Source organism: Aristolochia californica, unplaced genomic scaffold (assembly GCF_029961685.1).
Source record: "Aristolochia californica isolate CCGP_79_NKW_82.1479 unplaced genomic scaffold, dmAriCali1.0.hap1 SCAF_7, whole genome shotgun sequence".
NCBI lineage: Eukaryota > Viridiplantae > Streptophyta > Magnoliopsida > Piperales > Aristolochiaceae > Aristolochia > Aristolochia californica.
The window spans coordinates 33,476,002-33,548,090 of NW_027182268.1; the positions used below are offsets into that span (position 1 = coordinate 33,476,002).

At 33.6% G+C, this 72,089-nt stretch overlaps 2 protein-coding genes and 1 pseudogene across 6 annotated transcripts; all 3 read right to left on the minus strand.

Annotated features, from left to right (window-relative positions):
- Positions 1 to 24,215: 24,215 nt before the first annotated feature.
- On the minus strand, positions 24,216 to 31,145 carry LOC137937834 (uncharacterized). Of its 5 annotated transcripts, none has more exons than XR_011109665.1 (7): positions 31,055 to 31,145; positions 30,088 to 30,168; positions 28,034 to 29,478; positions 27,879 to 27,950; positions 24,637 to 24,679; positions 24,497 to 24,561; positions 24,216 to 24,399 (listed from the first exon to the last, which is right to left on the minus strand). XR_011109665.1 is itself a non-coding variant. In XM_068783014.1 (7 exons), the coding sequence occupies exons 3-6, from the start codon at positions 28,269 to 28,271 to the stop codon at positions 24,520 to 24,522; spliced, it is 417 nt and encodes a 138-aa protein (XP_068639115.1). In that variant the 5' UTR covers positions 28,272 to 29,478; positions 30,088 to 30,168; positions 31,055 to 31,145; the 3' UTR covers positions 24,216 to 24,399; positions 24,497 to 24,519. The 5 variants fall into 5 exon arrangements, 2 of the variants coding, with proteins under 2 accessions (XP_068639115.1, XP_068639113.1); XM_068783014.1 differs by having other exon boundaries at positions 24,637 to 24,701; XR_011109666.1 differs by lacking the exons at positions 27,879 to 27,950; positions 28,034 to 29,478 and having other exon boundaries at positions 24,219 to 24,399; positions 24,637 to 24,701.
- A 12,845-nt stretch (positions 31,146 to 43,990) lies between these two features.
- Positions 43,991 to 47,675, minus strand: LOC137937334 (uncharacterized; annotated as a pseudogene).
- A 4,346-nt stretch (positions 47,676 to 52,021) lies between these two features.
- LOC137937335 (uncharacterized) lies at positions 52,022 to 53,158 on the minus strand. The gene is made up of 4 exons (XM_068782405.1): positions 53,139 to 53,158; positions 52,772 to 52,834; positions 52,394 to 52,592; positions 52,022 to 52,267 (listed from the first exon to the last, which is right to left on the minus strand). The coding sequence occupies exons 1-4, from the start codon at positions 53,156 to 53,158 to the stop codon at positions 52,022 to 52,024; spliced, it is 528 nt and encodes a 175-aa protein (XP_068638506.1).
- Between the last annotated feature and the right edge of the window lie 18,931 nt (positions 53,159 to 72,089).

A 72,089-nucleotide genomic window follows, 5' to 3' on the forward strand; every position in this document is an offset into this window, starting at 1 on the left:
TTAAAACTCCAATTCAATTAAAACTTGAAACTATTGAAATTACAAGTCTAACTTAATACATACATACTTCAAACATAAACATTTTTTCAAGAAGATATCCTATGTTTGTTCAATGATATAACATTTAAATAAGTTGTTTTCATTACATCTCATCATGCCACATTTTTTAACTAATTTTTCCTCAATCTATTTGCTTGTCGACACTCTTCAAAAAAATTTGTAATTAAGTATACTTCCTCGTCAATCATTTGCTCCAGAAGCTCTTGATCAAAGCCCTAGGTTTGGATCAACCCCCATAAGATAATTGTGAGTAGTACACGATGCTAATGCAATATCCACCTGAGTTTGAATTGGATAATTAGGTTTTGTCTTCAAAAGGGGAAATCTATTCTTTAATACACCAAATGTTCTTTCAATTGATTTCGCAACTAGGCATGTCTATGATTAAACATTCCTTCAAGATTCTCAACACCGCGAACTAATACTCCTTAATGTGATAGTGTTTACCATGATATGGTGTAAGACGGCCAATTCTCAACATCCCACATCCACTACGTAATATTAACCCGAGGGCAAAAAGATTTAAGTTATTATAATTAAATTTCTAAAAATAATTATTTTTATAGCTTAGAGATTACCTTTAGGTATGATAAACTTGTTTACTTCTCTTGTCAATTCCCAACTAGCCAAAACATTCGTGAATTTCAAATCAAATGTGCATGCAATCAACACATTTTGTGTTGGATGTTTCTTTCATCCTTGATATCTTGATACATTGTTTACTGGCACTTTCACATGTGTTCCATCAATAGCTCCTACACAATTTTTAAAAATATGGCTAGTACTTATTGTTGTTTTTTTTTTATTTCTAGGGGAACTTCTAATCGGTTATTTGAAAAAAATGTCTTCCAAGGATATGAGTGCTTGGAGGACTTGATGGAAATGCCGATAAACTGTTTCTCCAAAATGAAAGAAATGAAATTTCATAGGATAGTTCTTCCAATTATGGCCAACAATATAGAGAAACTTTGCCACTTACTCCTCTACGGTACTATACATAGTATCCTTAAGGTGACCTCTTTCCAAAGCCGCTCCATTGGCACTACTACTATTACTTCCCTCACAGATGCAACAACCTTTTTTATATATATACTCTGGTTATCTTTATAATTCATCCTTTAGCAAATGAAAGAACAAAATACAATCATGCATTAGAAAAAGGTACCTTAGAAATTATGTGAAACTAAAACATCTAATAATATATTCATTTCTTTCTTTCATCAAAATGAATCCAATAATAAAGAAATTGAATACGATACATTCCTTTCATGAAAATCTCTTTTTTTATTTAAAAGTTATAATCTTTTTGTTTTTTACAGCCTAATGTTTTTTATTTGGTTCTTTTGTCCTAGAAAAGGAAATCAATCTCCTCTCTAAGATTGTTGCAAGTGGACTAAAATGTTTTGAAGTGAATAATACTACTCCAGTGAGTAAGGGTGGCATCGAGCGGAGCCGAACTTGAACCTACCAATGTTCGAGCTGAGCCGAACCTGCCTATGTTCGAGCCGAGTTTGATTGAAATATTTCAAACTCGAGTTTGAGCCGAGCCCAACCTCGAGTCTAAAATTGTTATCGAGCTTGAGTCCAATAATTTTAACCGAGATTGAATTCGAGCTCGAGCCGCGTTCCAAAATACAATTAAAAATTTTCAAAAATCAAATAAATTGTATGTAAAATTAAACATCCATTTTACATAAAATTGGGCATGACATCTACATAAACATAAACATTGCATGATATTATGAATAAACTTTGTACAATAATCAAACACAAAAAATTTAAATGAAATATCAATATCTTTACAATCACCCAAATTAAAACTATAAATCTAGTATAAATTTATAAATTGTAGCTCTTTCTCTTCATGCTAGAAAATAATATATTACATGAGCAAATCTCCACCTATGACAAAAACAAAAAAATAAAACTTAATATTTTCAGATAAAAAAATATTCCTCCATTACTTGTTACTTAATGTAGTTACAAATATTAAAATTACCATGATCAGAAAAACATGAAAAATCATGTAACTTGTAACATTATCTCCACAATATTCTTCTCAAGCTTTAATCATAAAATAAAATTTTAATAAATAAAACTAAAAAATATACTAAAAATATCATAATAAATAATTATTTAAAATAAATTCACCTTTTGATTTTTCTTTATACCGTGAAGAGCCCGAACCCAATCACTGCCACAAATCAAATCTTGAACTATATTTAGTGCCAAGGATGAACGATATGAGTCTATTACTCTACCAACAGCTTTAAAGGTAGACTTTGAAACTACTGTGGATATGGGAATTATAAGGATGTCTACAGCCAGCTTAGATAATACCCGAAATTTCATATGACTCACTTTCCACTATTCTAAAACATCAAAATCATATTGAGAAATTTCCTCACAAATATACACACCTTCTTTAAGTTAATTTTCCAACAGAACCTTGGTGAATTAACTACTTCCACTTGTTTCACATAAGTAATTAACTTTGACCAACCTGAACTTGATGAAGAATATGACTTACAACTTGGGGAAACACCCATAGAGCTAGTACTTGAAGCAATCCCTTCATTTCTAATATCCACATTATATAAGGATACATATTCATCATAAATCTCATAAAAGGTGTGTCTAGCTAAGTTTAAATTCATCCTAGCTTCCTCTTCAGAATATATATCTGGAAAACACATTTCGATCAATCTTAATTTGACCCTTAGATCCAAAACTGAAGCAATAACCATAAAAAAAAATACATTCGCCCCAGTACTTCTCAAATTTTTCTTTCATTCTACTAACCATTGTCCTCATGAAAATATTTTCATTCATAGAATGAAAATTTATAACTTCTTTTACACTATATACCTCACTAAGGTACAAATTAGAAGTAGGGTAGTCACTCCCAAAAATTATATTAGTAACTATATTAAAAACTTCTAGAATCAGTGTGAAGTCTAGGCTCAGAAAGATTTATGAATTTAACACTCTCACGCACATTCTCAATGATATCCTTAATCTGAACAAGACTATCTTGGACTAATAAGATAAGTTCAGAATATGAGCACAACAACGCACATGAAATAAATTCCCACTACAAACCAATTTTTTTCTTGAAAAATCTTCTTCCAAAACTCTCAGACAAACATCATTATATGCAACATTAACAACTTAGATACTAAATACTTTATTTTCTATTTCCCAATCTTTCAAACATTGTATATAGCATTTGCTATGTCAACACCACGACGAGGAGGAGGAACATGTACAAAACTCAAGACTCGTTTTTGTAACTTCCAATCATTGTCAATAAAATGCCTAGTAATAACCATGTATTCAATTTTTTAATTTTGGGACTTCAAAAGATCTTTGGTAAGACTAATCTTGTTAATCTCTTTTAATAAAATTTTCAACTTTTTTTTCTCTGCCTCGTACACCTCCATACACTCCTTCTTAATTGTCTCACGAGATATTTTTTCATAATTCACGTTTGCCATCTTCATTATAAAATTAAATTTTTCCTCTTTTACTATCATGAATAGACGCTCATACATTAGAATCCAATGACCAATAAGTACTCTCATTTTAGCTTAATCATATTTGCCTCCAAAATCCATAAAAGGAAGTCCAAACGGACTCTGATCAACATTAGACCCCACTGGTTGAAAATTTATGATTTTTTGTTTGTTCATTGTCACTTTTCTTCCAAGACAACGTTTCAAATATCGACTTCCAGGATACATATGTGTGGTCACTCCACTACTGATAGCACTCAAATTGGTTTTACAATGAATACATTGAGCCTTTGTTGTACCATTAAGATAGACTTCTTTGAATTTCAACCACACATGAAACTTTTTTTGTCTTTTTGAACTATGGGTAGAGTCACCTTCATCCACATCTAGGGTCCCTTCATTTAGGCTCACTTCTGCTACATTAATAGTTCTAGAGGGATATGACTCTAGTGGAGTTTAGTCACTATCTATGGCCACACTAGAACTAGTGTTAATTATTGATGTCAATTGAGGAAGAGGTGTTGACATTCTTACTATTACAAAAAAAAATTATAAATTAAAAACATAAAGTAAAAAAGCAACCTAAACAACAAAGATAAATATTAAAGTTTACTTGAGACATGACTCAATAATCAACTCAATAATCATATAACAGTTTTGGCAATCAACTCAGTACCCATAAAATAGTTCCACCTTACATGAAACACAAGAAGATCATGATCCATGCAATTAAGACAAAAAAAATATGCACTACCCTTAACATTTTTAGTTATGAAATTCGTAAATCAACAAAAATTATCAAAAACCCTTTTGTTCTGAAGAGAAAGATCAAATTTTTTTTTGTTGTCCAATGGAGAAACGGACTTTCTTTGGTTCCCTAGCAGAGTTTGCCAAGGTAATGAAGGTATTGTCAACGAATAAACATTTTTTTACCAATGTTTGGCAATAAAAAGGAAATCAAACCAAATATTTGGTAACAAAAAGACAAATAAAAAACTTTTAATTCGTAAAGAAAAACAACCACCACCAAAACCCAGAAACTGAAATGAAATTGAGCTGTGAAAGATTATGACTTGTAAATAACATAATAAAGAATCAAATTCAAAAATATACCGGAGCGATTTTGCCTAGAAAGACTAAGACAAAATAACCCAAGGGGGCAACGCTATTTCAGTGAATTGGATAAAACCTCTAAGGATCGAGGAATCATGGGCATTGGGCTTATGCACTACTTGTTCTGACATATGAGCTTAGCACCAAGCTGGAACCAAAATAAAAACAATTGAGCCTAACATTGAGACTCAATACAACACCAAATAGTACCTACTCAATTGATGACAATTTTCATCATGTTTTATGCAAGGAAAATCTAAAGTGGCCACCATCCAAGGGAAATCTGATTCAAAAATTTCATTTTCTACAAGGAGTTCTATCTTCTTGAGTGTTGAACCCTTGGTTTCACGTGTTAATGGAGAATTTCAAAGAAATGAAAATCTGGTACCTCATACTAGTGTCTCTTGTCGGGCTATTTCACTACGAGACGTTCCATAAGTCATCATACTACCGTCCAGTCTAAACACAACACAATTATGAAATTCTAAAAAACTTTGTACCAATGTAATCCAAATTGATCACTAAGATGTTGTCTTTAAAGAGATGAAGTTACTTTAAGTTTGAAAAAAGAAATTATCTAGCACAAAGAATGTGTTTATCAACTCATTATGTATCCAAGTTAGAATTTTAATAAGTATTCAGTTGTAGTACAAAATTATCTTCAATAGATAGATTTCTTTCTTAATCTTTATTAATTTTTCTTCTCCCATTTATAGAAATGCTAATGCTTTTCAATTAATTCTAAATTATTTTCATGATATTTCAGTCCTTTTTATATCAAATTAATTACAAAGATCCTAATTCACCCAAGGCTTCGGGGTGAATTAGGATGGGTTTTGTAAAACTTATCTCACTTTTCTATATCCCATTTCACCAAATTATAAGCATTCTTAATCTATCCCATGAAATAAAAAGTGATCCAAAATTTAAAAAAATTAGAAATAAATTCAAAAGGTATCAAAATTAGAATCATAAATAGGAATGACATCAAACCGAACACCCAAAACCTACCAATATTCAAACCGATCTTGATTTAAATATTTCAAACTCAATATCGAGAGCCCAACCTCGAACTTAAAATTATTATCAAACTCAAGCCCAATAATTTTAATCGAATTCAAACTTCAACATACATTTAAAATTTTTTAAAAAATACATGTTTCGAGTTCAAGCTCCAACATACATTTAATTTTAAAAAAAATACATATCAAATAAATTATATATAAAATTATACATACATTTTACATCAAATTGGATATACATTTTACATAAAAGCAGGCATAACCCGTACATAAAATTGAGTATGACCTAAATATATAATACCTGCTTAAAATTGAGTCTAACCTCTACTTAAAATTGGGTATAACCTATGTACATAATACCTGCATAAAATTATTTATACACTCTATAAACACTGCATAATATTATGAATATACTCTATACAATAATCAAACACAAAAATTAAATAAAATATCAAAATCCATTTACCATCACCCAAATAAAAACTTTAAATCCATTATAAATTTATAAACTATAGTTCTTTCTCTTCAAGCAAGAAAACAATATACTATAAGACCGCATGAGCAAAATCTCCACCTATGACAAAAACAGAAAAATAAAACTTATTATTTTTAGAAAAATAATACTCTTCCGTTGCTAGTTACTTAATGTAGTTAAAAAATATTAAAATTACCTTGATGTGAAAACCATAAAAAATCATGTAACTGGTAGCATTATCTCCACAATTTTCTTCCCAGGCTGTGATCATAAAATAAAATTTTAATAAATAAAACTAAAAAATATACTCAAAAATATCATAATAAATAATTATTCAAAAGAAATTCACCTTTTGATTTTTCTTGACACCATGAAGAACCCGAACCCAATCACTGTCACAAATCAAAGCTTGAACTGTATTTGGTGCCAAAGAAGAACTATACGAGTCTATTACTCTACCACCAACACTAAAGGTAGACTCTGAAGCTACTGTAGATATGAGAATTATAAGGATGCTTGTTACCATCATAAATAATACCCAAAATTTCATATGATTCACTTTTCACCATTCTAAAACATCAAAATCAAATTGTGAAGTTTTCTCACAAATATACACACCTTCAAGATAATTTTCCAATTCTGACCTTGGTGAATTAACTACTTCCACCTGTTTCACATAAATCATTAACTTTGACCAACCTGAACTTGATGAAGAATATGAGCTACTACTTTTAGAAACACCCATAGAGCTAGTACTTGAAACAATCCCTTCATTTATAATATCCACATTATACAAGGATACATATTCATTATAAATCTCATATAAGGTGCACCGAACTAAGTTTATATTCATCATAGCTTCCTCCTTAAAATAAATCTCTGGAAAACACATTTCGATCAACCTTAATTTGACCTATGGATTCAAAACTGAAGCAACCACCATCAAAAAATTGCATTCACTCCAGTACTTCTCAAATTTCTCTTGGTAGTCACTCCCAGAAATTAGATTAGTAACTACATTAAAAACTTCTAGAATCTCACACACCATTTCAACCTTTTCCCATTCATCAAGACTTGGCAAACAATCATAAGTTGGTTCTCTAACTTGAAATGTAGGATATGCATCTTTAAATTTTAATGCAGAAGACGACATGTCTTAAGTGGACTTCCAACGAGCTGGACAATCAATAACCAACCTCTTTTCACCTAGTTCTAGTTGTTGTACAATTTCAAAAAAGGTGCGAAGTTTAGCTTCAAACAGATTTATGAATTTGACACTCTCACGTACATTCTCAATGATATCCTTAATCTGAACATGACCATCTTGGACTAATAAGTTCAGAATATGAGCACAATAATATACATGTATTAACTTCCCACCACAAACCAATTCTTTTTTCTTGAAAAATATTCTTTCAAAACTCCCAAACAAACATCATTTTATGTAGCATTATCAATTGAGATACTAAATACTTAATTTTTTATTTCTCAATCTTTCAAACACTTGTAAATAGCATCTGCTATGTCAACGCCACGACAAGGAGAAACATGCACAAAACTCAAGACTCGTTTTTTAAGCTTCCAATTACTGTCAATAAAATACCCAATAATAACCATGTATTCAATCATTTGATTTTGGGACTTCCAAAGATTCGTGGTAAGACTAATCTTGTTAATCTCTTCAACAAATTTTCAATTTCTTTTTATCTGCCTCGTACACCTCCATACACTCCTCCTTAATGGTCTTACAAGATATTTTCTCATAACTCACATTTGCCATCTTCATAACAAAATTAAATCTCTCCTCTACTTTCATGAATGAATGTTCATGCATAAAAATCCAATGAGCAATGAGTACTCTCATTTTAGCTTGATCATATTTGCCTCCAAAATCCATAAAATGAAGTCTAGATAGACTCTGATAAACTATTTATGGCCACACTAGAACTAGTGTTGATTATTGATGAGGAGGAGGTGTTGACATTCTTACTTCTACAAAAAAAAAAAATTACAAATTAAAAACATAAAGAAAAAAAGTAATCCAAACAACAAAGATCATACACATAATCTAAGATACTTATCAGCAATAAGGAGAACAATGCCTATGAAGATTAACAGTTCTAGGGGAACAATTTAATGACATTGGCAGGAAAAAACAAAGCAACATTCTTATATCTCAAAAAAAAAATCATATCAGGTAGTCATTATTCTGTTATTTCTGGAATATTTATTTTTCAATGACTGTTTTTACCATAAGTAAGTCTGGGGTATTTTAGTTCATTGTAGTTACTACCCTTTAATAGTGAATTAAGGAAAGAGATCTCATTATGCTCTCTCTCTCTCTCTCTCTCTCTCTCTTCTTGTTATGATATGGGACGTCACCCAAGTCCCTTCTTGTTATGATTAATCAGGATATTGATCAAGTCATCCAATCAGCTGATGGTGATGTGGTAATTAATTTCAAGGACAAGATTCCTTACCGAGTCACTTTACCACCATCATCCCGATATTCGGATGTAGGCCAACCCTCTCGCCTACAGGAATTGGATGAAAAATAATCCATAAATGATGATTCCTCATTAAAAGGAATCCACTTATCCGACACCCAGATACCTCATGGGGTCTACCGAGAAAGGGAGCATGACAGAACTTCTCTCACTCCCAATGAAATGACTGGTTTTACTCTGTCATTATGATTTTTACACCTCCACAGAGTACCTCAGACACACCACCTTTCGTGGTGGATAGAGCAGCCATTAAAGCTGAATTCTTTCACCCTTGGTTTTTTGACACCTATGGGGCCGCGGAACGCACGGAATTATCAAATGACTTTTATCTTTATTTGGAAACAAATAAGATCATCATGTCCTTTGTTGATTGGTTCATGCAAACCAGACTAAAGCAGGTGGAGAAACGACCCTTAGTTTCTTCCAATGCTCCCTCTCTTTCTACCTTTACAAAAGAATGGCATCTTATGTCTGGCATCAATATCCGATCAGTTCATCCTCCTACTGATCCGATCAAACTTGAATTTCCAAGTCCTTCAGGGAAATCCCCTGATTTGTGGAAGCTGTTGCTTTTGTCAACCCTGAAATCTCTCTGAATCCTATGGGTCAGATCAGGCGACAAAACAATTTTACCAATTTAAATCTCCAAACGATTGGCCAACTGCTAACTCATATTGAAGATTTATTGGATCATGGAACTCCCGAGAAATATTGTCAAAATCCTTTTGACTTATCCTCTCGAAAATTACCTTTGTTGATGGATGGTAAACCACTCATCAAACCACCTGTTCCAATTAGGAACTTTAAATTGGATAATAATTCTGAAGTTGTTGAAGAATTATTAACCAGGCTTGGAAAACTAAATCTTTCTGAAGATCAAATTAAACAAGCCCAACAGGCTCACGAAGCCCAAGCTAATGCGGTTTGCAAAAGTCTCCATGTGTTGGAAGCTAACGAATCACATGATGAAGCATCTCAAGAAGATTCTTTATTACAAAATAATACTGAAGATTTAACTCCTTCAGCATACTCTGATTCTGATGAAGGTCAAAACTCTAATCTTCAAGATCTGGGTTTAACCAATATCAATCAAGCTGAAGAAATTCTTCAAGAAATGATTCAAGACCAACCGAGTATCCAAAAATTGGATTTTACTAAGAAATCTACTCGGGATTGGGAACTAAAACACAAACTCCATTATCATAGGCCTTCACCTCAGGACCTATTATATGAAGAGAATGTTTATTTAGATCAAAAAGCCTATGATGGCAGATCCATTTATGAATGGAACATAGATACCATGTCTGAATATTAGATTTTAGAACATTGTCGAAGAATGCTTATGTATGCTACCATCTGTCAACAACATAAGAATTCCGATCAAAGAATAACATAAATGTTAACTGCTGGGTTTTCTGGAACCCTCAAAGGTTGGTGGGATAATATCCTTACCCCAGAACAACATCATGAAATTTACAATTCCATAAAGGTTATCAAGACTGAATCAGGCCAAGCCTACCTTGGTGAGGATGATGCAGTATATACCTTGATTTCATGTATTGTTCACCATTTTATTGGCAATTTAATGTCCACTACTGATAAGGGACGAGAGGTTTTGCAAAATCTTAGATGTCGAACACTTAGCCATTTTAGATGGTATAAAGATGTTTTCCTTACTAAGGTTATGCAAAGAACCGATGTCAATAATGAATATTGGAAAGCTAAATTTATTGATAGATTACCAACACTTTTTGCTAGCAAGGTACGTAAAAGGTTAGGTAATGAGGTAGGAATTATAAACTACCAACAATATACATATGGTCTCCTTACCAGTGCTATTATTCAAGAAGGACTGACCTTATGTAATGATTTAAAACTTCAAGCTCAGCTGAAGAAACAAAATCTTACTGGAAAGCGAGAGCTTGGTGAATTCTGTGAACAGTTTGCCTGTGACACAGGACCACAACCTTCCACTCAAAGGAAGGGCAAAGGAAAAGTCTCTCATTCTAAGATACCAGAACCCTTCTCACACCAGAGTAGGAGATATCCCAAACGATAGTCTCATCAAAAGACTCGTCATGAACCTAGGAGAACTCCTCCTCGCCAGAGACCTCCTCCTAGAAAACATCCTTCAGACAAAAAGAAAATTGTTTGTTATAAATGTGGAAAATTAGGCCACTATTCTAATAGATGCAAAACAAAAGAGAAATTGAACCAACTTCAAATTGATGAAGGATTAAGAATCCAATTGGCAAAAATTCTCTTAAATTTTGATTCTGGAGATGATATTGATTATGCCTCATCCAGCCAATTAGAAGATGACCCAGATTGCAGTTGTTCTCATCTACAATCTGTGGCTCAGATGCATCGGATTAATGTTCTTACTACTAATCAACAGCTTATGCTTAAGAACATTGATCAAGAAGAAGATCCTCGAACCAAAAGATATTTAATCAAAGAATATCTTGATCAAATTCAAAGTGCTTGAAATAATTCTCCCATTTAAGGAGTAAAACCTTATTCTTTGAAGGAAATTATTGGTCGTTATGAAGACACTAAGTCTTCAAAACAACCAGTGTCAATCTCCTCATTACAAGGAGAAATCAAAGAGATCAAGCGAAAATTAAAAGAGTTAAAATCCCTGTATAAAAAGCTTGAAGAAAAATGTGCAAACAATGTCCCATAAGAAAAGAAATCTGAGGATTCTTTTCTGAATCAAACTACCAAAGTCATCCATCAAAGATGGCATACTGTGATTAATTTGGTTATTGATCAGAACTTTGTCATTCCCAAACTGACAGCTCTAATTGACAGTGGAGCAGACTTAAACTGCATCCAGGAAGGGTTGATTCCAACCCAATATTTTGAGAAAACAACTCAAACCTTAGCCAATGCTAATGGAGACCAAATGAAAATTAAATATAAATTACGTAATGCCTCCATTTGCACTAATAATAAGTGCATTATTACTGACTTTTTATTAGTCAAAAATATGACTCAACAAGTCATATTAGGTACTCCTTTTTTGGAGAAAATTATGCCAATTAAAGGCATAGACAACCATGGAATTCATGGACAGGTTAATAATAAACCTATATATTTCTCTTTCAAGTCTCTTCCTCAAATTAGTTTTATAAATGAGATTTCCGAATTGAGGAATGTGAAAGAACATCATCTTAGTTTCCTGCATAAAGAAATTCAGTTTTTAACTCTTGAACAGCAGTTGGAAACTATAGATATCAAAGAGAAAATTAGTTCTCTTCAAAAAATATTTGCCCAAGAAATTTGTAGTGACATTCCTACAGCCTTTTGGGATCGACATAAATATATTGTCTCTTTACCATATATTGATGGGTTCAATGAAAGAATCATTTCGACAAAAGCAAGACCTAGTCAAATGAAACATGCTTTGATAGATCTTTGCAAAAAGGAAATCCAAAATCTATTGGATAAAAAATTAATTAGAAAATCTTACTCCCCATGGAGTTGTACTGCTTTTTATGTGAATAAAAATGCAGAAAAGGAACGAGGTGTTCCTAGATTAGTGGTTAATTATAAACCACTCAATGATTGTTTGCGATGGATTAGGTATCATATTCCAAATAAAAAAGATTTATTAGATAGATTGTTTTCTGCTAAAATCTTTTCCAAATTTGATTTGAAATCTGGATATTGGCAAATTCAAATTAATGAAAAGGATAAATATAAGACTGCATTCACTATCCCTTTTGGTCACTTTGAATGGAATGTTATGCCTTTCGGTTTGAAAAATGCTCCATCTGAATTTCAAAATATCATGAATGATATATTTGCTCCTTATTCTGAATTTACCATTGTTTATATTGATGATGTCCTTGTTTATTCAGAATCTATTGATGCTCATTTTAAGCATTTACATGTTTTCAAAACAGTTATTCGAAAACATGGGTTGGTGAGATCGGCACCGAAAATGAAATTATTTCAGACCCCTGTTAGATTTTTAGGTCACAATATTCACAAGGGAAAAATAGTTCCCATTGATAGAAGTATTGAGTTTGCTTCTAAGTTTCCGGATGAATTACTAGAGAAAACTCAACTTCAGAGATTTCTAGGAAGTCTCAATTATATTGCGGATTATTATCCTCATCTTGCCCAAGACTCCGCAATATTACATAAAAGACTCAGAAAGAATCCTGAGCCTTAGACTCCCAAACATACACAGGCAGTCCAATTAATCAAAAGTAAGGTTAAACAACTCCCTTGTCTTAACCTAACTAATCCTTCGTATCCGAAGGTGGTAGAGACTGATGCTTCCCATATAGGTTATGGTGGCATCTTAAAACAAAGAAATCCCACAGGTAAAGAAGAACTAGTTCGCTTTACCTCTGGTAACTGACATGATGCACAGATTAATTATTCTACTGTAAAACAGGAAATTTTGGCAATAATTAAGTGCACTCATAAATTTCAGGATGATTTATTAAATCAAAAATTCCTTTTAAGAGTTGATTGTTCTACTGCAAAATCGATTCTTAAGAAGGATGTGAAGAATCTTACTTCCAAACAAATCTTTGCCAGATGGCAGGCGGAATTAAGCGCCTTTGATTTTGATATAGAACATATCAAAGGAGAATTAAACTCCTTACCTGATTTTCTAACCCGTGAATTTCTCCAGGGTCAAAATCATGTATAACCCCGCAAGGGGCAATCCACTCCCAATGAGAGGACGTGGTAATCAACAATTAAGAAGTCGAGGCCGAAAGAATCCAGAAAGAGGAAATTCCTCAGACAAGAAGGGTAAAACCCCAGTGTCATATAAAGAGACACATGAAGTCGAACCAGAGTATATTACTCTTCCGGATACGGAGACTATTTTGTTCCTCAATAAAGAGGACCTTGAGGGTACATTGGATTCCTGGGAGATGTTACAGAAATGGCTTGGAGAACCCTACTATCCCATCCGTGCAGGAAAACGATGGTATTCCTTTGAATCAATTTTGGTTCACCTGAATTCCATATCAGTGCATCATACACTAACCAATGTTGCTAAATGGGATAGCCCAAGAGCGTACAGTAAATGTACAATACAAAGATTTATGCATCCCCAACTTGGGGAAAATTTGATTTAGCTAAAGCAGCTAACTTTCCTAATGATAAGGAATTTAATTATTGGGATTATATGGATTCTTGGAATAATACCTTCTATTACCAAAATCCCTCCCATAGACATTCATGGATTTTCCAATGGGAAAGAATGTCTTTCAGAAGTCCTTACCTCTACCCAGTTGGGTATTTGCTTGGTGGAACAAATTTGGGCCACCCATTTCTATCTTACCTGAGCCCATTAAGGTTCGGTTTGCAAAATGGACTAAATCCAGTCCTGAGCTTAAAGCTTTGGGTTATGAAAAACCCCCAAAATAGTGGAATAGTCTTATCTTCTTTATGGTATTTTCTTTACCATGGATTTGGAGATGGGATTGTACCACAGGCTTTAATGACAAAAACCTACCAGTTTTATTAAGAACATTTCATGTTCGTTGGTGGAAAAATTTCCCCAACATTGATACAAAAGTAGCAGAAATTGAGTCTGCTATCATGCAAAATGAAAACAATTTTGGATTGCATCGCATCCCGGAAGTCCATTATGACTCCGACAATTTATTTTCATGTTTCAAAACTTAATTAAAGAGTTTGATTCCGAATATATCGAAAAAAAATATTATGAAAAAATTGTTGGAATCAATGAAGGATTCTATGGCTACTAAGTGCAATGAAGGCACATCATCTCACCCTGCCGATGACAACATGTCAATTTCAGAACCATCCGCTGCAGAATATGATGAAGAAATTGAGGATTTTAATAGTACCGAGCATGATGAGAATGCTAATGAATTCTTACCCGATAGTCAGCCTCCAGAGGATCTTGACGAATATATTAATGCAATGATAGAGATGTTTAAGGCAACATCTAAAGGAAAATAATTTTGCAGGATATGACTATGACAGATAAATCTGTACCAGATTCGTCGGCCAAATCCGTCCAAAAGCTACAGAGGAAATCTTATCTTCCGGCCCACAGCTGGCCTATTTGTCATATCAATCAAGGCTCTTACAGTATATTTGGTCGGCCATTCTCCATCAAGTCACATTCATGGGATGCCGCCAGTAACTGCCTTCATCGGATAAGAGTGAAAGCTCTTCGTCAACAAAAGTTGTTATGGGACCAAGCACATCAAAAGTCTTGTTCCAATCTCAATCATGGAGATAATGATGACTCACCAAAGAATCTCAATTATAGAGATGATGACTCACAGCCGCCTCAATCATAGAGGCTTCTTTATGTTTGTAGTGGTGGATTTCAAATGATAGTAAATCCACTTTAGTTCTCTCTTTCTATATAAGGAGATAGTCTCTTGTGTTAAGGCATCACTTGAAAAACCTTCCCCTTTGTCATCAATGTTGCCTACTCGTGTGTTTTGCAGTATTGAAGTTTTCTGTAAGTACTTTATGATATTGTGAATAAATTAGTAGTGAGTTAAAGCTTTTTGCCTTCTATCAACTTCCCTTCTTCCCTCAGTAATTGGTATCAGCAGATAGATTAATCAGGAATCCTTTTTTTTAACAAAGACTCTTAAAATGAAGAAATCTTCATTTTCATCAAAATTTGCCCGTTGCCGAGGATAGGCGTAGGCGTTGAAAGGCCGCTATACTCTTAAATCGTTGACAGATGTGTATCTGATCAAGAAGATGATGAACAGTAAATTTATTATAATATTAGGAATCAAAGTTTGCTTCGTTCATGATTACCATATAATCAGTTTATAATATGTTTACTTCGTACTAGGATATTCCTCCTTCTGGTTATCTTTTACCACTCTTAGCTGTAGAGTAATTTAGTTTATTTTCAGTTTAATTATGTTTTAAATTTGTTTTTTAATTTTAATTTGTTAAAAGATGGCATCCAGTAGGAGGAGTACTGGATCAATTAAGAATGCATCTTTAGTTGAATATAAAGTTCAACAACAATTGAATGATTGGACAATTCCGTCCATTAAACCTACCTCCATATACAAGAAAGGAACTTTCACCCTTTCTAGTACCATGAGAATTAAAACCATGGAACAAACAATTAATCTTGAAAATCAAGATTCAACTCTTAAATTATTAGAGTTAACTGATCTCAATAAGTATCTTGCAGATACTGAAAAGAAATATATGCATATTGGATGCATACAGATTGTGTTCAAATCCTTGACCTTATTAGGGATGAACACCTGTCTGCAAGCCATCCTCTGAGATGGTCGCTGTTTGGATTGGAAACCCTCATTAATGGGTATCGTCGAAACAAGTCTCAGTCGGGGACCTGCTTACTTTAACGTCCATCCAAACCTTACCCTATCTTTAACAGATAGGAATTTGTTAGAATCCATCCAGTTGAGGATTCTAACACAGGGATATGATTTTATTCCTGGAACTGAAACCATTGTTGTTATAGGAAGGATTCATTTCAAAATAATGAATACCTTAGTACCTAAGGTATTACACTTACCAGATCAAGGTAAGACTGTATTGATCAAAACCAATCTTATGAGTACCAATGTTGCCACTCCAAGGATGATCAATTGGGAGGAAATTCATTTCTCAGCCAACTGGACTATTCTTCAGGCTGTTCCTCCAAGACTCCTGATTAATCAGGATATTGATCAAGTCATCCAATCAGCTGATGGTGACGTGGTAATTAATTTCAAAGACAAGACTCCTTACCGAGTCACTTTACCACCATCATCCCGATATTCGGATGTAGGCCAACCCTCTCGCCTACAAGAATTGGATGCACAACAATCCATAAAGGATGATTCCTCATTAAAAGGAATCCACTTATCAGACACCCAGATACCTCATGGGGTCTACCACGAAATGGAGCATGACCGAACTTCTCCCACTCCCAATGAAATGACTGGTTTTACTCTGTGATTATGATTTTTACACCTCCACAAGAAATTGACAGAAGGCAAACAGGTAGAGAATAACTTTAATACAGTACTAATTTAATCACAATATCATATAATCTTCTCCCGATTTTCTCATTGGACTACAAGATTTTAAGAAATATATTAAAATAGGAATACAGACAAAAGGATATGACTCTTTCATAGGCAATAACCTATTATTGTGTATAGGCTTTCTAGGAAGATGTATTCGTTCCAGTACTACCAGATTTAAAGTTAAGATAGATGATGTAGTCAATCTAATAGGTAATAAAGGTATAAAATTACTCAAGCCAATTAAATATTCCCCTGATATTTTAGCAGGATTAGAATGGAATCTTAAGTTCAGAGAAGAAAAAATCAGTCCTGAAGAAAGCATAATGTATACAAATACAAAAGGAAACATAAATATTAGATTTAATAACTACTAACAGAAAAATATAGAAGAAACTGAATCAGTATCCAGTGAGAATTATGATCTAGTTAATATTGAATCAAAAATAGATGAGATAATATATCCCAAAGAATTAGAATTAAAATTAGTAGAAAGATAACTTCTCCACTTAGAAGAAGATTTAATAAAAAATAAAAGAATTAAAGAAGAGGAATATTTATATTATGATAGCGAAATGAACATTAGGATAGGAACTATGCCCTTAGAACCAAAAGAAGATGAAACCTTAAGTATAAAAGAATATATGGATGAAGAAAGCTCTGTTAACATTCCTGGTAGTAGTTATTCTACCTATCCAAGACCTCCACCAAGAGAAGTGTATTATTCTGGCAATATGCCTAGAGTTCCTTATAGTGAACCAGTACATTTTGATAAAAAGATACATCCAAAAGGAAAAAGAAAAGAAACAGAAAGACCTATCACCTTCCAAGACAAGGGCAAAGGAAAAATTCTCAATCTTTCAGCCCATGATCCCCAAGAATGGACAACTGTCTTAGATCTATGGAAAAATCAAGTAGTCTCAGACTATATCCAAAATTTTTCATCCCAAGACGTAGAAGAAATGTATAGGTACTTAGAAACATTTTTAGGAGAAAGTGTTAAAGCTTTATGGGAAAGCTATAAAAGATGTAATCCAGAAGAATTTGGGCAATTAATGAGTTTAGGATCTAATCGCGACAATTTTGTTAATAAAGTTTTCCAACTAGTAACAGGGGATGACCCTAACCTAGGATCTATAACATTACAAAAAGATGCAGTAATATATCTAGAACAACTTAGTTTACATAATTATAAATATGTTAAAAAATTCCTACAAGACTATTTCTACTACACCTACATTTCAGGAAATGCCTTTAATAAAGATTTAGGAATCAAATTATTTCGAAAACTACCTGGAGCCTTAGGCAAAGAAATATATGATAAATGGCAGAATATAGAATCAACCAATCCTACTTCAGTATATTCAATCGGACAAAGAACAAAATTTATTATGACAATACTCCAAGAAAAATGCACAGATATCCAAATCCAGAGACAACTCAAAGGAGATGACTTTGGATTCTGTAAACAAATATACTACTCAAGCTTACGGTTTGAAAGATTCTAGACAAAAACCTAGAAGAACTAAAAGATTTTTCAAGAAAGGATATTTTATCCGACGATCTAAAATTAGAAAACCATACTTAAACAAAGATAGACATGTCCGAAGATTTAACCCAAAAAGAACTTATAAGAACAAACTTTCTTGCTATATTTGTGGCCAAACAGAACATTTAGCTAATACCTGTCCTAAAAGGCAGAATATTAACTCCAGAAGATCCACTCTTGTAGAAAATGTACAACAGGATCTAATAGAAGTAGACGAATATATGTCAGACACAGAATCCATCTATAGTATTGTTAGCATACCAAATCTTCCATTAGAAACTTCAGAGTCTGAGGATGATCTTATCTTAGACCTTGACTTAGACGACAACCTTGACCTTATGGATACCTCCTTCGAATGTTCCCATACCTGGTTATGGAATCCAGGCCTAGATAGCAATCCTTGTTTTAAATGTTCTTGGTATCCTAGCAAGAAACAACAAGCTAAATGCTCTCAATGTTTCCTAGAAGCTTGTCTTCCATGCTTAAAACAGTTAGGTATAGAATCTGTAGAGCAACCACCTCATAATAAGATATACAATACTAAATTAGAAATTATGGCTATAAAAATAGACAATTGTGAAGCTGAAATTACCCTTCTTAAACATCGGTTAGATACTCTTGAAAAAGATTCCTATGATGGCATTACAGTTGGCGTAGAAAACCCAGAAACCTCTTATGTTTGCAATCAAGATAAATCCTTTTCTAGTATCCTTGTCAAAGCTAAGATCCTTTTCCCAGATAAACAATCCTTAGTTTTAGATGCCTTAGTCGATTCCGGCTGTACAAAATGTATCATTCATCGCCGCTTAGTTCCCCCTCAGTATCTCAAGAAAACCTCTAAGCAAGTCTTTAGTCAACAGGTTGATGGTACTTATAACCCCTACACAACTTATTTTGATGAAGGCAAAATCCAGTTTTTTACCAACTGTTCTACCTTTGACTTGGGTTCGTGATCTTAAACTTAAAGTCGATTTTATTTTAGGCCTCAATTTTATTCTCCACAATAATGGCTCCTTAACCATCTCTCGAGACTATCTTCAATTCCACAAGAATTCTAGTACCATCAGTCCTCACCTCTTACTCTCCAACTCTTACCTCTTCAGCGGAGCGTGGTGGCCCTGACCCTACAAAAGATAAAGATAACAACTGTCAATGTCCCATTCCAGGTAGCTGTAAGAAAACAACAAACCACCCTACAATCTTAGCCTTAGAACAACAAATAGATACCAACATAGTCAAATTAGATAACAAACTATTTTGTTATGAAGAATTAGATACTACCTTAGATAATGATAATTTCACAGAAGTACCAATCCAAAAGGCCTAGACTTTTGCAGAAGCTGTACAACATATAGGTTTAGTCCAAGTTTCCATTCAACCAGAACCTTATATTCAGCCAACACCTAGCCCCCAAGACTACCCAGAAGAAATAATGGGAGAAAATGAAGATTTTGATGAATGGATAGAAAGAATGATAGATTTAGACTATACTTTTTTAGATACAGAAAAATTTTATTTAGAAATAATCAATATCCACCATAAAGATAAACACCACTTACAACAAATCATAAATAAGTTAGATCAATTAGAATATTTTGGGGAAAACCCATTAAAATATTGGGAGAATAATCATATCCAATGTAGGTTAGAATTATTAAACCCTAGTTATATTGTTAAAACAGCAAATATAGAAGCTACTAACTTAGATAAAGAAGATTTCAGACTCCATATTACTGAATTATTAAACTTAGGAATCATTAGAAAATCTATAAGTCCTCATAGATCTGCAGCCTTTATAGTTAGAAAACATAGTGAGCAAAAAAAAGGTAAATCTAGAATAGTTATAAATTACAAAAGATTAAACGATAATACTATAACAGATAGTTATAATATACCTGATAAATCCCAATTAATTAATAGGATTCAAGATAAAAAGATATTTAGTAAGTTCGACTGTAAGTCAGGTTTTTGGCAGGTAAAAATGCACCCAGATAGCATAGAATGGACGGTTTTTGCATGTCCAGAAGGACATTATGAATGGCTAGTAATGCCCTTTGGTTTAAAAAATGCACCGGCCATATTCCAGTGAAAAATGGATAATATATTCAAGAAATATGATACATTTGTCCTATTTTACATTGATGATATTTTAGTGTTCACCAAAACTATAGAGGAACACATAGGACATTTACAATTAGTCTTAGCCACATTTATGCAGGAAGGTATCATTATTAGCAAAACAAAAATAGAACTTTTCAAGGAATACATAAAATTCTTAGGTGTTAACATAGGACAAGGCCAGATAGAATTACAGGACCATATTTCAAAGAAAATCCTAGAAATGCCAGATGATTTATCCGATACAAAACAGTTGCAATGATTTCTAGGACTAGTGAATTATGCTAGGCCATTCCTAAAAGACATAGGAAAAATTATAGGTCCCCTCTATGGAAAAATAGCTCCAACTGGCCAAAAATTCTTTAATCAAGAAGATAAAAACTTAGTCAAACAGGTCAAAGAAAAGGTTAAGACACTATCTAAATTACAAATGCCTTTAGATTCAGACTATCTTATCATTGAAACCGATGGAAGCAATCTTGGCTGGGGAGGAGTTCTTATGGCCAAACCCCACCAATATAGAGATAAAGATCAAGAAAGGATTTGTAGCTATGCTAGTGGCAAATTTAAAGAGAAAGGAAATATGAGTAGTATCGACTCAGAAATTTTAGCAGTAATTTATTCTTTAGAATCTTTCAGATTATTTATTATTAACAAACAAGAATTTACCCTAAGAACAGACTGTGAAGCCATAGTAAAGTATTTTCAAAGAAGTAAAGAAAATAAGATAAGCCGAAGAAGATGGTTGAATCTTGTCGATATTATTACTGGTAATGGTTACAAAATAGTTTTTGAGCATATTAAAGGTAAAAATAATAGTCTTGCAGATACACTTAGTAGAAGGTTTTTTGATACAAAACTTATTTTTTGAACAGATGGATTTTCCGGATCGATCTTCTAGACCTTCTTCCTTCAAGATTTAATAACTATGGCCAAGAATTTCTTAGTTTTGGTAATCAGAAATTAGTAGTTTTTCCTAAGTCCAATATTACGTTTAAGACTTTACCTAATATATTTGTTACACAGGAAGAACAATGTTTACTAGACAACCTATGGCTTGCTTATCAAAGAATTCCTAAAGACCAAAAGTATTTTTTAGCCAGTTTAAATGGACTTTCAGAATATTTCAATTAAAAAAAGAAAAGTTTTAATTTTTACGTAGTTTTCCAAGGTCACACTCCAGGAGTCTTTCATTCTTGGACAGAAGTTGTAGAAAGTATCCAAAATTTTCAAAGACCCATTTACAAAGGTTTTAACAATCTCCAAGAAGCCTTAGAAGCAGCCAAACTAACTATAGGTACCAATTATTTTATTGCTCCTTCCTTGAGACATATGAGAGAAGACCAAGTATCTTATGGAGTAGCCAAGGACAATAAAAGAATTATCTTCTGTGATCACTGTGATACCTTAGCCAAGACTATCCAAAGACTCAATGAGAAAAGAAGACTCCTCGAAGAGAAGAATGATTTTCAAAAAGAATACATCAAGACTTTGGAAGAAGAGAACAGAATACTAAAAGCAAAGGCAACAAGTACTTTTTGTACCCAGACCCCTACTAGTGAAGGGTTTTCACTAGCTAGTCCGGCTCAAACGGCAGCCGGTAAAGACAAATCAAGTCCGTTGATGGTTGGGCATTTGCCAAAAATGCCACAGGAAAAGCAAAAAGACAAGAAGCAAGAAAAACAATACACAGAGCAAGAAGACATTAAGAAGATGATGGACGACTATTTCCGAGAATATTTAAAAGACCAAGGTTATGAGAAAAAAGACTCAGACACGTCTAGCAAGACTGGGTCCACAGAAACTGGTATCCAAACTCTACAATGCTACTCCCAAGAAGAAGACGAGGATTTTGATTATGACTTAGAAGTCATCCATAATCTAACTACACTTGATGGCAAATAGACAAATAGAAAAGACTTTTATAGGATAGAAAAGAGACTGCATAGAAAAGACAAAAGAGACCATCCATAATCTAACTACACTCGATGGCAAATGGACAAATAGAAAAGACTTTATTTAGAAAAGAGACTGCATAGAAAAGACAAAAAAAAAACAGCAACGTTTTCAGACTCAGCCCCCAAGAAATACTTACAGTTTCTCTAGAAAAGTTCCAGCCCACAGATTTCAAGAAGTGGTTTGAACAGCCCACAGTTTTCAAGAAACAGATTTCAAGAAGTAGTTTGAACAGCCCACGGTTTTCAAGAAGCAGTTTCAGCACATAGTTTGAGCAGCCCATGGTTTTCAAGACATGATTTGAGCAGCCCATGGTTTTCAAGACATGATTGTATTTTGATTTTTTGTACAGTTCCTTTTTTGTATAGATTCTTTGTAAACCGCACATCTGGACAGCAGAAGGAAAAAATCACTGACGATAGGGCCCAATGCGCACCCGAGTGATTCCCTTTATCTTCAAGTATTGGCAAGTTTTTGGCTATAAATAGCCATGTGTAAAACTTATGAGATATGAATGAAGTGAGCCAGATTCCCTGAAAAAAAAAAATTATATTGGTCTCTCTCTCTCTCTCTCTCTCTCTCTCTCTCTCTCTCTCTCTCCCCAAACAATAAGATTCGAGAAAGAGCTCTTCGATCCTAGCAATCTCTCTCTCTCTCTCTCCCCAAACAATAAGATTCGAGAAAGAGCTCTTCGATCCTTGTAATTTGCTAGGAAAAGGTCAAATTCATCACGCACAAGTATCTCTAAAAAAAATCATATCAAGTAGTCATTTTTTTAGAGGGGTGTGGCACGATTCAAACTCACGACCTGACGCACTTAATGCAAGAAGAATACCAATAGACCAAAAGGCCATCGATGTATTAGGTAGTCATTATTCTATTATTTTTGAATGATTTATTTTTCAATGATTGTTTTTACCTTTAAGTGAGTAAGTCTGGGGTATTTTAGTTCATTTTAGTTACTACTTTTTAATAGTTCATTGGAGCTCCTAAAACAGCAACAACAAGAGGCATTCATCCAATTGAAGATAAATAATGAAATACAAAAGATAAAGATAAAACAACTTACCTCTTTTCGTCAAACCATCACTTTCACGACGAGGAAGAACTTCGGATGAAAAAATCAAAGAGGAAGAAGATAAGAGATGAAGAAATCACAGATGAAGATATCAAAGACGACTAAGATAGAGAGTGAAGAATAAAGAGGGAGAATGAGAGATAAAAAGACCAACCCCCCATTTTCGATGAATCGTCGCATGATGAACGGCCATTTCTAATTCCTTATCCCCGATTCCCAAGAGAAAAGTGTGATGCTAGTGCCAGATAGGGGTGGCATCGAGCCGAGCTGAGCCCGAACCTGCCTATGTTCGAGCCGAGCCTCGTCTCAAGCCTAAAATTGTTATCGAGCTCGAGCCCAAAAATCTTAACCGAGCTCGAGCCGAACTTCGAACCGAACTCGAGCCTCAACATACATTTAAATTTTTTCAAAAAATATATATCAAATTAATTATATATAAAATTATACATACATTTTACATAAAATTGGACATAGCCTCTACAAAAAATTAAGTATAACCTATATATATAATACATGTATAAGATTGAAGCATAACCTCTTCTTAAAATTGAGTATAATATATGTATATAATACCTGTATAAAATTCGACATAACCTCTACTTAAAATTGGACATAATCAATATACATAATACCTGCATAAACACTCCATAAATACTCCATAAACACTCCATAAACACTCCATAAATACTCCATAAACACTCCATAAACACTTCATAAATACTCCATAAACACTCCATAAACACTCCATAAAATTATATATACATTACATAAACACTCCATAAAATAGTCTAAACACTTCATACACTGCATAATATTAGAAATAAACTTCATACAATAATCAAACACAACAAAATTAAATGAAATATCACTATCAATTTACAATCACCTAAATAAAAACTATAAATCCATTATAAAATTACAAACTATAATTGTTTCTCTTAATGCTAGAAAATAATATACATCCTTGCATGAGCAAAATCTCCACCTACGACAAAAACAAAAAAATAAAATTAGTTATTGTTAGATAAAAAAATACTCTTCCATTACTAGTTACTTAATGTCGTTAAAAATATTAAAATTACCATGATGAGAGAAACATGAAAAATCATGTAGCTGGTAGCATTATCTCTACACTCTTCTTCTCAGGCTGTAATCATAAAACAAAATTTTAATAAATAAAACTAAAAAATATCATAATAAAGAATTGATCAAAGAAATTCACCTTTTGATTTTTCTTTACACCGTGAAGAACCCGAATCCAATCACTGCCACAAATCAAAGCTTGAACTGTACTTGGTGCCAAGGAAGAACAATATGAGTCTATTACTCTACCACCAGCACTAAATGTAGACTCTGAAGCTACTGTGGATATGGGAATTACAAGGATGTCTGCTGCCATCTTAGATAATACTCAAAATTTTATATGATTCACTTTTCACCATTCTAAAACATCAAAATCATATTGTGAAGTTTCCTCACAACTATATACACCTTCTTCAAGATAAATTTCCAATTCTGACCTTGGTAAATTAACTACATCCTTTTGTTTCATATAACTCATCAACTTTGACCAACCTGAACTTGATGAAGGCCTACGACTTGTGGAAACACCCATAGAGCTACTAGTACTTAAAACAATCTCTTCATTTCTAATATCCACATTATATAAGGATACATATTCATCGTAGATCTCATATAAGGTGCGTCAAACTAAATTTATATTCATTGTAGTTTCCTCCATAGAATATATCACTGGAAAACACATTTCGATCAACTTTAATTTGACCCTTGGATCCAAAACTGAAGCAACAGCCATCAATAAATTGCATTCACCCCAATACTTCTCAAATTTCTCTTTCATTCTACTAACCATTGTCCTAATGAAAACATTTTCATTTGTAGAATGAAAATCCAGAACTTCTTTTACCCTATATACCTCACTAAGGTACAAATTAGAAGTAGGGTAGTCACTCCCAGAAATTATATTAGTAATTGTATTAAAAACTTCTAAAATCTCACACACCATGTCAACTTTTTCCCATTCATCAAAACTTGGCAAACAATCATATGTTGGTTCTCTAACTTTAAATCTAGAGAATGCATCTTTGAATTTTAATGCAGAAGACAACATGTCATAAGTGGAGTTCCAACGAGTTGGACAATCAATAACCAACCTCTTTTCACCAAGTTCTAATTGTTGTACAATTTCAGAAAAAGTGCGAAGTCTAGCCTCAGACAAATTTATGAATTTGACACTTTCACGCACATTATCAATGATATCTTTAATCTGAACAAGACCATCTTGGACTAATAAGTTCAAAATATGAGCACAACAACGCACATGAAACAACTTTCCACCACACACCAAATTTTTTTTCCTTGAAAAATCTTGTTTCAAAACTCTGATACAAACATCATTATATGCAGCATTATCAACTGAAATACTAAAAACTTTATTTTCAATCTCCCATTCTTTCAAACACTTGTAAATAGCATCTGCTATATCAACGCCATGATGAGGAGGAGGAACATGCACAAAACTCAAGACTCGTTTTTGTAGCTTCCAATTACTGTCAATAAAATGCCCAGTAATAACCATGTATTTAATTTTTTGATTTTGAGACTTCCAAAGATCCGTGGTAAGACTAATCTTGTTAATCTCTTTTAACAAAATTTTCAATTTCTTTTTCTCTACCTCATACACCTCCATACACTCCTTCTTAATAGTCTTCCGGGATATTTTCTCATAATTCATATTTGCCATCTTCATTATAAAATTAAATCCCTCCTCTTCTACTATCATGAATGGATGCTCATGCATAAGAATCCAATAAGCAATGAGTACTCTCATTTTAGCTTGATCATAATTTCCTCCAAAATCCATAAAAGGAAGTCCAAATGGACTCTGATCAACATTAGAACACGCTCCCACTGGTTGAAAGTTTAAGGTTTTTTGTTTTCTCATTGCCACTTTTCTACTAGTGCAAACGTTTCAAATGTCGACTCATATGTGTGGTCACTCCACTACTAATAACACTCAAATTGATTTTACAATGAACACACTGAACCTTTTTTGTACCATTAAGTGATACTTCTTTGAATTCCAACCACACATGAGACTTTTTTTGTCTTTTTGAAGTATGAGTAGAATCACCTTCATCCTCATTTATGGTAATTTCATCTGGGCCCACTTCTATGACAGAGGGTAGTGACTCTGGTGGAGTTGAGTCACTATTTATAGTCACACTAGAACTAGTGTTAATTATTGATGTCAATTGAGGAGGTGTTGACATTCTTACTTCTACAAAAAAACAAAATTACAAATTAAAAACATAAAGAAAAGAAAGTTATCCGAACAACAAAGATCCTACACATAATTTAAGATACTTGTTTATTCTTAGAGGAAGGTGTGTGACATTGTGACAATTGGGAACGACCCTTGTCATTCAATGCAGCGGGGTCTCTTTGAGCCAGTAGCCCTGCACCCAATAGTTTCCAGTCCAATATACCGATCCTTTTTTTATATATATATTTAAAAACTTCTAAGATAAGGAAATAAGCACACCAACATTCTCTTCTAATATTCTGATGAAATTCAACCTCAATACCAAGAAATTAATGATAAAAATGAAAAAAAATGAAATTCAAACTCAATACCCCACTATACCAAGAACAGCAATAGATATAAGTTCAATGAGAATTAAGAAAGAAGGACAAAAACTAACTTTTTTTATTCTTTTTTATAATAAAGAGAAGTTGGATGCAATTAAGAAAACTCCTGATTCCATTAACTATAATAGAGTATTATTGAACAGAATATGTTATTAACACTCAAAATCATGAAATAAAATTCCATTGCTAACAATTTGAATACCATTGCTGTTTATTGCTGAAATGTATGATAAACGTACAAAATTTTATAGAGGCCAGACACCTAAAAATAAGAAGGCAAAAAAGAAACAAAATCCCACAACATAAAAATATTTGAAAGTCTAGAATAAGAACACTGGAATTTGAGCAAAAAAATCATTGACAACCAACCAACTATTTTCCAAACATTATAGCAATTGAGCTTAGTAAGTCATTCTGAGATATACAAAAACATAACAAATGACAAGGTGGGGGATTTTTCTCCCCCACCCTTCCTTTCCTTCTTGAATGTTAGCTCAGTATGAAGTTTCCTGGCTCTCAGCCAGCTAGAATGCAATTGATGGCTCACTCAAGCAAAAAAAATAAAATTAAGAGAATAAAATAGGTCAACTTATACAATCTGTATAAAATGATCTTCTTACATTCTACCCTTAAATCAAGAACTCACCGTTTCAAAAAATCAAACAGTATCAACACTCAAAATCATGAAATAAAATTCATATCAGTTTTCTTACAATGATTTCTTCCCGAGTGTACTTTGAACTGTCAGCTGGAAATATCGGAAAAAAAAAAAACAGAGCTGAGTTTGCTTACAGAAACAGAGTGTGCCGTTCGGATATCCAAAAAGACTTTCCAATAATGAAGAAGCACTGCTGAGAAACGAAGCTGAGAAACCAAGTGAGAGTTAGACATTTTTTAGGTTAGCTCGACGACGAAAAAAAAATAGAAAGATTAAATTAAAACCTTACCTCCTTCCGTCGGACCGTCGATTTCGTCTCGTCGGCGAGGAAAAGCTTGGATGAAGATATCAAAGAGGAAGAAGAGAAAGAAATCTTTGAGGAAGAAGAGACAGAAATCGTAGAGGAATAAATCGAGGAATCGAAGAAGGAGAGGGAGAACGAGGGATTTGAAGACCAAATCCCCCATTTCCCCTGAATACCTGTCGACGGACAGCGATTTATGCAAGAAATCACGCTGAAACGGCATGGAAATGGCAGAGGGAGGTATGGGTTTCGCAAAGAAATTTCCCGAATCGAAGAGGTCTCCCGATCCCCGATCTCCGAATCGCTCGTTATATTAACGAGTCGGCTCGCGAGCCGACGAGCCGAACCGGGCTCTGCTCGAGCTCGACTCGTTAATGTAAACGAGCCCATCCCTGAGTTCGAGCTCACCTCGAGCTCGAAATATAACGTTTCGAACCGAGCCGAAACCGAGCCGAACTCGAGCAGCTCGCGAGCCGGCTCGGTTCAAAGCCACCCTTAGTGCCAGAGACGAAATGGAAGATAGGATGAAACCCCTGCTCCCGCGGCGCTCTTCTCCTGAATCTTGACTCCCCCGAATCCCGGGCCGCTCATTAAGTTAACGAACCGACTCGCGAACTTTCGAACCGAACCGTGGTTCGGTCGAGCTCGGCTCATTAACTTAGACAAGCCTTATCCCGAATCTCGAACCGAGTTCAAGATACAGGTAAATCGAATCGAACCGAGCTGAGATCGAGCCACTCGCGAACCGGCTCGGTACAATGCCACCCCTAATCACATAGCATCAAAAAAAGAGGCAAAGTCTAAGGAAAAACAATGAAATACACAATACTATCTTAGGAGTGGGATCCACAAGTAGATAGATGCCGAGTTAAAAGCATGTTGTTTGACACCCTCATAGGATGGTCAAAGCTTTTGCAAAGGGAAGAAGAAAACGGTGATTTGGGAAGAAGAATAAACTTAGGCAGAGACGAATGCTTATTGGAATAAATGCCAGGATTTGGGAAGAAGAAGAGATTAATGGAAGAGAGTGGCGAAGAGAAACGATACCAAAGAAGAAACAATGACTCAATTAGAATAAATGGAAGAGAGACCAGGATTTGGGCAAAAAGAAGAGATAAATGGAACAAATTTGCTAAGAGAGACATTACCGAAGTAAAGTCGCAAGAAGAAAGAACTAGAAGGAGAGAGGAGAAAGAGGGAGACAAAAGGAAAGAGACATACCTTCTGATGAAGAAATTTCTGGCAAAAGATGGGGGTCGAGGGAGGAAAGAGAACTAGAGAGGAGAATTTGCATCCTCAGAACGAACTAGGACAGCCTCTTTCAGCCTGATGAAATTTGTTCTATCGTCTCTATTTCGATTCTCTCTTGGAATTCCATCATTTGACAATGGCATGTTTCTCTCTCAATTTCTTCTCTCCACAATTCTTTGCTGCCAAACAATGCAACATCACTTTCTCTCCCCCTTTCTTTTCTTTTTTGTAATCTCCAAACATAACTTAAGGGTCTTTTTGTCACCCATAGAAAAGAAAAGAAAAGAAAATAGGTTTTTCTCTTGTTGGATGCCCATAGAAAATAAGAGAGAAAACAAAAGAGAAATGTGTCTCTTGTTTGGATGCACAAGGAAAATGGAAAAGAAAGTGATTTTTTGTTGTTTGACAGTAGAGTAATAAAAAATGAAGTTTGTATTTTCTCTATCCCTTTTTATTTCTTTCCTTTTCTCTTGAAATTCCATCATTTTAAGATGAAAAATAATAAAAGTAAGAGAGAAACTATTTTGCTCTCTCATTTTCTTTTCTCTACATGATTCTCTGCTACCAAACAGCATAAAATTACTTTATTTCTCCTCTTTTTCTTTTCTTTTCTTTTCATTTCATTTGTAGGGGTTCCAAACAGACCTTAAAGATGCTTCCTTTTGATCAAATAAAATCAATACATACAACTAAACAAATGATTTCTCTACATACACTATCCATCACGTTAAAATATATTCATGAAAAAACAAAAGATGACTAGCATATGTAAATAAAGCTAGATATACCTCGAGTTTTTGTTTTCCAATTCCACCCATTCCGTATCGCAATGAAAATTGTTTTATCCAAACGTCACCTTCCATGATGGTCTACAACAAAGTGGACAAAATAAAAGAAAAAGATTTATTGATCAAATATTTTAAATATAAACTGATACATAAAATCTTAAATGTGCAAACTAAATAAGTGTTGGATGGTACCATCACCAAATCCAAATTAGATGTAAATAAAATCAAGATAAAACTCGTTCAAACCACCATGTGCGGCCAAAAGCAATAACCCCCTATAAATTTTTTGAAAACCACAAATATCATACATTCATCATGAAAAAGGTAACAAAGCCTTAGGACATTGTGAAAGAGATTCAAAAAAAAATCAGTGAAATACTTGAAGAGTTTCTATACTTGCGGATCCTCTAAAAGTAAACATCTTAAACAAAAGCATGGAAAAAAAAAGAACTTTTTATGTTCGGAAGGACCTGAACCGCAGAGAAACATCATCATTCAGCGGTATTAGGTGAGGCATCGAGCTCCAATCTCTCTAACATCCTCCCAACCCAGAAATAAAAGTCCCTTCTTCGACGAGTCTAACAACAAAAGTTCCGCAAAAGAATAATACAGAGCCTAAAAATCTTAACCTATACTCAGAAATCATTCGGTTATATTAGATGAAAAGCTTCAAATTTCAACCCCTCTAACCTCTATCTAACCCAGAAATCGAAAACCCCTTTTTTTTAACAAAGACTTAAACGAAAGAAAATCTGTAAAAAGAGGAACATAACCTCCACAACAAAATTTTAACAACGCAAAATAAAATCTAATCTGCTGTATTGAGCAAAAACGAACTCATGCTCTAACCCATCTAGGTAATAAAAATAAGCATCAAAAGTTCTATTGCCAGAGAACCCAAGGAGGAGGGCACGGCCAGAGAGGACACTAGAAGCAAGATGAGGGGAAAACGCATGAGCGTAGTTACCTCCGCTTCTTCTTCTTTTTCTTCTTCTTTCCTGCGCTGAGCTCCCTCGCCCTTTTCTTCTTCTCCAAAGCCCTAAACCGTAAAACCCTAAACTACCCGTTGCTCCTTTTATTAAATCTCACCTCAACCCATTTTACCTAGCTCCCTCTCCCTTACATTTAATTTCATTACCGTCCTTTATGAATTTAGTACTTTAAATTGACTTGAAGAATTTATTTTCAAAAAAAACGACGAGGGTAAAGCTAGCTTCGAGCCGAGCCGACCCCGAACCTGCCTATGTTCGAGTTAAGCTTGATTTAAATATTTCGGGCCGAGCTTTGAGTCGAGCCTTGTCTCGAGCCTAAAATTGTTATCGAGTTCGAGCCCAACGAGTTCGAGCCGAGCTTCGAGTCGAGCTCGAGCCTCAACATATATTTAAAACTTTTCAAAAAATATATATTGAATAAAATGTGTATAAAATTATGCATATATTTTACATAAAATTGGGCATGACCTCTACATAAAATTGGGCATAACCTATATATATAATACGTGTATAAGATTGGGCATAACCTCTACTTAAAATTGAGCATAATCTATATATATAATACTTGTATAAAATTCGGCATGACCTCTATTTAAAATTGGGCATAATCAATATACATAATACCTGCATAAACACTCCACAAACACTCCATAAAATTGTCTATACATTCCATAAGCACTCCATGAAATTGTTTATATACTCCATAAAATAGTCTAAACACTCCATACACTGCATAACATTATAAATAAACTTCATACAATAATCAAACACAACAAAGTTAAATGAAATATCACTATCAATTTACAATCACCCAAATAAAAACTATAAATCCTTTAAATAAAATCCTATTACTATTAAGAACTTACTAGAAAATTACAAGAAATATTTTAAATTTTTCTTAGGAAAGTTAGATGGACCTCTTATTGCCTTTTCTAAGGAAATAAATAAAAATTAATAATTAATCTAATATATTATTATACTTATCGATAAATTTTTAATCACATAAAATGTCAAACACAAAATTGCTATGAAAATTGCCTCATGCTCAAAGTATTATATCATCAACTGTCAAATACTTATTCAAAATTTTTCTATATGGTTTTCTATCCATCTTGGCAAGAAAATCTTACTTAGAAAATTATATGATTTTTTAAAAATAATTTATAATTAGAAAAATATTTTAAAAAAACATGAGGCACTAATGGTCCCTATATTTCTACAAAAAATGTCTTTTCAACATTTATTGAAAAAACCACTAATAGTCTCTAGAAACGTATTTCTACTAAAATATCTTTTCAATTTCTTTAAGAGCCATGAGGAAGGGACAAAGAGTTTTTTTTTTCCTTGTTTATGATCTCGCCCGTAGGGGTGGCTTTGAATAAATTATATATAAAATTATGCATATATTTTTTAAAAAATATAATGATAGGGGAGGTTCAAGATTGAATTTCAATAATGGATTAAAATGCACCAATATTAATCTTTTTTACTCCAATTGTTGTCTATCTTGTTTTGTAATTTTTGAATCCCCCTAGATGAAAATTTATATTCTAGGAAAAACTAAAAATATTTTTCCTATGATACATATTCCCAAAAAAACCTTTAAATAAAATCTTATTACTATTAGTGACTTATTAGAAAATTACAAGAAATATTTTAAAATTTTCTTAGGAAAGTTAAATGGACCTTTTATTGTCTCTTCGAGGGAAATAAATAAAAATTAATAATCAATCTAATATATTATTATACTTATCGATAAATTTTTAATTAAATAAAATATCAAACACCAAATTACAATGAAAATTGCTTCATGCTAAAAGTATTACAACATCAACTGTTAATATACTTATTCAAAAAATTTCTATATAGTTTTCTACCCCATCTTGGTACGAAAATCTTACTTAGAAAATTATATGATTTTTAATAAAAATTTTCAATTAGAAAAATGTTTAAAAAAAATATGAGACACTAATATTTTATAGAAACTTATTTCTATAAAATTTATTTTTAATTTTTTCGAATGGAAAAAGTTTTTTTTTTTTTTTACTTTATGATCTCGCACGTGCGAGATCATCTTCGCGCAGGGGAGGGGGGCCGGCGAACAGCTGCGACGACGGTAGAGGCGGCGACAACAGCCGACGGGAGGGACACGGCGGTGACGAGGGGAGGAAAAAATTTTCCCCCCCTCGCTCTTGATCCCGCTTCCGCTCCCACTCCCGATCCTGATACCGATTCCGACTCACCTCGAGCTGGCTCGTGAGCCGACGAACCAAACCTGACTTCGGTCGAGTTCGGCTCGTTAAGGTAAACGAGACAATTTCGGTGCTCGAGTTCGGCTGGAGCTCGATAGATAACGAATCGAACCGAGCCGGTACCGAGCCGGCTCGGTTCAAAGCCACCCCTAGGTAAAGCTTCTCTATTTCATTCTTACACTCCTATACCGCTTCTCCTGGTAAGTAGTTTTACAAAATAACCTGTACTAATGGAATAACTTTGGACCTTAAAATTATTATTATATTTTTTGTCTAATATGTTGATGGGATATTCCATGTAAGTTTGGTCATTTTGTAGTTTGACCGGCCTATGGTCGATAATATGATATGCTCTAGATTTGTATTTTTCCAAGGAACATGGAACACATTATGATATCTTATAAGGTACAAAATTAAGGTTCCATTCTTAAGGGTAATTTTTTTAATAAACAAGTTGAGCTTTTATCGAACTTGGGCTCAGTTTGAGAAAGTTGATGAGTTTAGAAAAAATTGAGCTGAGATGGTCTCAGCTCAGTGCTACCCTTATTGACATCGATGTATATAAAATCTATTTGATATCCTTAATATTTTAGTTGTTCTCCCTTGCTCCAAATTGGGTAATTGAGCTCCAGTTATCCTTGACTACCAAAACTTCCATGAGTTAGAATTTTTCTTTATTTTGATTCATTTAACTTAAAATTTGAATTACTTTTGTCGTCTTTTGCATACCTTCTTTACCATCTAAAGTATAAAAGTATACAAAAAAACCACAAATGATGCTAAATATACGTAACCGACACCTTTCATTGAATTCAAAATGCTTTTGAATTCTTGAGAATAGAATTCTAGATCACCTCAATTGAACATTGGAACTTCCAATCTCATTTGTTACATTAGGAGCCATCCAATTAGACCCATTCATAACATGAAAAAATGAAGTAGAGTTTTACTTGTCTATGTCATCCATTAGCTCTCGAATGCTCAAAATATATGGTCTCACATTCTAATGATTCTCAACCGGTCCATCAAAATTTGTGTTTTCTTCTCATAACCCTAATTGCCACTAAAGTTATTTGAATATCACTATCTTTTGAGTATATTTTTTAGTAAACCATATGGCATATCTCCGAAAGGAAACTACCGACAGAATCGTCTCCTCCAAACAAGCATTTTTCCACTTTTCAACATCATTTGAAAGTTTTTCTTTTTTTCATTTTTTTACTACTTCATTTTCATAGTTTTTTGCACTTTTCGCTTGTGCAATGGCACACTCTATTTCCATGTTAAATTTAGTTGAGTCAATGAGTAAAGGGTTGAGTTGGGTCAGCATTCTCATTAAATATTTTATTAAGTAGATGATGCAAATGACTTTCTTAATTAATTTTATATTGTAGAAAATCAAAGTGACCTTTTATTTTATCACAAACTATCATTATTAGACTTATTTTTTTATAATTTTATGTCATATATTTTAATATAATGGAGAGATAAAATTAATTGTTTAATTACATTACTTCAAATGACCTAATTAATATTTTTAGAATTGACAGTATTATAGTCAATCTACTTAAAAGCTAGTTCTGGGTTGATTTATGCTCCAATCTGGTTAGTTTAATGAAATAGCAAGAGGTGTTTCTTGTTGTGGTCGAACTTGGATTTTTGTTTACACTGCAGAAAAATGTTGTATTTGACCACTGGACTATTGCCCTTAACACAAAGATTAGCAATTTTGGTCGAAGACCACTCAGGTCTGAAAATAAGTTGTTCAAAGATATGTCTTTGTATGAGTTGTATGGAGGATTGGTAGAAAAACGATCTATTTATTGGACCAATTGTTGGTATTGTTGCTATCAAGCTCCTAGCCTTTGAATGGGAAGTTAAAACAGTGTCCAAACCAACTTAGGGCCTCCCTCTCTACTCAAAACTCTACCTTAGTCACTTATCAAATCCCTTGATAGCCTCCAACAAGGTAGACCCTTATCTACCTCGAATTTTTTTAATTATCTTTGGTTGAAGGATGGAGATACCAACACACCATTGCCTTCACTAGACGTCGATTTAACTGAATTAACTCCCTCCATATTATAATTTCTATTTTTTAATATTTTAAATGTTATTTTTATTACTTTATGCCATTTTTCTAAGAAATTTAGTAACCGAAGAAAAATGTATCAATATTTTTATTTTCTAATCTCTTATAGTTAATATTTTAGTCTCTTTTTTCTTCTTCTTCTTTCTGGAATTTTCCAAAAACTACCCAATGCTCCTTTTATTAAATCTCACCCCCACCCCATTTTACCTAATTGCCTCTCCCTTACATTTAATTCCACTACCATCCTTTATGAATTTAGTACTTTAAATTGACATGAAGAATTTGTTTTCTTTAAAAAAAGGATGAGGGTGAAGCTTCTCTATTTCATTCTTTAGACTCTTATACGGCTTCTCCTGCAAAGTAGTTTTACAAAATAACCTACACTAATGGAATTACTTTGGACCTTTAAATTATTAATATATTTTTTGTCTAATATGGTTGGAATGTTCCACCTAAGTTTGGTCACTTTGAAGTTTGACTGACCTATAATATGATATGTACTAGATTCATATTTTCTAAGGAACATGGAACACATTTTAAATGTCAGCTATGTCCAGTGGTAGAAGAGACCTTTGAAGTTTGATTGGCTTATGGTCGATACTATGATATACACTAGATTCATATTTTCTAAGGAACATGGAACACATTATAAATGTTATCTAAGTTCGATAGTAGAAGAGGTGATATCTTATATGTTAAGAATCCATTCTTAAGAGCAATTTTGTTAATAAACAAGTCGAGCTTTATTGAACTTGGGTATGGTTTGTTAAAGTTGATTACTTCAGAAAAAAATTGAGCCGAGATGGTCTCAACTTAGTGTTACCCTTACTGCCATCGGCGTATATAAAATCTATTTGTTATCCTTAATATTTTAGTTCTTCTACCTTGCTGTAAATTGGCTAATTGAGATCCAGTTATCCTTGATTTCCAAAACTTCCATGAGTTAGAATTTTTTCTTATTTTAATTAATTTTCCTTATAATTTTAAGTACTTTTGTCATCTTTCACATACCTTCTTTACCATCCAAAGTATACAAACGTATAAAAAAATCACAAATGATGCTAAATATACCAAATTGACACCTTTCATTGATTCTAGATCACCTCAATTGAGCATTACAACTTCCAATCAAGATTTTTTTCATTTGTTACATTAGGAGCCATCCAATTAGACCCATTCATAACACGAAAAAATGAAGTAGAATTTTACTTGGCTATGTCATACATTAGCTCTAAAATGCTAAAAAAAACTATTGAATTCTTATATATTCTTTGATCCAACACAAAAATTAAAAAAATATGGTCTCACATTCTAATGATTCACAACGGGTCCATTAAAATTTGTGTTTCTTCCCACAACCTTAATCGCCACTAAAGTCATTTTGAATATCACACTCTTTTGAATATATGTTTAGTAAACCATATGTCATATCTCCGAGAGGAGACTGACGACCGTATCCTCTCCTCTAGACAAACATTTTCCACTTTTCCACATTATTTGAAAGTTTTTCCTTTTTTCAATTTCTTTCTCTTTTTTTTTTTTGCTATTTTTTGATGATACGACAACATTTTGGGCCATTTTCCGTCCTTTTCCTAGCCGCACATGCAATGGCACACATCATTTCCATATTAAACTCAGTTCAATCACTAAGTAAAGGATTGAGTTGGGTCAACATTCTCATAAGTCTTTTATTAAGTAGATGATGGCTTTCTTATTTATTTTTATATTGCACGAAATTAAAGTGATCTTTTAGGTTATCACAAACGATCATTATTAGACTTATTTTTTTATAATTTTATGTCATATATTTCAATATAATTAAGTGGAAAAATTCATTGTTTAATTAAATTACTTCTAATGACCTGATTATTTTTTTAGAATTGACAATATTATTGTCAATCTATTTAAAAGCTAGTTATGGGTCATTTATGCTCCAATCAGGTCAACTTAATAAAATAGCAAGAATTGTTCCTTGCTGTCAAACTTGGATTGTCGCTTACACTGCTGAAAAAGGTTGTATTTGACCACTGAACTATTGTCCTAAACACAAAGATTAACAATTTTGGCGAAAGACCATTCAGGTTTGAAAGCAAGTTGTTCAAAGATGTCTTTGTATTAGTTTATGGAGGATTTGTAAAAAATGATATGTTTACGGACCAACTAGTGGTATTGTTGCTATAAAGCTCAAAGCTTCTGAAAGGGAAGTTAAAACAATGGTCCAAACCAACTTAGGGCCTCTCTCTTTACTCAAAACTCTACCTTTGTTAGTCACTTATCCAATTCCTTGACCTCCTCCAACAAGGTAGACCCTTATCTCCCTCGTATTTCTTTAATTATATTTGGTTGAAGGATGGGGATACCAAAACCTGATTTTTCGACCGCATTGCCTTCACCAGACATTCATTTAACAAAATTAACTCCATCCATCTTATAATTTCAACTTTTTTATTGTTTTAATTTTTTTTAATATTTTTCATTATTTTATGATTTATTTATATATGAATTTAATGGTCTTTTAGTTGTATTTTTACTCTTTTAAAGAACTATAATAATTTCCTTTGGCATTTTGCTAAGATAAACAATTTATTAACCGAAGAAAAGTGTATCAATATTTCTTTTTTCTAATCTATTTTAGTTATGCTGTTAGTTTTTTGTTCATTTAGATTATAGGATTAAATTCTTAAATATTTATTATATTTTATAGTTTTCTATTTCTTAACATTGATTTGTATTTTATTTTTTATTTTATTATTAGTACTCATTTTGAGTTCCTATTTATAATTACAGAAAAATTATATTTTTCTTAATTACAAATTATGGCATTAAGAAAGATGCAAAAGGAAATGTCACTAATGATGACAACTAATTGTATGTAGTTATTGTTCAAGTCTTTCCATGATTATTTTCATTATATTTGTTTGTTGTTATCTCCACTTGATAATTATTTATTCCATTTCATATTTATATGATAAGTCAATTTTACCAATGTCATTACTCTAGAGGATAGCTATAGAAGAAGCAAATGCGCACCATTTATGAAATGCCCACAATACGTGAGTACAATATTTAACTTAATTTTTTTAGGATTATATAGTTGTGAATGATTTGAATCCTTTCTAGAATTATAGATTGTCATTTAGACTCTCCATATGATTTTCGTAATTTACGCTTGGAGTTGGGTTGGATCTAGGTTGGAGCCTCCTATGTCTTGCTAGGTCTTGTCTAGATGAATTCATAATATGTTGGATTTCAATTCGATTTGGATCAAGCCTCGAGTTTTATACTACTTTGTTTTTAATGTATAATTTTTAACAATATAATTATGAATGATGAAGTTGTATACTAAATACAAGCAGAAAAAATACACTTGTTTTTATTAATAAAAATATAATAAATTATTCTAACATTTAGGAAAAAATTTAGAAATGTGATTCCAAGAAAGTAAAATAAAATAAAAAATGGAATGAAGTCATCAATTTCAAATTACCATCATTGATCTATGATCCACGTTTGGCTTATAATCAAGTTGGATTCGTTTAAGAGTGTATGTCCTAGCTACATAAACTTTTAACTGCTTGGATTTGAATTCTAACCCCTTTTGGTCAATGTTAAACAAATTAAATTTTCCAAAAACTCAATTGCATTCGTTAGATCTAGGTTGGGTTTGAGCATATTGCAAGGCTTATTGTAATTGACTCACTTTTTAGCTTTCGTTGTTTTCCTTTACCAACGATGAGCTTCTTCCTCAAACGTCTTACTCTCCATTTCCTTATCTCAACTTCCAATGTACATGTCTTCTCCTCTTTAATTACTTGTTTCTTCACACGATTTTGTTTCTTGTTTCTTCACATGATTTTGTTTCTATCATAATGCATCTCTCTAGTTTGGGCCTCTTGTCAAATTGTCATCGCTTGATTCTCCCACCAAATTGTCATTGCTTTTTCTCTTCCAATTACAATTTCAGTAGAGGTTCTACATAATCTGCTTTCATTTGTTTTAGTTCTACTCTATTTTGAACTCTAGCAATTATCTTTAGTTTCCTACGAAACCCACCCAAAATGTTTTTACTCTCTTCTAAATTGTTTCAATATCATTTTTGGGCATGAAGTCCCATCGCAAGGCGGGCTCTTGAATATTTGATCATGGAAACTAAATTTTGATTTCTAGGGTCGACATAGAGGGAGAGAAGAGAGAAACTCTAGCACTTGGGAGAGGAGAAAAGAAACCAAGGGAGAGAAAGAAGAGGAAAAGAGAGAGATGTGTAAAGATGAATTTAAGCCAAGAGGAAGAGGCATGGATGCTCTACCCCATGCCTTGAGGCTATATTTATAATTGTGTGAAGGTATTTTAAATGACTACAATGCTTTTAGGGCTACATGCTCCAAAAAGAAAAAGACATAAGATGACATACACCATCTTCCATAATTATAACTCTATACCATCTCTATGGAAGTTCTCCTTATTTGCTAGTCATGCCACCCCTACACACGTGGATTTCTTTTAACACTCCCCCTCAAGCTGTTGTTTATAACTCCACTTTTCAAATAATCTAGGTCAAGAAACTTGTGTGATTGAAAAGATATTCGAATTTTGTGTGGTTTGTGTTGGAAGATAGGCTCAAGCCCACAAGCTCAAGCCCACAAGCTCAAGGCTAGTAAGCCCACACATCTAAATGATGGCATATGGGTAAAATAGGATACTTTCCATAAAGATGGCATAAAGGTGTAAATACTTGTTCTTTTTATATCTCTCCTTTTATGAAGATATAGCCCTAAGGGCATTGTAAAGCTATAAATAAAGGCATTGGCTAAGAGGTAAAGCATTGAATTTCTCCCCTCTTTTCTCAAGAAAATCGTCCAGCCTCCCTCCTCACTTGGTCAGCGCACCTTCGACTCCCTTAATCCAAACTCTCTCCATCTTGGTTCATCCCTTCTCCTCTCCTTCCTCTCTTCTTCTTCTTCTTCTTCTTCTTCTTCTTCTTCTTCGTTGATTTAAAATCCTCCACATGGGATCCTAATTTCTACATGGTATCAGAGCAAGGAGTTTAGGATCCCCCTTGATGAAGAATAGAAGGAATTATTTATGAAGTCTGTCCAAGAATTTGTTCATGAAAGAAGGAGTCCAGCCATGAAGAGATAAATCATTTGTGGCCATTATTTACACTCTTTCTTAATTGTTGAATTCTTGATTTTTGAATTACAACAAGTAAAGATAATCTTCATATGAGAGGTCGTGAAAATCTATCTGTTATGACTAAGAAGATGTTATAATCTTGATCATCTTGTAGCTAAATTACAAGCTTGATCAAGATTAGTTGTTGCTAGCGTCTTATCAAGATTGATAAATTGATGATTTGCGATTCGGTTACCTTTATGTAACTTGGATCAATTTTCTTTGAGGTGGAATTCCAACACATGTTGCTGTAAATTCTCTCACTTGACGCTACTCATGGGGTCTTTTTATGTTGTTGGATGACCATCATATGGTTAAAATTTCAGCACGTACTTATCTATATTACTTTGCTGCTTTTGAACTCCAACAATTGCCCTTTTTTTTTACGTTGGAGTGTTCCCATGAGCTGAGAAAAGTTTGCTTCCTAGAGTCTTGATTTGCCGCTAAGTATCTCTAAAGAAGATAGTGGTTCTCACAAGTTTGCCCACAATTTGTGTTGGAGTTTGGATTAAAGCATAAGAGTTTGCATCTATCCTCCCCTCTTTGTTTTTCTATAAGAATATAAGAAGAATTGAGTGATGGCTGGATCTTGTCCCCACTTGACAAAAACACAAATCCCTTGAAGATTTGGTGCTTGCTCTCGTGGAAATTTTTTATTCCTTCCATTGTCGGTGCCTGATTTAGTCCCCAATTTCTTCAAATTGCATTGAGTAATTATTATTTAAAGACTCCCCTTGCAATTGACCTCGACGATTGAATTGCCTTATGATGAAGATTGGACATACAAGTAGTATGAGTGACAGACTCCGCATTACTATAATCCCATTAAGAGATCTCTCCAATTATCTTAGCTAGTCACAATTAGTACGACGGGTTCTCATTACTCGTGACCTTCTTAGTCACGTAATCAAACTCCATCCTCCGATTAATGAATAAGATGTAACCTACCTCAAGTGGGTTAAAAATGATAATCGGGTTATTAGTTGGCTCATCAATAGCATGGAAAAATATGTAGCTAACAATGTGGTCCACTTGGAAATAGCCAAGGACATTTGGGACACATGTGCTAAGATATACTCCAATACGACCTCCTTACAAAAATTATTCGATGTCTTACAAAGTATGCTGAATACTAAAAAAGGAGATAACATCCATGAGTTTTTGGCCCGGTTTTGGGGCTTTCTCCAAGAATAGAAAATCGCTCAGCCATATTCTATAGATATTGCAATTCAAGAAAGGTAACGGGAGGCCTTGGCAGCAGTTATTTACTTGACAAATATCAAGCCCTACGTTGAGGTTGCTAAGACCCAGCTTCTTAGCTCCTCCATCCTTTGATGACATCAGTGCCACGTTTCTACGGATCCCTGATCAATCTCCTACTTCCCCCCATTGATGCTCCATCTGCTATGTACGCCGACAATAGGGGTACATCATCCTCATACCGAGACGCGGCAGAAATATTAGAGGGGGTCGCAATAGAGGAGGTAGAACGGGTTTGACCCATTCCCTCACTGAGCCTCGTCTTTGCACTTACTGTGGTGGTCGGAACCACCTTGTGGAAACCTGTTGGAATCTTTATGGCAAGCCTGATTGGACCACAACTAACCCAACTTCCATTAATATTGATAAATGGGAAGAAAAGGCTTACTCCCAATCTGGGAATGTGACTCTCACTACTAAAGATTATGCCGCATTTCAGAAGATGAAGTCTCTTATGGAGTTCTCCATTCCACTATTACCTACTACTGCTACCACCATTGCCTCAGGTATGTTTTCTTCCTCTTCATCCTCTTCCTCTTGGATCATAGACTCCGGGGCCTTCGAACATCCTTAAGGTAACAAACACATGTTTCATTCCTTATCTCCATGTCTTCCCCAAAAATTTGTTACTATTGCTAATGGTACCCAAACCAAGGTACTTGGCAAGGGTTCCTCATCTCTTTCATCCTCTATCCCTCTTCAAGATGTTTTGTTTGTCCATCAATTTCCTTTATATTTGCTTTTGGTTAGTCAAATAACAAAAAAATTGAATTGCTCTCTCACCTTCTCACCCTCTTCTTGTACATTTCAAGATCTAACTAAGAAATAGATGATTGGTGGTGGCCATGAAAAAGGGGGTTTGTACTACTTCACTCTTCTGCCATTAGCTACCCTATCATCCACTACATCTGAGGCACAACTTTGGCACAATCGGCTTGGCCATCCGTCTACATCTTTACTTTATCATTTACTTCCTCATTATCTGCTTTCAATTGTGAGGTTTGTCAATTAAGTAAACACCATAGGAGTACATATTCTCCTCGCCTTACAACTACAAGTGCTGCTCCTTTTTCTTTAATACACTCTGATGTATGGGGACCTTTGTGTATCTCTAATATTTCTCAAGTTAAATACTTTGTTACATTTGTTGATGACTTTACCCGAGTCCCTTGGTTATATCTATTTAAAGAGCGATATGGAATTCTTCTTATTTTTAAAACCTTTCATGATATGGTGTTGACTCAATTTGGAAAGAAAATTCAAATCCTTAAGTCTGATAATGCTAAGGAATACTTATTGTTAAGCACCTAGCCAATACTACCCAAAAGACCGGCCTGTTAGGAGCGGAAGACATAGGTACTTAACCCAGACCCATAACCATGATGTCCCATAACATCGCAAATGTTAAACACCTAGCTAATACTACCCAAAAGACCGGCCTGTTAGAAGTGGAAGACATAGGTACTTGTAAAAACAGAGAGAACCGAAAAACAATAACAGAGATTCAAAGAATGATTTTCCAATGATGTATTCTTCTCTGTTTAGGAGGTAATTTATAATACATTACATACTGATTTTAGGATCAATTTAGATCCTAAAATCAAGGAATAAATTACAAGATCAAGGAAACAATCCGTTTCCTACAATCATGTTAATCAATTTACAACCAGCTCATTACAGGCTTGCAAACACTCCCCCTCAAGTTGGTGCATAGATATCGGTCATGCCCAACTTGTCAATTATACCATGAAATGCTTCTCTGATACTGCCTTCGTGACCATATCAGCCAGTTGACTCGCAGATTGAATGAAGGGGAATTGTATGATTTTTGCATCGAGGTTCTCCTTGATGAAATGACGATCAACTTCAACATGTTTAGTGCGATCATGTTGAATTGGATTCTGTGCAATGGTGATGGCTTCCTTGTTATCACAGTGGAGATTCATCGGTTAGGAGTATCCAATCCCTAAACCCCTCAGTATATCTTTTATCCATAACAACTCGCATACACCATGAGCCATGCCTCAAAATTCAGCTTCAGCACTTGATCGTGATACTACCTTCTGTTTTTTGCTTTTCCAAGTGACCAGATTCCCTTCCACAAAAGTAAAGTAACCCGACGTAGATCTTCTGGTTGTCTGATCACCTGCCCAATCAGAATCTGTATATCCTTCAATACTAGAGATACTATTTTTTGAGAATAACAGACCTTTTCCTGGAGCACTCTTTAAGTATCTCAAGATCCGATAGACTGCTTCCATATGTTCTTCACTTGGTGCATGCACGAACTGACTCACAACACTTACTGCATATGCTACATCGGGCCTTGTGTGTGATAGGTAGATTAATCTTCCAACTAATCGCTGATAACGCCCTTTGTCGGTTGGGATTTGATCTGGAAGAATTCCGAGTTTATGATGCATTTCCATGGGCATCTCTATTGGTTTACAGTCAAGCATTCCGGTTTCGGCTAGAAGATCTAACACATATTTTCTCTGTGAAAGGAAGACTCCAAGTTTCGATCTTGCAACCTCAATTCCCAAAAAATATTTAAGTTGTCCGAGATCCTTCATTTCGAATTTAGTGGCTAAATACTCCTATAAAGCTTGCATTTCACCTGGGTTATCTCCTGTCACGACCATATCATCAACATATAAAATTAAAGCTATTACCTTTCCTTCTTTGTGTTTTATAAACAAAGCATGATCTGAGTTACTTTGTTTATAACCAAACTCCTTCATTGTAGCCGAGAATCTCCCAAACCATGCTCTAGGTGATTGTTTCAGCCCATACAATGACTTCTTCAATTAACATACTTTACCTTGAGACAAAGAACCACTTTTTATGCCAGGTGGTAGCTCCATGTAGACTTCTTCTTCTAAGTCTCCATTGAGGAAGACATTTTTAACGTCAAATTGTTGCAGAGGCCAGTCTCGATTTGCTGTTATAGATATAAGAATACGAATTGTATTGATCTTAGCTACTGGTGCAAAAGTATCCTGATAGTCTATCCCATACCTTTGCGTATATCCCTTTGCAACTAGTCGAGCTTTATATCTGTCAATACTTCCATCCGGTTTGAGTTTCAATGTGAACACCCATCGACATCCAATTGTTTTTACTCCTTTAGGTTGGGGAACAAGTTCCCAAGTGGCATTTTTTTGTAGAGCCTCCATCTCTTCGTTCATCGCTTTTTTCCATTTTGGATTAGCTAATGCATTCTGCACATTACTAGGAATAGAAACCCTGGATAATTGATCAACAGTAAATGCATATGATTTAGTCAACCTATGGGAGGACACATAGTTATTGATTGAGTATTTGGTCTTGGCTTCAAGATCAGGTTCATACTATTTTTTTGGAACTCCCCTATTCAATCTTTGTGGATATCTAGGGGTTATGTTTACTGTAGGAAGACATGTTTCATTAGACTCATCAAACACAGAATTCGTATTTACCTGAGGAAGAACATTCCGAGTTGATTCTTCAGTTGTTGGTGTAGACGGGGGCAACTCTGGGGGTTCTTCAGGTGAAATTACTGAATCACAGTCTTGTTGCATATCATGACATTTGCAAAATTCATTCACCGCTTCTAACTCAATAAACTCAGCACCTCCGTTAGTTTCATGTGAAACATTTTCTTTATTTGAACTCTCCCCCTGAATAATAAGGCACTGATTCATAGAAGCAGACATCTAGAGTCACATGGAGCTTGTTGGTGTGTGGATCATAACATCGATATCCTTTTTGAAATTCAAAGTAGCCAACAAGTACACATCTCTTGGCACATGGATCAAGTTTATTTCGCAAGATCTTTGGGATATGAACATAAGCAGTACACCCAAAAATTCAGGGTTCAAGATTCGGAAGATGGGAAATTGAAATCAGGGATTGCAGTTTGCGTAGAGGAGTTTGAAAATCAAGTACTCTAGAAGGTGTTCGATTGATGAGGTAGGCAGCAGATGTGATAGCTTCGCTCCAATAAAATCGAGGCATGTTCATGCCAAAGAGAGAGGCACGCACTACTTCCAAAAGTTGTCTATTCTTTCTTTCTGCCAATCCATTCTGTTGGGGAGTATAGGTGCAAGAAGTCTAATGACGAATTCCATGAGTGGTCAGAAATTTTTTGAGAGAAGCATTAACAAACCCAGTACCATTGTCAGATTGCAAAACACGAATCTGCTTTTGGTATTGAGTATATATCATTGTATGAAATTTCTAAAATGCTAGACACACATCACTCTTTTGTATATGCAGAGATACCCAAATCATTCTAGTGCATTCATCAATAAATGTCACAAAGTAACGAGCTCTAGAAATAGAAGGAACCTTGGCTGGACCCCAAACATCAGAATGAATAACCTCAAAAGGTTCAAAACTTTTATTCAAACTCGGTAAATAAGCAATACGGCGGCACTTAGCCAATTCACATGTGTCACAATGAAAATGCACATCATTCAAACCTAAAAAAATTTGAGGTCGCAATTTCTTAAGATAAGCAAAGGAAAGGTGGCCTAATCGTCGGTGCCATAACCATACAGTTGTTTGAGCATTATCTTCACTGCTAGCTTGATTTGTCTGACTGATTTTCGATCCCCCGTTCTCTGTCAACTCCAAATAGTAGAGTTTGCCCCGTCTAACACCATAACCAAGAAACTTTCGGGTTAGAATGTCCTGAAAGACACAAAATGAGGGCCAAAAAGTTACAGTACAAGCAAGAGTGGAAATAATTTGGCTAACAGACAAAAGGTTATATTCAAGAGAGGGAACCACAAGGACAGTATCTAATATCAAATTATTGGATAATATAACAGATCCTTCCCCAGGAATAGGAGAGGTACTACCATTGGCTGTTGAAATAATAGATTGTGGAGAAGGTAGGATAGATTGTAATTGACTGGGATCCCTTGTCATGTGATCGGATGCACCTGTATCAATAATCCAAGGTCTATTCTTAGAATGTATAAAAAATACTAATGCATTATCGAGAATACCTGGATGAGCAACATTTGCAGTAGGTAGCTCCTGATTATTTTCCATGGATGTCACCATAGCTTTCCCAGCAATCTTTTTACGGGGTTTTCTTGAGAAATCCCACCACTCCGGATAGCCAATAATCTCATAACACCGGTGTTGTGAATGTCCTTTTTCTTTGCAGTGAGTACATACACGATTGTTACCTTTGCCAGAGGATTGAGGGTTCCGACTGCTTAATGTTCCTTGTCGATTTTGGTTGACCAACATCGCTGAGTTCTCTGAGACTGAACGATAGCTCCCCATTGTCTGTCTCTGTTGATATTCGCGTCTGACATATGCATATGTACTCTCCAAATCAAGTTTGGGGTCTTTTCGCAAAATTTCTCCACGAACTTGATCAAACTCGGAGTCAAGCCCACTGAGAAAAATATGAACCCGAAGCCTAGCCATTGCAGAGTGCAACTGGATTAGCCCTTCGACTGTTCCTTCCTGAGATATAGTTCTATGACCAATCTCCTGGAAAATAGCAACCGGTTCATTGTAGTACATGGATAACGGTCTACCATTTTGTTTGGTAGAAAAATATCTCTGGTTCAGCTCAAATATACAAGTTTCATCTGATCCATCATAGAACGTTTTTGATACTGCTTCCCATATCTCCTTGGCAGTGGAGAGGCGAATAAATTGCTGCATGAGCGATGGACTCAAGGAGTCAATAAGCCAACTTTTGACTCTTTGATTTTCAGTAATCCATGCTCCAAGATTGGCATCGCCAGATGCTGGTTTTTTTGTTTCGCCGGTGAGGTATCTAGCTTTGTTGTGTGCGCCAATTCGCATCTCCATGAGTTGGGACCATAATGAATAATTGGTCTCATCGAGGATAATTCAAGTTGGAAATGCAGAATTATCTTGGTGGACTATAATCTGTGGTGATGGGATAAGTTCAGTGGATGCACCTGTAGTGGTGGCCATCGATCTGAAATTTTGGTCCGGTCTTGCCTATCCGATCCGGTTCGGTTCAGTCCGATCCGGTTCAGTTCGATCTGGTTCAATTCGGTACGATCTGGCCTGGTTCAATTCTGGTCCGGTCCAATGCTAGTTCGGTTCGATTCGATTATAGTACGATGCTGGTCCGGTCCGATTCGGGTTTAGTCCGATTTGGTTGACCCGCCAGTCTGGGTCGGTTCGGTCGACAGAAAAATAAAGGAACAATAGTTCCTAAGTTTCAAAAAATACTTGTCTTCTTCGGCAGCGGCAACGGAGCTTTGACTTCCTTCGGCAACGACAGTGGTTGGCAGCGACAACGGGGTGGTGGTGCCGTTGTCGGCACTTGTCGGCGACGTGATTTCGGCTACAGGACCATCGTCGCAGAACATTGTTCTCTTTCGGCAATTCGGCTTCCCTCGGCGATAGTGGTGATCAGTGGCAATAACGGGCAGGTGGAACGGTCGTTGGCGGTCGTCTTCGGTCTTCAGTGATCGTCGTCGATCGTCGGCGATGTTCTTTTAGCCTCGGGACAGCCGAAATACAGAGTTGCAGAAAAAAACAGAGTTCTGCAATTCCGACAATTTTTTCTTTTTTCGGCTTCCTCCTTCGGCGATTACGGGAGCACTTAGCTCCACCTTTCGGTGACGGAAAAGAAAGGATAATTCTCCTGCTCTGATACCATGTAAAAACAGAGAGAACTGAAAAACAATAACAAAGATTCAAAGAATGATTTTCCGATGATGTACTCTTCTCCGTTTATGAGTTAATTTATAATACATTACATACTGATTTTAGGATCAATTTAGATCCTAAAATCCCGGAATAAATTACAAGATCAAGGAAACAATCCATTTCCTATAATCACGTTAATCAATTTACAACCAGCTCATTACAAGCTTGCAAACAGTACTTAACCCCAGGACCATAACATCACACCCCACCTTTGCGAGCCGACAACCACAACGGCGCAACGACACTGGCCCAACCCGGTGGCCTACTCTAGCGGCGGCCTACTCCTAGTGCCCCTTCGCAGTTCTCCAAGTCGCCCCCTCTGCTAGGTTGCCCCTTCCGAACCTACCAGTAATTTTAATCCAGCCTTTGACACCCCAGAACTCGAACTTGGGAGCCTGCTCTGATACCAAATGTTAAGCACCTAGCCAATACTACCCAAAAGACCGACTTGTTAGGAGCGCAAGACATAGGTACTTAACCCCAAGACCATAACCAGGATGTCCCATAACATCACACCCCCCCTTCGCGAGCCGACGACCACGGCGGCACAACGACACAGGCCCGACCCGGGTTTTTATCCAACGACCTACCTATATTTTAATCTAGCCTTTGTGCGCGACGCAACGACATTGGTCCGACCTGGGTTTTTATCCTACGGCCTACCATTATTTAAATCCAGCCTCTATAGTGTTGCCAGGAATCGAACTCACGATCGAGGGTTGGCTCTGATTCCAAATGTTAAGCACCTAGCCAATACTACCCAAAAGATCGACCTGTTAGGAGCGGAAGACATAGGTACTTAACCCAGGACCATAACATTACACCCCCCTTCGCAAGCCGACGTCCATGGCGGCCAGCACCAACGATTGCCCCACTCCTAGTGCCCCATTGCAGTTCTCCAGGTCGGCCCCTTCCACTTGGTCGCCCCTTCTGCTTCGGTAACACACACCATGATTCAAACTCGCGACTGAGCGTTAGCTCTGATACCAAATGTTAAGCACCTAGCTAATACTACCCAAAAGATCGGCCTGTTACGAGCGGAAGACATAGGTACTTAACCCAAGCCCATAACCAGGATGTCCCATAACATTATCTAGTGAGTTCTTGTTATAATGTGGGACCCACCATGGTGCACGTGCTAGTGGGACCCACCATGAAGACGTGAGATGCCAAGAAGAGTCCTCACCCAAGCTAACACGAGTTAAGAGATAAGAAGCACAAGTTGAAATAAGTTAGAAGACTTAAAGATCAAGTGGGACCCACAAAGATACCACGAGCCGGTAATCTTATCTATATGAACTGGAAGATCATGTGGAACCCACAAAGATAAGATCACGAGCCAGCCTCCTCTCTTATGTCCATGTGATTGAAGAAGAGTTAGAGTTCAAGTTATATTAGACCTCTAGTAGATTGTGTTATCCTTTAATGATATACTTATCTTAGAGAGTTTGAGTTAGAATGTAATTAGGAGACTTAATGGTTAATTGTATAAGGACTCTATCACTCCCTCTACTATAAAGAGAGGTGTTCTAATTCAGAATTAATCAAATTCTACAATTCCATGTTGAGTAAATCTCTCTCTCTTTGCTTGGCGCACACCTCTTCTCCTCTTCCCTCTACCCGAGAGCCTTCTTCTCCTTTTCTTCTTTTTCTTTCTCTCTTCCCTTGTTTGGGATATTAGAAAAGGGGTCCTAAATTCAACATGGTATTAGAGCATTAAATTTAGGATCCCCACGTAAAAAAGAATGCTCTAAGAAGATATGATTACCACTACTCATAGAAGGCTCCTTGTGAAGGAAGATAAAAAAGCGTGAGATAAGTTCCTTCATTATTTTTTATACTTCATGTTACTAGTTTCTGAATTTAGAAGATGAGTTAAAGATGATTATGTGAATGATTTTCATCATATGAGATCATGGATATGAATGCATCTCGATCTAGAAGAAGCTATCAAAATAGTTTTGTCGGTTTGGAATTTTGTTTAATCGAGACCAGTTCATGATAAGATTGTTGAAATTTTTTTTTCTTCATGGGAATAGGAGTCCCCTGATATAGAAGATTGATATTGAGTTTCTTATGAATGGTTATTCAGAAAAAATAATCAGAATAATGATTTTTTAGCATCAATGCTAAAGTTCTCCATGCACTAAGTTACTTGAAGATTACTACTTATTTTTTTATTAAAATTTATTGGAGATTTGTTTTAGTTGAAGTGTCTATTATGGCTGAAGAAAATATGAGTAGCAAAGATAATATACTCACAATTACCACTATACCTTTACGAAGGGTATCAAATTTTATAAGTTGGTCCACATCGATTCGGAGGTTTCTTATAACAGATGATCTATTGGTCATCTCACCACTTAATGATGAAGAAGACATTTTTTTTATAACAAATGGTTAAAAAAGGATACCATTGTGATTAGTTGGCTAATCAGCAACATGAAAAAATTGTGGAAAGAATGCACTCATTGTAGGAGATATGGCCACACTATAGTTACATGCTATTACAAGGAAGTCAGTTACTATGGAAAAAATGGTCACTATAGAGCAATATGTTATCATGCTAACGACAACTCAGACTTGACAAAGGCTAATCAAGCCTTAGTTGGTGATACAAAGGAGAATCAACCCACCAAATCAACTGAAAAGAAATTTTTTAGTGATGAAGAATATGAGTTGTTTGAAAACAGGAAGGATTCTTCTCCAAGTTCCTCATTAAATACCGCTGCCACCACTGCTTCAGGTATGCTATATGCCTCATCTTCATCCTGGATAATTGACTCTGGAGCCTCCGAGCATCTGACAGGTAATAGAAATTTATTACATTTTGTATCTCCATGTCTTTCACATAAGTTTGTTACCAGGAAAATATCTCACTTCTCCCTGGTTTGAGGGCTTATTTATACATCTCTGTTATTTGGGCCTATTGCTACATCTATGATATTTGGTTCAAGTTGGGATCACTGCCATTACTTTCCAACTTGAGGGGGAGAAGTACAAGCAATACAAGGAAGAGGTATTTATTCCTTATGTTGTAGATAAGTTTATTTGACCAAAATATTCAAGAAAGGGAGAGCACAAAAGATGAAGCTTGTACATCTAAGAAAAAATATTTATATCGGATTATGATTATTTCATCAGTCCTTCTACATATACAACGAACAATTACAACTTTTCCTGGACATCAAAATCAAAAGGATGAACATCATCTTTTAATATCTTGAAACAAGCTTTTAAAGCCCCAAATGTACGCTCAATAGTGTTCTATAAAGATGAGTGTCTTTGGTTAAATAATTCTCTTTCATCAGAGTATTATCTCCAAATTCTTGCAAGTAATAACGAGTCCCTCGACAGGGAACCAAAAACCTTGGAAGATTTGTATATCCAACATCTACCAAATAATATTTGCCTACAATAAGATATATATCTATTATAATCTAATAATAATAATAAAAAATTTAAATAGACTATAGAGATAAATGACTTTTACCTTCAAAAACATATTTATCTCGTTTGGTTAATACTGCCTGCAATACACGTAAATCAGATGCTAACTCCTCCCATCCAGCAAGTATATAATTGAATTGCATGTCAAATATACATATTACCATTACGTTCTGTGAGATGAAACTCTTCCTATTCCAGAATCCTATTTGTTGAACAAACAAGATATGTGCTTTAATATGAATACCATCGATGGCACCAATACAATCCTAATAAAAAAATCATTAATACAAACATATATTTTATATTAACTAAAAACTATTCATCAAACGACTTTATATTTACCATAAAGTAAGGATAATAGATTAATCTGTTCAAGATCTTGGAATGAATACGTCTTGAAAGTCGCTTGATATAATCAGATTGTAGTTGGCAATACCATCTAACACCTTATTAAAATACGTAATAATAGTCCAATTTGAAATTTCAAACATCTCTAAAGTAACACTATATGATTGTTGTTGACCAACAGTGAGATAAAAATATGCAAGTTGTTCTTCCATAAATATTGTCCTTGTATTAAATAAGAATCCTCTATTTTTCAAGATTCCAACCAACTTGAGAAAAATAATTTGATTCATTCTATACATTTTTCAAAATTTAATAGGCGATCTTTCTAATTTTTTCTTTAAATATCGTGGACCAGCCATATGATAAAAACATTGTACTCGCCTATTATGATAATTTAAATATATATTGATAAGGGCAAGTACAATTGTATAACTTGTAATACAAGTACATATTTTTCCCCTATCTGGTAGAGTATCCATGGGTACCTGCAATACTTGATATTTAATAATAAAAACATTGTTCAAACAAATTCAATTATCTATTATTAAACGTGTTAACGCAACCTTTACCATTAAAGAAATCTCAACATCTACGTATTGAATACTAACAATAATAATGTTCAACTATTTTATCATACAAAAAACACATTAAATTTTTACCCACATTTTATCATACTACATACATATTCATGTTTACCACAAATGCTCAATAATTAACGTCATTCATACAAAATCAAAAGTGTCTCATAAATATAGGTTAAAACTATAAACATATGTGTAAGTTTATTACATTGCATTGAAGTTACACATCAGCCAGTTATACTAATCTTCTCGTGTCATCTTGACAAACATATCTTTTTTATCTTTGGTGTTAAGCAACTGTGGAACACGAAATTTGACTTCTCTGGGCAAGTTAGATAATGCCTCGATAGCTTCAAACCATGAAAGTTGTGCATCGGCATGTATGGGACTAAATATATTTGAAAGGGTTGATGACATATTGTTAATGGCATCAACGACCATTTTAGCATTGTCAGCAAATAGTTCAAATATCTTCCTATGCCGAATAGCAAAATTATATCCTTAGCATTTTTTGGTGTTTTGTTTCTCAGAGGAACCTCACTTGGAAACTCATTGGGATCTCCCTAATTATATCAACTTCATCTTTGTCTTCAATCATTGACCCTTTAGTAGTATTTGGAAGGTTTTCTTCTAGCTCAACTCATTGTTTGACTTACTGTCCCCATGACAATAAAATTTCTAACAACTAAAGCCAATTTTTCATATAATGGACAACCTTCCCACCTATACTTATCGGTTTATTTGTGCTCCTGTATAAAAAGTTATCGCTTAAAATATTTAAAATCCTAATTAATAATGCAAGAAACATAATATTCTATGCTACATTTACAAACCTTTATGTAATATTGTCACACTATCTTACTTGCAGTGACTTTCTACGTTGTTGGATCCCACCGAAAACCACTAGTGTTAAGGCACGTTGTCACGATATGAAAGGATTTTTTCCAAGTCCTCATGCGGTTTTACAATTGTTCATTTGTCTTTAGGTTCATTGAATCCAAATTAACCATACTGACACAGTCATTGAAAACTTCATGTTTCCAGACTCTATTGGGTAATTTGTTTTCCAAATTAACTTGCTCAATGAGCAAATCAAGCACTTGACAATGAATCAAGAATAATTTATTCTTGAGAAAAAGTAAAGGAGAAGGTAGGTGGAGAAGAATAAAAAGGAGGGGTAAATAAAGCTATTTTTGTTTTCCAATTCCACCCATTCTGTATCACAATGAAAATTGTTTCATCCAAACGTCACCTTCCATGCTGGTCTACAACAAAGTGGACAAAATAAAAGAAAAAGATCTATTGATCAAATAGACTCATTGGGATTTCTCTAATTGCATATCTTCATCTATATCCTCAATCATTGACTCTTCTGCAGTATTTGGAAGGTTGTTTTCTGACTCAACGATTGTTTGACTTACTATCCCCATGGCAATAAAATTTCCAACAACTAAAGCCAATTTTTTATATAGTGGACAACCTTCCCACCTATACTTATCGGCTTCTCTGTGCTCCTACAAGAAAAATTATCGCTTAAAATATTTAAAATCCTAATTAATAATGCAAGAAACATAACATTTTATATTACATTTACAAACATTTATGTAATCTTGCTGTACTGTTTTACTTGCAATGACTTTTTGCATTGTTGGATCCTACCCAAAACCGTTAGTGTTGAAGCAGGTTGTCACGATCTGATAGATTTTTTCCCAAGTCCACAAGCGATTTTTCAACTGTTCATTTGACTTTTGGTTCATTGAGTCCAAATTAAATATACTGATATCGTCTATATAAACCTCATGTTTCCAAAATCCATTGGGTAACTTGTTATCCAAATTGACTTGCTGAATGAGCAAATCAATCATTTTACTGTCTTTCATACTGCATTTACTTTTCCTCCTTCCAACCATCTAAAGTTCATAAAAGGTAGACAATGAATCAAGAATAATTTGTTCTTGAGAAAAAGTAAAGGAGAAGGGAGGGGGAGAAAGAAAAAAAGAGGGGTAAATAAAGCTAGATATACCTGGAGTTTTTGTTTTCCAATTCCACCCATTCCGTATCACAATGAAAATTGTTTTATCCAAACGTCACTTTCCATGCTAGTTTACAACAAAGAAGACAACATAAAAGAAAAGAGATCTATTGATCAAATATTTTAAATATAAATTGAAACATATAATCTTAAATGTGCAAGCTAAATAAGTGTTAGATGGTACCGTAACCAAATTCAAATTAGATGCAAATAAAATCAAGATAAAACTCGTTCAAACCACCATGCGCAGCCCAAAGCAATAACCCCCTATAAATTTTTGAAGACCACAAATGTCATACGTTCATCATGAAAAAGGTAACAAAGCCTTAGGACATTGTGAAAGAGATTAAAAAAAAAATCAATGAAATACTTGAAGATTTTCTATACTCTCGAATCCTCTAAAAAAAACATCTTAAACAACAACATCATCATTCAGCGGTATTAGGTGAAAGGCATCGAGGTCCAATCTCTCTAACCTCCTCCTAACTCAGAAATAAAAATTCCTTCTTCAACGAGAGTCTAACAACAAAAGTTTCGGAGAACCTGAGAAGGAGGACACGACCAGATAGGAAACTAGAAGCAAGAGGAGGGGAAAACGCATGAGTGTAGTAACCTCCGCTTCTTCTTTTCTTTTCATATTCTTCTTCTTTCCTTCGCCGAGCACCCTTGCCCTTTCTTTCTTTTCTTTCTGGAATTTTCCAGAAACTACCCGATGCTCGACCTTTTATTAAATCTCACCTCCACCCCATTTTACCTAATTGCCTCTCCCTATCATTTATTTCCACTACCATCTTTTATGAATTTAGTGCTTTAAATTGACATGAAGAATTTGTTTTCTTAAAATAAATGACGAGGGTGAAGCTTCTCTATTCATTCTTAGACTCGTATGCAGCTTCTCCTACAAAGTAGTTTTACAAAATAACCTGCACTAATAGAATTACTTTCAACCTTTAAATTATTAATATAATTTTTGTCTAATATAGGGATGGAACGTTCCACGTAAGTTTGGTCACTTTGAAGTTTGACCGATATGTACTAGATTTGTAATTTCCAAGGAACATAGAACACATTATAAATGTCGGCTATGTCTAGAGGTAGAAGAGGACTTTGAAGTTTGACTGGCTTATGGTCCATAATATGATATACACTAGATTCATATTTTTTTAAGGAACATGGAACACATTATAAATGTCAGCTAAGTCCAGTGGTAGAGGAGGTGATATCTTATATGGTAAGAAATTAAGGTTTCATTTGTAAGGGTAATAAACAAGTCCAGCTTTATCAAACTTCATGATTTGTTAAAGTTGACGAGTTCAAAAAAAACCGAGCTGAGATGGTCTCAGCTCAGTGCTACTACCCTTACTGCCATCGACGTATATAAAATCTATTTGTTATCCTTAATATTTTATTTGTTCTACCTTGCTTTAAATTGGACAATTGAGCTCCAGTTATCCTTGATTACCAAAACGTCCATGAGTCAAAAATTTTTCTTATTTTGATAAATTTACCTTAAAAATTTAATTACTTTTGTCATCTTTCACATACCTTCTTTACCATCTAAGGTATACAAATGTACAAAAAAAAAATCACAAATGATGCTAAATATACCTAATCGACACCTTTCCTTGAATTCTAGATCACCTCAATTGAGCATTAGAACTTCCAATCAAGAATTTGCTAAATAGAATAAAATTTTATTTTTTATTACTTAATATATAAATCTATATATTATTACACTAAATGGAAGGTTATAAAACATGTATCGACAAATAAAATTATTAAAAACTTACCTAAAATTTTAAAATTTGAAAAAAATTTAAAATTAGAAGAAGATTTTTAATTAATTAATATAATAACTTATATTTTATTATTGTAAATACAAGGTAATATAACGTGTACGGATAAATTAGATTTTTAAACATATTTTCCTAATTAAAAAATATTTTAAATTATAATGAAAGGAGTTAGATAGGTATGAATTTACTTTTTAATTAATTAATTTACGAATTTTATAATTTGTTATTATAAAAAAGAAGGTAGTAAAATATGTACCAACAAATAAAAATTTTATAAACTAAAATATTTTTTACAAAATAGTATTATATTAAATAAAATCTTAAAGCGATATTGTAAGGTATTAATTACATTAAAAATATTATTTAATATTTAATAATTAAATTTTATTTTTTTATTATATTAAAGTGAAAGTATTGAAATGAATGTGTATGCTTTTAAAACCAAAAATTAACGTCTTAAAATGTTTTTAATTAAAAAATTACTTAAAATCAATAATGAAAACAAAATAAGAGAAAAAAGGTAAGCTGACATGTATGGCTTATGTGGCGTGTGATGACGTGTTATGATGACATGACATCCTACATGGATGATGACATGGTAGTTTGATGACGTGTTGGGTGACATGTTGTTAGACTCATCGGGTATTGATGTGGTACACATAAACGGTCAAAGCTTACGTGTCACCTTTGACTATACACATATATAGTTGACTGGTCGAAGTTGGAAATTTTTTATATTAGGTTTAAAAGTTGGTTATTTAGGCTATTATTTATTAAAAAAATGGGTAATATAGTCAAATTCCCTTTAGAGAAAAACCAACTTTGGTCTACAATTTTGTCTCGTGGTGGGTTTGATTTTTCAACCTATGCTCATATGTTTAAACACTTCTCACTCTATCCTCGTGCTAGGGTCAATTTTCAACCTATTTTTACAATCCTTTTGATGAATAAGGATACATGTTTAATAAAAATGTGTTTAACCCATTAAAAAAAGTATACTTTTTAAAGATTATTAAAAATTAGAAAACATAATATAACATACCTATAAAACTCCTTTTAAAAAAATGTTTTAAAAATATATGGCCAGTTAAAAAACTAGTTGAACGAAGTTTAGTCTAGTGTTCCAATCTAACTTTAGTCTAATATATGTCTAGTTTGAACCCGATTGATGGCACTCACATTCGCTTTGTTCTTTTTCCTAGATCGTTATACTTGTAGCTCAATTCCTCTTTCTCATACACCTCTTTGAGGTTTTCTTTGTCTTCAATTTTTCTTCTTTTAGATGTTGTTTGCTTTCTTAAGAAGAACCATCATCTCTATTTGTTGTTAAGCTCGGTTTGAGACCGAAAAGGTTGTCATCATCTTGGATCTGTATTGTTTTCAACAGAAGTCCAAATCAGTGTCAAATTGTTTTCAACGAGGAAGAAAATTGACTCTACGTTCATGTAGGAAACACTCAAGTTTCAAGTTCCACATAACTGAATTGTAATATGTTCAATTCAAAGTAATAAGTTTCAAAGTTCGTTAGTTATAGTGGAGCATATTCTTACATTAACATTTTTCAATTTTGTGATTGAATGGTGATTTCATAATAAATGTTAGTGCTAATTCATGAATTATTTTCGCTGCTGTAATCGTGTTGCATTGTCTGATTCATTTCATTTGTCATAGGTAACTTATTTAGAGGAATGTAAAATTCAACCTAACTATTCAAGATCCGAGCATGAATTATTTCTTAACACACTAATTGATAGATCTACACGACCTCTATTTCTTCCTGGGTTTTATTATGATGTCAAGCTATCGTTATGTCACCAAGCTAACATTTTCCATAGAATTGTTAGGAGATTTGTCTTTTTCTCTCTCTCTTTTTTTTTATATAACTCTAAATAGGCAAAAATATGTATTGCTCATTTTGATGGAGAATGTATCCCTGGAGTATTAGCAGCCAATGCAAGCTCAATTCCTTTAATGGTTTTAAATATCCCTTGAGAAGGGTAGATAGGGGTAGTATGTATTGGTAGGATTGATGACAAGTTTGTTGTCAATCCTACTATAGGTCAGGTAATATGTTTTCTCTTTTGTGTTCCTTATCATCTATGTCTACAACTTGAAAATTATTTTATTAGTTGTATTGCCTTATGAACATTGTTTTGCATTTTAAGTGTTTTTTCCCTTCACTTTGATGTGATGAAATAAGTGATCTTGAAATAGTGTAAGCTTGTTACATGAATGGAACTATAATGATAACTTTGGAAGGTCTTGAGATACATGATAGTGTTTTAAGAATGCACTCTGACTGGCTCAATTTTTTTCACCCTCATGAAAATATCTTGATATCATACTTAGTCAAATTTGCTAAGTCATTTTTTTTTATCATTATAGCCTTTCTTATGATTGAGAAGGTTATTTTTCCTCCATTACATTCCCCTTTTTATCGGTTACCTCTCTCATATCATCCTTTTTTTACTCTCGCATACCCCTCTGGGCCAACCTCTTGTGCGTTGCTTCGGTTGTTTTCTCTTTTTATATACATACTGGTGTTTTAAGTTCATTGAGACTTTTTAATGAGTTCCCCTTAAGTGGTTTTTTATCGTCGTTCTTTGAGTGACAGACGTTATCCTTTTTAGTTATTATTATTCTACTATTGATTGAAATATTTATGAGGTTGTTTTTAACTTTGTTATACATACATTTGTCAGAGTGGTTCTGTCCACTCTTGTAGGCGGTAGCTTTCCGCACCTAATAGATCAGTCTGTTGGGTAGTTTTGGCTAGCCGCTGTCATGGTGTCAGAATTTGGCACACCATGTCCAGCGTTCGAATCCCATGAGAGGCGGTCAAGAATAGGCGGGGTGTGTGTCAGAGTGGTTCCGTCCACTCTTGTAGGCGGTAGCTTTCTGCACCTAATAGATCGGTCTGTTGGGTTGTATTGGCTTAGCCACTGTCATGGTATCAGAGCTGGGCTCGCCACGTACCGCTTTCGAATCCCGTGAGAGGCGATCAAGAATGGGCGGGGTGGGTCAAGAATGGACTCTAATACCATGACAACGGCTAGCCAATACAACCCAATAGACCGATCTATTTGGTGCGGAATGCTACCGCCTACAAGAGTGGACGGAACCACTCTGACAACATTACCCATCTTATTTTTTGAAAGTCTGTGTCGAATTGAGTTCTTATCCTCGGGACACCTTAATAGAGGAGATAATAAATACAATTATGTGTTTGTTTCAAACTTGGATTACACTGATACCTTCTACTTTGAGGGAGAGAAGTAGAAGAGAAGGTATAAGAAAGAAGTATTTTATTCCATATGTTGTGGTAATTTTTAAGTGACCAAAATATTCAAGAAAGGGGGAACACAAAAGATGAAGTATTTGCAGCTCTGAAGAATTGCTTATATGAAAAAAAATTTCAATAAAAGAAAATTGAAGATTAAGGATCTTTTTCATTGCAAGCTAAAGTTATAAACTCTAGCTTGAGGCTCGTATTGAAGAGGAGATATGGAAGAGTCTTACATCACTCTCACAATAAGAAGTCTTATAGAGCCAAAATTATTATGGAAGGAGGTCTAATAAAAGAGTTTTAGTTAAAAGGTGTTTTAGTTATGTTAGTCTTCTTTTTTATGTTTGGTTGTTTAATTATGCTAGGACTTATCTTTAAGTGTTATACTTTGGGTCTAACTAGGACAAGGGTAGTTTAATTGTAATTGGACTCTACTACTTTCCTCTTTTATAAATAGGGGCTCATATACTCAGATTACAATGAGTTAGTGAAGTTTTTATCTTTTCTAGAAATTCAACTGTGAATAAAATTAAAGACAATAAAATTTCTTTTCAAAGCACACAAGTTTCTTGACCAAGATTATTTTCAAAGTGGAGTTGTAAACACCATCTTGAGGGGGAGTGTTAAAAGACACCCACGTTTGTAGGGGTGGCATGACTAGCAAATAAGAACTTCCATAGAGATGGCATAAAGTTATAATTATGGAAGACGGTGTATGTCATCTTATATATTTTTCTTTTTGGAGCATGTAGCCCTAAATGCATTGTAATCATTCTAAACACCTTCACACAATTCTAAATATAGCCTCAAGGCATGGGGTAGAACATTCACGCTTCTTCCTCTTTGTTCAAATTCGTCTTTACACATCTCTCTCTTTCCCTATTCTTTCTCTCCTTCCCTTGACATCTCTTGGGTTTCTTTGTCGGCCCTAGAAATCAAGACTTAGTTTCCATTATCAAATATTCAGGAGCCCACCTTTGGATGCGACTTCATGCCCAAAAATGTTATTGAAACAATTTAGAAGAGAGTAAAAACATTTTGGGTGGGTTTCGTAGGAAGCTAACGATAATTTCCAGAGTTCAAAATAGAGTAGAACTAAAACAAATGAAAGCAGATGATGTAGAACCTCTAGTAAAATTGTAATTGGAAGAGAAAATAAAATGACAATTTGGTGGGACCATCAAGTGATGACAATTTGACAAGAGAATCAAAAGGCCAAGAGTGCCCAAACTAGTAATAAAAGAAGAGAAGACGTGTGCATTGAAAGTTGAGAAAAGAAAGTGGAGAGTAAGATGTTTGAGGAAGAAGCTCATCGTTGGCAACGGAAAACAATGAAAGCTAAAAGGAGAGTCAATTACAATAAGCCTTGCAATATGCTCCAACCCAACCTAGATCTAACAGATGCAATTGAGTTTTTGGCATATTTAATATGTTTAACATTGACCAAAAGGGGTTAGAATTCAAATCCAACCAGTTAAAAGTTTATCTAGTAGGACATAGACTCTTAAACGAATCCAACCTAATTATAAGCCAAAATTGGATCATAGATCAATGGTGGTAATTTGAAATATAATGACTTCATTACATTTTTTTATTTTATCCTTTTTCCTTGGAATCACATTTAAAATTTTTCCCGAAATGTTACAACAATTTATTATATTTTTATTAATAAAGATAAATATATTTTTTATTTTTATTTTCGTCTTGTTTTTAGTATACGACTTCATCATTCATAATTATATTGTTAAAAATTATACATTAAAATATTAATTAAACAAAGTAGTATACAACTCATGGCCTGATCCAAATCGAATTGAAATCCAACATATTATGAATTCATCTGGACAAGACATTGGTGGCTCCAACCTCAATCCAACCCAATTCCAAGCGTAAATTACGAAAATCATATGGAAAGTCTAAATGAAAATCTATAATTCTAGAAGGGATTCAAATCATTCACAACTATATAATCCTAAAAAAATTAAGTTAAATATTGTACTCACTTATTGTGGGCATTCCATAAATGGTGCATCTTGCCTCTTGTATAGCTCTCCTCTATAGTAATGACATTGGTTATTTGCAAAGTGGAGTTACAAATACTAGCTTGAGGGGCAATGTTAAAAGACACCCACGTGTGTAGGGTGGCATGGCTAGCAATTAAGGAGAACTTCCATAGAGATGGCATAGAGTTGTAATTATGCAAGCTAATGTCTATCATCTTATGTCTTTTTTCCTTTGAAGCATGTAGCCCTAAAGGCATTGTAGTCATTCTAAACACTTTCACACAATTATAAATATAGCTTCAAGGCATAGGGTAGAGCATTCAAGCCTCTTCCTCTTGGTTCAAATTCACCTTTATGCATTTCTCTCTTTACATCTTCTTTCTCTCCCTCTGTTTCTACTCTTCTCTCTCCCAAGTGTTAGAGTTTCTCTCTTCTCTCCTTCCCTTGAGATCTCTCGGGTTTATGTGTTGGCCCTAGAAATCAACACTTAGTTTCCATGATCAAATATTTAGGATCCTTCCTTTGGATGCGTGTTCATGCCCAAAAACGATATTGAAACAGTTTAGAAGAGAGTAAACATATTTTGGGTGGGTTTCATAAGAAGCAAAAGATAATTGCCAGAGTTCAAAAAAGAGTAGAACAAAAAAAAATGAAAGCATGTTATGTAGAACCTCTGCTGAAATTGTAATTGGAACTAGAGGCTTGGAAAACTAAGAGAGGATGTGTACATATGAGATATCCAACAACAACAAGAAGGAAAAGGAATGAGTAGAGGAGAAAAAACAATGAAAATTTGGTGAGAGAGATGACAATTTGACAAGAGAATCAAAAGGCAAAGAGTGCCCAAACCAGAGAGATGCATTAAGAGAGAAACAAAACTGTGTGAAGAAACAAGTAATTAAAGATGAGAAGCCGTGAACGTTGGAAGTTGGGAATAGGAAGTGGAGAGTAAGATGTTTGAGGAGGAAGCTCATCGTTGGTGAAAGAAAACAACGAAAATTACAATAAGCCTTGCAATATGCTCAAACCCAACCTAGATCTAACAGATGTAGTTGAGTTTTTGGAATATTTAATATGTTTAACAATGACCAAAAAGGGTTAGAATTTAAATCCGACCAGTTAAAAGGTTATCTAGATCGGACCTAGAATCTAATGGAATCCAACCCGATTATAAGCAAAAAGTGGATCATAGATCAACGGTGGTAATTTCAAATATAATGACTTCATTACATTTTTTTATCTTTTTTTCCGGAATCACATTTCCATTTTTCTCTAAATGTTAGAATAATTTAGTACATTTTTATTAATAAAAAGAACTATATTTTTATTATTATTTTCTACTTGTTTTTAGTACGCAACTTCATCATTCATAATTATATTATTAAAAATTATACTGTAAATTATTAATTAAACAAAGTAGTATAAAACCAGAGGCCTGATCCAAATCGAATTGAAATCCAACATATTATGAATTCATTTGGACAAGACCTAGCAAGACATACGGGGCTTCAACCTAGATCTAACCCAATTCCAAGCATAAATTACAAAAATCATATGGAGAGTCTAAATGACAATCTATAATTCTATAAAGGATTAAAATCATTCACCACTATATAATCATAAAATAATTAAGTTAAATATTGAACTCACTTATTGTGGGCTTTCCATAAATGGTGCATCTTGCTTCTTGTATAGCTATCATCTATAGTAATTACATTGGTTATAAAACAGATTTATCATATAAATATGAAATAGAATAAATAATTATCAAGTGGAGATAACAGCAAACAAATATAATGAAGATAATCATGGAAAGACTTGAACAAAAACTACTTACAATTAGTTGTCATCATTAGTGATATTTCCTTTTGCATCTTTCTTAATGCCACAATTTGTAATTAAGCACAATATAGTTTTTTTTAATTATAAAAAGGAACTCAAAATTAGTACTAATAATAAAATAAAAATAAAACACGAATCAATATTAAGAAATAGAAAACTATAAAATATAATAAATATTTAAGAATTTAATCCAATAATCTAAATGAACAAAAAACTAACAACATAACTAAAATGGATTAGAAAATATAAATATTGATACACTTTTCTTCGGTTAATAAATTTTTTATCTTAGAAAAATGTAAAAGGAAATTATTATAGTTCATTAAAAGAATAAAAATACAACTACAAGACCATTAAATTCATATATAAATAAATCATAAACTAATGAAAAATATAAAAAAAATTAAAACAATAAAAAAGTTGAAATTATAATATGGATGGAGTTAATTTTGTAAAATCGGTGTTTGGTGAAGGCAATGGGGTGAAAAAATCGGGTTTTGGTATCCCCATCCTTCAACCAAAGATAATTAATGAAATAAGAGGGAGATAAGCATTTTCCTTGTTGGAGGAGCTCAAGGGATTGGATAAGTGACTACAAAGGTAGAGTTTTGAGTAGAGAGAGAGGCCCTAAGTTGGTTTGGAACATTGTTTTAACTTCCCTTTCAGAGGCTTTGAGCTTTATAGCAACAATACACTAGTTGGTCCATAAATAAATCATTTTTTATCAATCCTCCATAAAAATGATACAAAGACATCTTTGTACAACTTGTTTTCAAACCTGAATGGTCTTCCGCCAAAATTGTTAATCTTTGTGTTTAGGACAATAGTCTAGTGGTCAAATACAACCTTTTCAGCCATGTAATCGGAAAACCAAGTTTGATAACAAGGAACACTTCTTGCTATTTCATTAAGTTGACCTGTTGGGTGACATGTTGTTAGACTCATCGGGTATTGATGTGGCACACATAAGCGATCAAAGCTTACGTGTCTCCTTTGATTGAACACATATGTAGCTGACGATCAAAGTTGGGAATTTTTTATATTAACTTTAAAACATGGTTATTTATGCTATTATTTATTTAAAAATGGCTTATATAGTAAAATTCCCTTTAGAGAAAAACCAACTTTGGTCTGCAATTTTGTCTCGTGGTGGATTTGATTTTTCAACCTTTGCTCATAACACTTCTCACTCTATCCTCGTGATAGGGTCAATTTTCAACCTATTTTTACGATCCTTTTGTTGCATAAGGATACATGTTTATTAAAAACTTGTTTAACCCATTAAAAAAGTATACTTTTTTAAGATTATTAAAAATTAGAAAACATAATATAACATACATATAAAACTCCTTTTTTATAAAAAATTGTTTTAAAAATATATGGCTAGTTAAAAAACTAGTTGAATGAAGTTTAGTCTAGTGTTCTAATCTAAGTTTAGTCTTATGTGTGTCTAGTTTGAACCCGGTTGATGGCACTCACATTTGTTTTGTTCTTTTTCCTAGATCGTTATACATGTAGCTCAATTCCTCTTTCTCATACACCTCTTTGAGGTATTCTTTGTCTTCATTTTTTCTTCTTTTAGATGGCGTTTACTTTCTTAAGAAGAATCATCATCTCTATTTGCTGTTAAGTTCGGTTTGTGACCAAAAAGGTTGTCATTGTCTCGGATCTATATTGTTTTCAACAGAAATCCAAATTAGTGTCAAATTGTTTTCGATGAGGAAGAAAATTTATGCCACGTTCATGTAGGAAATACTCAAGTTTCAAATTCCACATAACAGAATAGTAATACGTCCATTCAATTCAAAGTAATAAGTTTCAAAGAGCGTTAGTTATAGAGGAGCATATTCTTACATTAAAATTTTGCAATTTTGTGATTGAATGGTGATTTCATAATAGATGTTAGTGCTAATTCATGAATTATTTTCGCTGCAGTAATCCTGTTGCATTGCCTGATTCATATCATTTGTCATAGGTAACTTATTTAGAGGAATGTAAAATTCAACCTAATTATTCAAGATCCGAGCATGAATTATTTCTTAACACACTAATTTTGCAGATCTACTCGACCTCTATTTCTTCCTGGGTTTTATTATGATGTCAAGGTATCGTTATGCCACCAAGCTAACGTTTTCCATAGAATTGTTAGGAGATTTGTCTTTTTCTCCCTTTTTTTTTATATAACTCTAAATATAGGCAAAAATATGTATTGCTCATTTTGATGGAGAATGCATCCCTGGAGTATTAGCAGCTGATGCAAGCTCAATTCCTTTAATGGCTTTAAATATCCCTTGGGATGGGTAGATAAGGGTAGTATGTATTGGTAGGATTGATGACAAGTTTGTTGTCAATCCTACTATAGATCAGGTAATATATTTTCTCTTTTGTGTTCCTTATCATCTATATCTACAACCTTGCAAATTATTTTATTAGTTTTAATGCCTTATGACATTGTTTTGCATTTTAAGTGTTTTGTCCCCTCACTTTGATGTGATGAAATAAGTGATCTTGAAATAGTGTAAGCTTGTTACATGAATGGAACTGTAATGATAACTTCGGAAGGTCTTGAGATACATGATAGTGTTTTAAGAATGCACTTTGACTGGTTCAATTTTGCTCACCCTCATTAAAATATCTTGAGGTCATATTGGTCAAATTTGTTAAGTCAATTTTTTTTTTATCATTATAGTCTCTTTCTTATTATCGATGAGGTTATTTTTCCTTCATTGCATTCCCGTTTTTATCGGTTACCTCTCTCCTACCATCATTTTTTTACTCTTGCATACCCTTTGGGCCAACCTCTTGTGCGTTGCTTCGGTTGGTTTCTCTTTTTATATACATACTAGTGTTTTAAGTTCATTGAGACTTTTTAATGAGTTCCCTTAAGTGGGTTTTTATCGTTGTCCTTTGAGTGACATGCGTTATCCTTTTTAGTGATTATTATCCTACTGTTGTTTGAAATATTTATGAGATTGTTTCTAACTTTGTTATACATACATTACCCATCTTATTTTTTGAAAGTCTGTGTCAAATTGAGTTCTTATCCTCATGAGACCGTAATAGAGGAGATAATAAATACAGTAATGTGTTTGTTTCAAACTTGGATTGCATTGATACCTTCTAGTTTGATGGGGAGAAGTAGAAGAGAAGGTACAAGAAAAAATTATTGTATTCCACATGTTGTGGTAATTTTTATGTGACCAAAATATTCAAGAAAGGGGGAGCACAAAAGACGAAGTATTTGCATCTATGAAGAATTGGATCTGTGAATAATTTTTTTCAGCAAAAAATAAAATAAAATTGAAGACCAAAGATCCTTTTCATTGCAAGTTAAAGTTATAAACTCTAGCTAGAGGGAGAGTATTGAAAAGGAGATGTGGAAGAGTCTTACATAACTCTCACAATAAGAAGTCTTATAGAGCCAAAATTATTATCGAAGAGGTTCTAATAAAAGAGTTTCAGTTAAAAGGTGTTTTAGTTATGTTAGTCTTCTTTTTATGTTTGGTTGTTTAATTATGCTAGGAGTTATCTTTAAGTGTTATACTTTGGGTCTAATTAGGACAAGGGTAATTTAATTGTAATTGCATTCTATTATTTTCCTCTATTACAAATAGGGGCTCATATACTCAGATTACAATGAGTTAGTGAAGTTTTTATCTTTTCTAGAAATTCAACTGTGAACAAGAAGAAGATGAATTAAAGAAAAGCAATAAAATTTCTTTTCAAACTACACAAATTCGGAATTTCTTTTAAACCACACAAGTTCCTTGACCAAGATTATTTGCAAAGTGGAGTTATAAATACCAACTTGAGGGGCAATGTTTAAAGACACCCACGTGAGTAGGTGTGGCATGACTAGCAAATAAGAACTTCCATAGAGTTGGCATAAAGTTATAATTATGGAAGATGGTGTATGTCATCTTATGTCTTTTTCTTTTTGAAGCATGTAGCCCTAAATGCAATATAATCATTCTAAACACCTTCACACAATTATAAATATAGCCTCAAGGCATGGGGTAGAGCATTCACGCTTCTTCCTCTTGGCTCAAATTCGTCTTTACACATCTCTCTCTTTCCCTTTTCTTTCTCTCCCTTGGTTTCTTTTCTCCTCTCTCCAAAGTGTTAGAGTTTCTCTCTTCTCTCCTTCCCTTGAGATCTCTTGAGTTTCTATGTTGGCCCTAGAAATCAAGACTTAGTTTCCATGATCAAATATCCAAGAGCCCGCCTTTGGATGCGACTACATGCCCAAAAACTCTATTGATACAATTTAGAAGATTGTAAAAACATTTTGGGTGGGTTTCATAGGAAGCTAAAGATAATTGCCAGAGTTCAAAATAGAATAGAACTAAAACAAATGAAAGTAGATGATGTAGAACCTCTTCTAAAATTGTAATTGGAAGAGAAAATACAATGACAATTTGGTGGGAGGATCAAGAGATGACAATTTGACAGGAGAAACAAAAGGCCAAGGGTGCCCAAACTAGAGAGATGTGTTATGAGAGAAACAAAACCATGTGAAGAAACAAGTAATAAAAGAAGAGAAGACGTGTACATTGGAGGTTGAGAAAAGGAAGCGGAGAGTAAGATGTTTGAGGAAGAAGCTCATAGTTGGTAAAGGAAAACAACGAAAGCTAAAAAGAGAGTCAATTACAATAAGCCATGCAATATGCTCAACCCAACATAGATCTAATAGATGTAGTTGAGTTTTTGGCTTATTTAATATGTTTAATATTGATCAAAAGTGGTTAGAATTCAAATCCAACTAGTTAAAAGTTTATCTAGATAGGACATAGACTCTTAAACGAATCCAACTTGATTATAAGCCAAAAGTGGATCCTAGATCAATGGTAGCAATTTGAAATATAATGACTTCATTACATTTTTTTTATCTTTTTTTCTTTGAATCACATTTCTAAAATTTTCCCTAAATGTTAAAATAATTTATTATTATTATTGTTTAATAAAAATAACTATATTTTCTATTTTTATTTTCTACTTGTTTTTAGTATACAACTTCATCATTCATAATTATATTGTTAAAAATTATACGTTAAACATAGTAAAAAATCCGAGGCCTAATCCAAATCGAATTGAAATCCAACATATTATGAATTCATCTGGAGACGACCTAGCAAGATGTAGGGGGTTCCAACCTAGATCCAACCCATTTTCCAAGCGTAAATTAGGAAATCATATGGAGAGTAATGACAATCTATAATTCTAGAAAGGATTCAAATCATTAACAACTATATAATCATAAAAAAATTAAGTTAAATATTGTACTCACTTATTGTGGGCATTCCATAAATGGTGCATCTTGCTTATTGTATAGCTCTCCTCTATAGTAATGACATTGGTAAAACAAATATATCATATAAATATGAAATAGAATAAATAATTATCAAGTGGACATAGCAACAAACAAATATAACGAAGATAACATTGGAATGACTTGAACAATAACTACATACAATTAGTTGTCATTACTAGTGACATTTCCTTTTGCATCTTTCTTAATGCCACACTTTGTAATTAAGAACAATATATAATTTTTTTATAATTATAAAAAGAAACTCAAAATTAGTACTAATAATAAATAAAAAAATAATAAAAAACAATATTAAGAAATAGAAAACTATAAAATATAATAAATATTTAAAAATTTAATCCAATAATCTAAATGAACAAAAAAATAACAACATAACTAAAATGGATTAGAAAAAAGAAATATTGATACAACTTTCTTCGGTTAATAAATTTTTTATCTTAGCAAAATGCTAGAGGAAATGATTATAGTTCATTAAAAGAATAAAAATACAACTAAAAGACCATTAAACTCATATATAAATAAACCATAAAATAATTAAAAATATCAAAAATTTAAAAATAGCATTTAAAACAATAAAAAAGTTGAAATTATAATATGGATGGAGTTAAATTTTTTAAATCGATGTCTGGTGAAGGAAATGGGGTGGAAAAATCGGGTTTTGGTATCCCCATCCTTCAACCAAAGATAATTAAAAAAATAAGAGGGATATAACGGTCTACCTTGTTGGACGAGGTCAAGGGATTGGATAAGTGACTACAAAGGTAGAGTTTTGAGTACAGAGAGAGACCCTAAGTTGGTTTGGACCTTAGTTTTAACTTCCCTTTAAGATGCTTTGAGATTTATAACAAGAATACCACTAGTTGGTCCATAAACAAATCATTTTTTTCTACCAATGCTCCATAAAACTAATACAAAGACATCTTTGAACAACTTGTTTTCAAACCTGAATGGTGTTTTCAAATTTAAAATAATTTAGAAAAAATATTTTAGTTTTTTAAAATCTTATGTATCTACACACTTTTCATTTCCTTCTTTTTATCAAAATAAAATATAATATTTATATAGTAATAAATAAAAAAATTCTTTTAATTTTATTAACACCTTTCATTATCAATTGTAGATGTTTTTAATACATATTTCATTTATTTTATTCATTTTAATAAAATATCGAATTTGAATATTAAGTACTTTACAATATTTTTCATTAATTAACACATTTAGTTAAAAATTTAAGATATTTTCTAATTGAAAAAATATATTATAAAATATTTTTTAGTTTAAAAAAATATTGTTTGTCGATAATAAAAAATAAAATTTTTATTTTAATTAATTAAAAACCTTCTTTTAATATATTTAACACATTTTTTCATTGAAGTAAAACATTTTATAATTTTATTTTTAAATCTGAATTATTGTTACGTGTTTCATTACCATATATTTATTGAAATTAAATATAAAATTTATATATTAGTAATTAAAAACTCTTCAAAATTTATTAACACATTTTTAACTTTTAAAAATCATATTTTAATACACATTTTATTATCTTATAAATAATATCTAATACAAGGGTCATGAATATTCGTTTTGTGCTAAATGAGGGATTTTTGTGTTAAAAGTGTGCTCTTTGAATATTTGATTTTTGTGTTAAAGTGAACTTAATTCAAAGCTTAAGAAGATCCAAAAAATTTTAGGATATTACAAAAATTACCTAGGCTTTTTAGAAAATATAAAAAATGTGTAACAATTTTGAAAACTAATAAGCAATTGAGCATATTAAGTTGTACAAAGATTTCTTTCATCCAAAGTATATGCAAAATACAAATAACAATAGCCCAATCAATATACACATAAAAGTTCACGCTTCACAAACAAAAATTCTTTGTTCTAAAAATTTTCACTAATCAAACAATTTTACAAATCAAACATTGTTTTTCAAAGGTGTCCTGGTCATAGAGCTCGAAGACGCAACTATTGATCATTACTGCCACATGAAGATAAATTGTGTCATAGGTAAACTACTGCAACCATTACATGTATTTATTTGTGAGTTATTCTTTGTGAAGAAATGATTTCGGATAAGCAACCCAAAGAATTCAAACAACATCCTACTTTACACATACCATGAGAAAGAGTCCCATAACAACATCGACCATAATCCAAGCAAACTATACAAAGCCTTTATTGGTAGAGATGGAAAATCTACAACAACTGACATGAAACATAAATTGCATACAATTTAACCTATAGAGGACCTAAGACCTTTGGTCAACCATAATCCAAACCAAGATTTGTCATCACTAATATTTGTGACAACTATATAAATCCTTGAAGAAGATAGAGGTAACAAAATTATCAACTTGATTGGGATCAAAATGAGATTCCCTTTTTTTTTTTTCATAAGACAATTGTGTTATGTCATTTGAAAAAGATGGATCATATGCTGGATATTTTTCAATTGGAACATATCAACGAAAACTAATAAGAAAGAAAAACATACTACAATAAAAAATAATCATAGTGTGCAACAAACAATCACCTATTCAAAACTCGATTGTTAATTAATCCCCTATCCCTGTCCTCAAATGTTGCACTTCCTCTTTCTTCACCCTTGCTCTTTTGTTTCAGCTCTGAAAACGATCTTCACTCTAATCAACCAACCATAAAAAAATAAAACAATTTTCACAAAAAAATAATAAAAAAATATAGACGAGAATGTTTACTTTTTTAATATCAAAATAATTAATAAAATTATTATTCTTACAATGATTAAATTCTCACTGTTAAACTATTCATCAAATATAATGGAATAATAACATAATAAAAAAAGAACACAAATATAACTCATTCAAATATTCAATATAAAAAACC

Excerpts from the sequence above, each read along its gene's own strand:
- LOC137937335 (XM_068782405.1), bottom strand. The coding sequence starts at position 53,158 with ATGTGTAACTTCAATGCAAT. Across the intron at positions 52,835-53,138 it reads ATGTGTAACTTCAATGCAAT|GTACCCATGGATACTCTACC; the intron begins GTAATAAACTTA and ends CAAGTATTGCAG. Across the intron at positions 52,268-52,393 it reads TATCAAGCGACTTTCAAGAC|GATTGTATTGGTGCCATCGA; the intron begins GTATTCATTCCA and ends TTTTTTTATTAG.
- LOC137937834 (XM_068783012.1), bottom strand. The coding sequence starts at position 28,438 with ATGGGCTCGTTTACATTAACGAGTCGAGCTCGAGCAGAGCCCGGTTCG. Across the intron at positions 27,951-28,033 it reads CGACGGTCCGACGGAAGGAG|CTTCGTTTCTCAGCAGTGCT; the intron begins GTAAGGTTTTAA and ends TTGGTTTCTCAG.